This window comes from Tamandua tetradactyla, chromosome 14 (assembly GCF_023851605.1).
Source record: "Tamandua tetradactyla isolate mTamTet1 chromosome 14, mTamTet1.pri, whole genome shotgun sequence".
Taxonomy (NCBI): domain Eukaryota; kingdom Metazoa; phylum Chordata; class Mammalia; order Pilosa; family Myrmecophagidae; genus Tamandua; species Tamandua tetradactyla.
Window position 1 is genome coordinate 36,372,812 of NC_135340.1, and position 72,089 is coordinate 36,444,900.

Here is a 72,089-nt window from a genome sequence, read left to right on the forward strand (position 1 = left end):
ATACTCATTTGTTAAATCCTATCTTCTCTGTTATACTACTATTCTTTTTTTTTTTGTGAAAAATAACATATATACAAAAAAACCCCAATAAATTTCAAAGTATATCACAACGATTAGTTGTAAAAAAGATTTCAGAGTTTGGTATGGGTTATAATTCCGTAATTTTAGGTTCTTACTTTTAGCTGCTTTAAGGTACTGGAAACCAAAAGTAATATCAGTATAATGATTTGGCACTTATACTCATTTGTTAAGCCCTACATTCTTTGTATAACTCCACCATCACCTGTGATCTTTCTCTCACTCTTAGTCACTGTTTCTTATGTATCCTTTTAGATATAGTCAATGAACCTACAAGCATAATTAGTGTACAGCATGATGGCTTTTATAATACTGACCCAAGTATAGAAGATTTATTGGGGTAGTATGTCCAAAATTATAAAATTCCTTATATTTAGAAAAATAACTGTAGGTTGATAGAAGCAGAAAGGGTTGGTCGGGTCGGTGGCTGCTGGGGTAGTCACCAGGTAGTTGTTGGTGCTCTTGGGTTTTGCTCATTGGGTGACTTGTCTTATCCTGGAAAGGGAGGGAAGCTTCAATGTCAAGTAGGAACTGCTGCTGTACAGTTATGAGCTTGAAGTTTCTAGGACTTGTCTCAAACTCGTGTACTGAGGAAACTCAGATGTTGGCCTCAGCTCCTAGACTGAACTCAACAAATCAGCCCATGAAAACTTTTGTATTCAGACAAAGGTATCTGAAGATTACAGCGTTGTCATGTATCAATTCAGAAATCAGCATCTATTATCTTGGGCTTGGCAGCAAGGAAGAGGACTGGTGGTAGAGATTCTGCAATCTGAAAAGCAGGCTCAAAAGAGACAACCTGAAGATGGTTGGTGCAATCCCCAACCATCCAGTTCCCCAATCCAGGAATGTTAGCAAGAACCAACAGCTTAATAGAAAGAAGACCAAGGACCAGAAATCCCCAATAAAGATTGTTCATAAGAAGAAAGAAAGATTACATGATTATAACTCAATAGTAACAGCATGGCAGGCCTTGCAAAATGGGGCAAAGAACAAAGTGCATTTTCCAAATAATCAAAAGTGGAACTCTAACTTATCAGATTTCAACTTACTCTTTTTTTCTTTTTTGGGGGCGGTTAATGGGCTGGGAATCAAATCCGGGTCTCTGGTGAACATTCTACTGCTGAACCACCTCTGCCTTACTTTTTTTTTCAGCTGTAAAAATGAATGAAGTCATGATACATGTATCATGTATCATGAAGTCATGTGAAGCCATTGTGTTGAGTGAAATAAGCCAAACACAAAAGGGCAAATATTATATGATCTCACCAACGTGCAGTAATAGAAATAAGCAAACTCACAGAGTCAAACTCTAGAATATGACTTACAGAAAGGGGTTGGGTTTGGATAAGGAATAGGAAATTAAGGTGCGCATTGTATGGGGTTTCTATGAAGAATGACAGAAATGTTTTAGTCATGGGTGGTGATAATGGTAACACAGATGGTGAATATAATTAACAGCTCTGAAATACGTATCTGAATGTGGTTAATAGGGGAAATGTTAGGTTGTATATATGATACTAGAACAAAGATTTTAAAAGAACAAATCCATGGAACGGCATAACAGAAATAATGAAGCCTAGGTTAAATCATGGACAAAAGTTAATAATACAATTATTAGAATGTGCTTTTTCAATTGTAACAAGTGTACCATACCAATGCAAGGTGTTAATAACAGGGTTGATATATCAGAATCCTGTACTTTATACATGATTTTCTATAAACTCACAACTTCTTGGATAAAAAATAGCAAAAGATATAAGAATAACTTTACAGCAAAGGAGGCTAGCAGATACCATGCAATCAAGTGATCAGTGTGAACATCACTAGCAAGGAGACATGTTGAAACCAGGGGCTTCGGGATGCCATGAGAAAACCATAGCATCACTTTCTGATATTTCTGCAAGATCCCTAACTTGAATCTCATATAAGGAAGGAATATAATCTCAAGTAGAGGGATATTCCACCAATTCCTGGCCTATAGTCTGAAAAGTAACAAAGCCATGGAACTCAAGAAACACAGTGGGACATGAGTGGTTTGAAAGATATTGAAGTGATTTAACTGAATACAATGGGCCATTTCTGTACTGCATCGTTCTGCTAATAGGACATTGTTGGAAGAATAAGTGAAATTGGAAAGGCATCTGAGGATTACAAGGTTGTCATGTATCGATGTTCATCTCCTGACGTTGATGGTTGTCTTGTGGTATACAGGAGAATATTCTTATTTGTAGGAAATGCATATTAAAGTATTTGGTGTTGATAGGTTATCATGTTGACAACTTACTCTCAAATTTGTGAAGGCACAGCTTGCACATCATCCATAGAGGCACTAGCCACGGTGAGAGGTTCTTTCCTGGAACTTCAGGATCCCCCAGTTCATGTATAGAATAGTTCTCAGCTGGGACTCCAATTCCTTGATCTTTGAAATCAGCTTTTCACCTTCTTCCTCGGCTTGATCTCATTTTTCCAAGAGGCTTTATGGTACTTGGGGCACAATGAGCCTCCCCCTGGAGTTCTTTCTCAAGGACAGCGAAGCAGTGGTGTAAGCAAATGTATCCACATTTCAAGAACATGGGTTTCTCAAGATAATCCAGGCAGATAGAACTGTTGCTTCTTGAAAATTTTCACCATGGCTTTCTTTGCTATCTTTTTACTGTAGTTGTAGAAATGTGAGAAGTGAAAAATAAATATTTTAATAGTAAGACTCATCTGTCCTCTCAGTTCTCCTCTGGCCCCCAGCAGCTCTCACGGGAGCCGAGAAATACTAGCTTACTTTTTAAGTATCAAACTAATCAGAATTATGCTGGAGCCAAATTTAGTTAGCTGCCATCATCAAGTGTTCTTCCTCAACCACCAAGCCAGTAGATTCCTATTTTCTTTAATCTTTCTGATAAGGAAATAATGACTTAAAATTTTTTAAAAATTTATTTAAAACATAACAACATACAAACAAATAATGACATTTTAACTTAAACCTTTCTTAAAGTATAGTATGAAATAAGAAAGTAGCAATGTTTAAATGTAGACATATCCTTTAAGACTAGTTATCAACTGGTCTGAAACAAATTCATTAGGGAATTAATCTGTGTAAAACTGCTAATGTAGAAAATGTGATTAGACTTCATCTTACTTGTTTTATGTGTTGTGGGTATTAGGAGGTAACGGTAGTATCAGTGCAACTTAAAATAACTAAATTATTAATGATTTTGTGTGATATTAACACTTCTTAATTGAATAATGCAAGTGAAACCATTCAAGATTAGATTTGGAGAATCTTGAAAATCTTTGAAAAGACAAAGAAATCTTTTCCTAATGCTAGGAAACACTAGCATTAGTTTTTTGGGGAAACTACTAGTTTACAATTATCATTCATAAATCAGTATATTTACTTGTTGAAAGCTAGTGAGTCAGATTACAGGCATCTAGCTAAGACATAGAGGGACTGAGAATTAGTGAAACATATGAAAGTTTAATGTCCTACAAGCACTCATATAAGTAATAGGCCAACAACTTGAAGCACTGTCAACAGAAAATGTGAATTTTCGTTAATGAATAGTTAAGTACATTTTAAAAAAAGTTTTACAGTGGTTTGTGTGGAAAGGGCACTAGGGGCATATTAGAATGAAGTGCAAGTACTCCCTAATGGCCCTGTTCTTACATACAGTGAATAGGTGTCTGCCAATAAATGCTCTAAAACTTTTTTTTATAGGAACAGTATTTGATGGTCACTGAGTAGCTTTCAAAGTACATTTTCTGTATTCTAGTACTGTACAAGCTATTGAAAGTGATCTGGCCTCAAATTATCCCCAGAGAGGTTGGCATTAAGTGGGGGAATTGTATAATGTGAAAGTTTTATGTACCCAGGGAAGAAAAGAACCATGTAAATACACATAATAAACTTGTAGCATATATAAAAATTTGTTGGCCTTTATCCTACAAAAATAGAATGTTTTAGTATGAATTTGCTGAATGTAAGACTATGGATTGTTTTTTATACTATAGCCTACTTTTAAAAGTTCAGATTAATTTGCTTTTAAATTTTACCCTTGTGCTAAAGTGCCAGTGTATATATGTTATAATTGATTTAATTATAAACTATTTTTCAAAGTAAATCCTAATGTAAGAAGTTTTATATAGTAATTGAAAAGGTTTAAGCTGCTAAAACTTTTCCTATTTTTAAGAGATGTGAAATGCAGTACAGACCTGTTTTTTCCCCTTAAGCCCAAAGATGAATATTAAAGGATCTCTTCAACTCTAAAAGTCCATCTTGCTTTTCACAATTTTTGTAACCTATAATACCAGTACAGTTTATTGTCCTATGCCAGTGCATTTTCTCTTCTGCCGTAAGTGCAACCTAGGGGACCGCTTATACAAACTAGTAACGTGTTTAACCTATCTTAAGGGTAAATGTTAAACAATAGTTAACCCAATACTGAGTTAAAAGGGGAGGGGGGAAGGGTAGATTAAAAATGATTGTATTTTTAATACAATTTTTTTTTTTTACCTTTGCAGCTCTTTTTGATTTTTGTAAGTAGAATGGCTAAGATGTATTTCTCAAAATAAATCCAAATGACATAAAACAAGAAAATTACTGTAAAGTTTTGAGAATATTCAGACATATAGTTACCACTGTAACCACTTCCCTTCATAATTTCAAATTTATGACAGTCTTAACATATCTTCTTTTTTCAGTTATTACAATTTGGTTATAAATAAATAGGAAAATATGAATCAAAAATGAACATGCAATTAAGATGAGAACATTTTGTATCCAGTATTTGGGGAGGAAACAGAAGAACTCTAAAACCTTTTGTTAGAGCATCTTTTTTGAGCTGTAGGCACTAGGTTACGTTGGTTTGGAGCAATGCCCTTCCTTGAAAGCCAGTCCTGTTCAGCTGCAGGTAAGCCTCCAAGTCACCAGATGTCGCTCTGCCATCAAGATGGAGGTGGGTTTGCCTCTCTGTGGTTGTAAAGTTGGGGGCGGAGAAGCCGAGAGTAGCTGGGAAATGATGGCTGATGAAGAGGAAGAAGTCCGGCAGATCGTACGGAGACTGCAGGTTGGACTATAGATTAAATTCTGTATGCGCTTTTGTTACTTTGGGAGGAAGCAGGGAGCCTAGTGTATGTAGTATTCGCGAAATCCTTCGCACACACCTGACGCTGCAGACGTCTGCGTGGTTAGGTTACTATAACAACTCCCGAGTGTAGCCGCAGCCCGCGAGGGGACCCTGTCGCATCAGGGCAGGGTGGCAGCCGGTGTGGGAGGACCTGCAGCTGCTTCTCTGACTGCCCTTAATTTCAGTCCTGTATGGAAGAGTATTTGTTGCTCCTACTTTATTCCTATACATTCTTAGAGAGGAAGTTTTGTTTTTGTTTTCCCTCGATTCACCCATATATAATTGTATGGCAGATCTGCATTAAGAATTATCAGAAATGGTTTTGATCTTCACAAAAGCCGTTTCTTCGACATTTCTCCGCTTTGAAATTGGCAGTAATCACAGTATTAGACTGTGTCTCCTGTATCCTGGTTGCTCCCCTTAGGACTTAAGTAGTTTTGTTATTTTGTGTGTGTGTATACTCTACTCCCAACTTTGGGTCTGATGCAGAGGACTTCAGACTACACTTGGAAGACAGTTGTCTGTGGTTGAGACTAGGACTAGTCTTTTGTGTTGGCAGTAGGAGTTAACTAGTGGCTTGGCCCCTTACCTTTCTTTTAATGATCCATGGTTTTCCTGAAATCTTGGAAACTCATGTGTTCTAAATCAGCCTGGAATGTACATTTAAATCTAAGTCTGTAACAGGCTTGTAAATTGCATAATGGCTTCAAACGCAAAAGTTGATAACATTGATGAAATTTCTTTCTTGAGCAGCTAGTGATTTATCTCACTTCCATGTGATTTGGACTGACTTTATTCTATTTTATAAAGTGGACAGGCTCAAGTAAAGGTTCTTAATTCTGGCTCTGTGTTAGAAACATTGTTTGTGTAGATATATGTATATGTGTATAAGGCAAATTCTGAAAAGGTATAGTAAACACAGTGGTTATCCCAAGGTTGTTTGGTGTAATTATGAGGAATTTTTTATTTAATTTTTTTTGCATATTTGTAATTGAATTTTAACAGCACACACACATATGTACATAAACACACAGCATACCCATCTTGCCATGAAAAAAAGTTTAAAAAAATGCTCAATTCCAGCAAAAGAAAACAACAAAATCAGTTTCTTGTATTAAATTAAATTAAACAATTAAAAACAAACATACAATAAAACCTTCTCTAAACTCCCAGTTTACAGACATGCTGATTATAGAACAAAAGGAGGTGGGTTTATCTTGTAAACAGTTTTTACTGATAACTGCCTTTTCCTGGGTCTTTTGTGGTAGATACCTAAATGGCATGGTAGAGGATAGTTGGGGCATCTTGGGGTGGGCAAGTTACCTGCAGGAATGGAATAAAAGAGTGGTGGAGAGATTAATCATGTGGGCTACCTGGAATGGCGGTAGGCTTTGATTTCGTTGTAGAAGGGATGTATAGAAGGATATTTCTCAAAGTATATATATATATATATATATTTTTTTTTTTGCCTGTACCACACATTTTTTTTTTTTTACATGGGCAGGCACTGGGAATCGAACCCGGGTCCTCGGGCATGGCAGCCAAGCATTCTTACCTGCTGAGCCACTGTGGCCTGCCCTGTACCACACATTTTATATTAAAGTTTTGTGTGTCTGAATTTGATCCACAGTATCCACGTGATAAACTTCAGCATGGCGGTACCATATCAGATGTGTGAGGACTTTTTTTTTACTTTAACGTCTTTACAGTAGGCAAACTAGAAATAAGTTAAGGAAGTTGTTAGCTGAAAATCCTATAAAAAGATAAGTTTTAATTAATAACTCCGCACCCATTCCTTCTTTCTTTCTTCCACATGAAGTAAGGAAAATGACAAGAGGCAATTTACACTTCGTTTGGTTCTGAGTTAGAGGTTTGATTTCTATTTAGGAGTGATTGTGTTTGCAATTAGTTATAGGAGCACTCTGATTTCTTCATTTCTGGAAAAAAATTTAAGGACAAATCTCACTTTTCTCACATTAAAAGAGATTCTATGGTTAAATATCAAAAGTTTGGGAAATGCAAAGTAAAACTTAGACAAATTATTTCCCGTGTCCTTAACTTAATTTGACTACTGTAGATGCTTCCATTTTCCCCTAAGAAAGCCAGGTCTAGTAAATTCAGTTCACATTTAAATAGGACAGTTAATGAGACAGCATTAAAAATCAGTACAATGGTATTGACTGAAGGCTAATTAAAATAAGATAAATGACAGCTAGAAATCTGTTGGTAAAAATAGGAAAGGAAAGGATATCATAATGGGAAAAAATAGTTCTTGCATTTTTGATGATTTTTAACTTCAGATATCCAAGGCAAAGCTAATAGTCCATACATTTATATCACTAAACTATAGTTGACTAGACACTTTTCTGCACTAGAGCACTATGTAACATATGCCCATTATTGTAAAAAAAACATGTGCTATATGAGCATAGAGCAGAAGCACTGCTCTACATGCATATAGCAGGAAGGATTTACCTTGGAAAGTACTTAGGGTTTATATGATACTCTAATTATATTTAAATGAACGCTTTTACTTCTGATAAAAACAATTTTTTGCATAGGTTGAAAGTGTCTTGACAGGAAATACTAAAACATCTTCATAACTTGAAACTAGTAAATGTCCAAATATATCTAAACAAGATATGGAAAATTGTGGACAGATAATATTATTTGATACTTCAGCTTAACATGTGTCTGGCCTAAAGCTACTATATAAAATAATTAGGCCAACATCGTTGTTCAGTTTTTATATAGGACATTAAATTCTGTTTCAGTGTCAACAGCGCAATCAGTAGTCTAAAACACGTCAGCCCAAATGAAAGGAGTGCGGATGAATTACTACAAACTTCATTCCAACCTCTCAAAATCGCCTTGAAAGTGTATGCTTTACTAATAGTAGTGGGACAGCAACCTTATCATCTTAGTGTAACATAAGGCATTTACGCACAAGAACTTTCTAAGATTTCTTGTGCTGCTTATATAAAACAGGTATTTTAAAATGAAGACTTTAAAAATAAAAATTAATGCAAATTCTGTTATCTGTTAAGATATGTATATAGAAAACACATGGCAAACATTCACAAAAGATGTATACAGAATACAATTAATAACCTAATAAGAATTTTGGCAGTAGAAATACTCCAGCATCTGTTAGAACATTTACAACTTTCTTGGTAATCCAGGATTTAAGAACAGCTTAATCTTAATTCACAGTCTTGATTACACTACAAATTATAATTCCTTATACATTCCCTATTGGCAAGCTCTTTTTTTTTTGTCTCTTCTACAGCAAAATATAGTATTACTTTGAAATGAGGTAAAGAGACGATGGTTATCCTGATTTAACTGTGCTGCTGGTAGGTTAGTCTTATCACTTACGGGCTTTTCTTTTCTTCCCCACTCAATAATTATGGTGATTTTATTATTTGATTGTTTTGGTATAATTGCTTTATAAAAAAAGTATTTTCTGTTAATGTATTTCTTAGGCAATTAAAAATTTTACTTGCTATTGAGAAAAATTTCAACCTACATGTTTCTAGGAATTGATTAACATTTAATCAAGGATTTCCTTATACAAAACAGAACATAAACATTTGAGCTATTCAGTAAATATTTATTGAGCACCTATTACTATCAAACACTTGTGAGAACTCTATTATATTAGAATAGCAACAAAATCGTAGTTGAGCACTCCAGAATATGTGTGACCCTTCAAAAACACTTTTGGATCTAACCAGTTAAAAGTGTCCAAACACGTACAAAGTCACCTGTCTACCTCTGTCTTCAATATACAAGCCGCCAGAGTCCCAACCATCAGTGAAATTGCTTTCTGTAAACCATGCCCCCCATCCTCCATTTTCCTGTTTTTTCAAAGTCATCTTCAATCTCTTGGAACTCCAGTTGTACCAATTTTCTGTTTACTCTCCTTTTAGGCTTTTATGATGGACTGTGCGCCTCTATTGGCCCTAATTCTCTCTTCTAACTCCAACTTCAATCCCACCATAAGCAAGCTAGCTTTTGTTTCACCTACTCATCTAGGTCTTTATGGTTTTCAACCATATTAAACTAAAAAATTAATTAATTTGTTGAAATTAATTAAATTTTCTTTTCCTTCACATGTTTGTCCAAGTTCATGTTTTTATTTAGTCCTTTAGAATCATGACTCCCCAGAATAGTCTTCTCTTTTTTGTCTTTTATATTTGATAATTTGGGATAACTCATCATTTCTACCAGTGTGTATCTGAGGGTGTTTCCTGAATGATCACAGGATCTAAAATGTAATGAGCATTCAGTTTGAATATAAGGAATACCTGATTAAAGTTAAATATTCATTGAAAACAATGCATAATAGAGAACATTCAGAAGATACAAAGTAATTTTTATGTGGTGGCAACATATGTAACAAACTGCCATTTTATCCATTTTAAAGTGTACAATCCAGTGGTGATATTTATTTTTACAATGTTGTAATGTGCTACCATCACCGTTATTAAAACTTTTTTATCATTCCAAACTCTTTACAAATAACTAAGTTTTTTATTTCCTTTATTTGTTAAAATAGTCACATTTGTATAAATGAAATGATTTTATCATAGTGCATTCATTTACTTTGGCTCTTGCCATCTTGTGGCATCCAGGATCCTGGCTGAAAGGTTTTACCAGTGCTGGTGGGATCCTCTGAGGGTTCTTCCTTTCCATAGTATGGAGCAGAGGCATGCCCTTTAATTTGAGTTTGAACTGGTAGAGCTAAGAGTTTCTCTTTGCTCTCTTTATTTAGCAGTTTTTCTTCATAAAAATCTTTGCTTTTTATTTTTATTTCTTCTCTATATTTTTCATTCTTTAATATTTCCTTGCCACTCTGTTGGAGTATTCTGTACTTCACAGTCTATTTCTTCGATATTTGCTGCTTCTATAATTCTTTTCTCTCGAATAATTTGTCCTCTCCAGTTCTTGTACTCCGGGATATAATAGTATTTGTTCCCGAAATGGTCCGTGCCCACGTGCTGCTTCACTTCCTTTGACAGCACTCTCCAGAAGCCCTCAAAGTATATTTTTATAGACATTTTCATTATACTTATCTGGGTTGCTTGTTAAAAATGAAGAATTTTGAGTTTGGCTCAACCTATTAGGATCAGAATTCCTGCAGGCCCCTGGGGGTCTGAAAATACTCCATATGATGATATTTGAAAATCACTATCACAGAGGGTGCTAGTTCATTCTCTTCATTCTTGGTAGGCATTTTTTCTTTTTTGTTTTTGCATGGGCAGGCACTGGGAATTGAACCCAGGTCTCGTGGGTAGAACCCAGGCCACCATAGCCTGCCCTCTTGGTAGGCTTTTAAACTAAGCATAGCACATATGTATTTATAAGAGACAGGGATGATTAATTAATTAATTCAGTCCACATATTTAATGAGAGCCTATCATGAGGCAAGTCTTTTAGTGCTCAGGTATAGGTATAAACAAAACAGATAAGGTCTCTCCTATCATGGAGCTTACATTCCGATGGTAGACACAGAAAATAGATAAGTAAATGGATAGGCTATGTATTCAAATGATAAGTACAATGAAGAAAAATAAGAATGTGATTTAACAGTGGGGAAGGGAAGGGTTACTTTAGGTTGTGTAGCCAGGGAAAGCCTCTCTGATAAATTAATATTTGAGCTGAGATCTTAATAATGATGAGGAATGAACCATGTAGAGATCTGGGGAAAGTATTCCAAGCAGAGGGAACAGCATGTGTAAAAGCTCCAAGGTGGAATTGAGTTTGGTGGGTTTGAGGAACTGAATGAAAGCTAGTGTGGCTGGAATGCTATAGGAGGGAGAGGAGTAAGGAGTGACGTTTATGAGGGTGATACTGAGGGGTCCCCTTACACAGGGCCTTCTAAGAGGCCGTGGAAAGGAGGTGGATTTTATTGGAACTGTAGTGGGAGATTATAAGAAGGCTTGGGATATGATATGCATTTTAATAAGGCAACTGACTACAGTAAGGAGAATGGGAGAGAGTAGAAACAAGATGACCATTTGGGAAGCTGTCGATTAGTCTGTACAAGTAATGATACTGCTTTAGAACACTGTGGTCATAGCTGGATGGAGACAGCTGGATCCATTTGGGCTGTGCTATGGAGGTAGTTAGTAAAACCTGATAGGATTAGATTATATGTTTCTATTGCTTTGTGGTTTCATAAAGAAGAGGTAATGAAAGAATTTTGATTCTTTCTGTTTCTGTCTTCATGGGAAGACAGAGAGAAAGCCTTTTAAAAGAGAAAGAGAACATCTACTTATTTGCAAAGAATGCAAGAGAGCCAGAAGATAACTTGCCATATTACACACACACACACACACACACACACACACACACACACACACACGTAAGTATTTAAAGAAAAAAAGTCCTACTAATATACTAATGTTATCAAGTTGAGATTGATCTAGTATAGCTAGCCAATTCCAAATTTCCTTACCTGGTCTTTTCTTCACCTAATGATACCATCCTTACATTTCCTAGGAACTGGTGGATCAGCTCTATTCATTTCGAGACTGCTATTTTGAGACACATAGTGTTGAGGATGCTGGGAGAAAGCAGCAGGATGTGCAGGAAGAGATGGAGAAGACTCTGCGGCAGATGGAGGAAGTAGTTGGTATGAGTTCCAGGAGATGTGCAACCCCATTGCCTTGCCCTTCACCAAAATGTGATAGAGTTTTGCTCTCTCTTTTGCCTCCTTAGGATGCTTCTTGTGGTTGCTACAAGATGATACGATAGAATATTTGTTATAAAGGCCCCTTTTGGGATGGCAACTTTTCAGTTCACTAATTTGCTTTTCCTAAAGTTTGATTATGGCAAATGCTGTGGAATAAAAGAGCATATTTGTTGCTTGAACTATTGCAGTAATCAGTAATCTTTTCTTTTTTTCCTCACCTCCTAATATCTTTTTTTTTTTTTTTGCATGGACAGGCACCGGAAAATGAACTCGGGTCTCTGGCGTGGTAGGCGAGAATTCTGCCACTGAGCCACTGTTGCTCTGTGCCTAATATCTTTAAAAATATATATATTTTAACATTTTTATTATGAAATACAACATATATACATAAAAATAAATAGCAATAATTTTAAAAATACATTTTAATAAATAGTTACAGAAGAGATTTTAAAGTTTGGTATGGGTCATGATTCCACAATTTCAGATTTTTCCTTCTAGTTGCTCTAAAACACTGGAGGCTAAAAGAAATATGAATATAGTGATTCAGCAATCATACTCATTTGTTAAATCTTATCTTCTCTGTTATAACTCCTCCTTCTCCTTTGATTCTTTTCACTCTCTACAGGAATTTTTGGGCTATGCCCATTCTAACTTTTTCATGTTGAAAAGGGGGTCAACAATATAGGATAGTGGGATGGAAGTAATTAATAGTCTTAGAGAGGCTGACCCCTCTGGTTTTCAGAACTTATCTGACCTAAGAACACTCTGTAGGTTATAGGTTTCAGGAAAGTAAACTTAGTACATGAAACTTTTGTAGTGTCTCAGTTCAAGCGCTAGGTGTTCTTTAGTGTTAACAGAAATGGTATTGGTTGGGGTTTGGTAAACCATAGCAATTAGCAATATCTAGCTGAAGCTTGCATAAGAGTAGCCTCCAGAATAACCTCTCGACTCTTGTCTGATCTCTCTTAGCCATTGATACCTTGTTTTGTTACATTTCTTTTTCCCCTTTTGGTCTGGAAGGTATTATTGATCCCATTGTGCCAAGGCCAGGCTCATCCCTGAGAGTTTTGTCCCACATTGTCAGGGAGACTCACCCCTATGTTATGTCCCACATTGGGGGGTGCATTAGTATGGTAAATTTGTTACAGTTGATGAAACGATATTATTATAATTATATTATTAACTAATAATCCATAGTTTACATTAGGGTTCACTGTTGTATAGTCCTATTGTTTTTTAAAAAAATCTAACATATATACGACCTAAAATTTCCTGTTTTAACATATTCAAGTATATAATTCAGTGATATTATTTACATTCACAATGTTGGTATACCATTACCATCATCCTTTACCAAAACTCTTCCATCACCTCACCTCAAACAGAGGCAGTACCAATTAAGCATTGAACTCCCCATTCCCTGCCTCCACCTTGGCCCCTGGTAACCTGTAGTAAAACAAAAACACTTCCTTAGAGACTTGTACTACAGCTCTGCCTATCTCTCATTCTTCACCCCTAAAAAACAGGTTTTGTGCCTATCTTTGTTTCTTGACACTCCACATAGTGTTTGTTTATGCAAGGTTGGTACTTCAAGAGGTCACACACTTATTCCTGTTCTCTTCTCACCTCTTTACTCAAGTGTCTTCAAAGACTCCTGTTGGCTGAAGTCTAAACTTCTTAACTTGGTAGCCAAGTCTCCATCATTTCACTTTTTTCCCTAACCTTATCCTCTGACTACTTACTTACAGATAAACCTTTTGTTTCATCTAGATTGGTCCATCTATGTTACGGACATGTTGTGTGGGGTTGCACCTCTGTGTCTTTGTTTACATCATTTTCTAACCTAGAGGTTCTTGTCTTCTATCTTTTCTTGATTTTTAAGACCTAATAATTTGGTGTAAATCATATTCTCCTTTTTTATTATTGTTTTAATTTTTTATGCATATACTTTTGTCATCTCTACCAGAATATAAACCCATCAGGGGTGGGGATAGTGCTTTCTTTGTTACCTGACTACCTAACATGGTAATCTGTATATGGAAAGATTTTCCCAACTCTTTTATTCCTATAGCTGGCATGGAGTTATTCCTTGAGAGAAAGTACCCTATTCTTATTTAAAAGACTGTCTGGGTTTTTCCATTTTCCTTCCTCTTTTTCGCTTTCTTCTAGGTTCTGTCCAGGGTGAGGCTCAAGTTCTGATGCTAACTGGGAAGGCTCTGAATGTGACTCCTGATTATAGCCTTAGGGCTGAGGAACTTCTTTCAAAGGCTGTGAAGCTAGAGCCTGAGCTGGTGGAAGCCTGGAACCAGCTGGGTGAGGTGTACTGGAAGAAAGGGGATGTTGCATCTGCCCACACCTGCTTCTCAGGAGCCCTCACCCATGTGAGCTGCCTGCTATCCCCTCAGAAAACACAGATGGGAAGAATGTCCTTATTCTTTTTCTCTGCATTGTCCCAGGACATGAATTCTAGAGTAGAGCTGAGTTGGAAGTGAACAGATCAGAAGGGAGGAAGGCTGAGGGAACAGATCCGGATGAGGGAGATAGGAACAGGAGACTGAGAAAGAGAGAAGGTGACTAGATCAGGTTTAGGGGTAGGCAGGAAGCGAAGAAAGGTTAGCCACCAAGCTGATCCTTGTGGATGGGATCCAAGATGCAGGTGGCAGCAAGATGAAAAACTGGATTTTGGAGAGGATTTAGGGCAAAATAGATCTGGAAAGGCAAGGTAGAATCAGTAAGGCTGAGAATATGTCCTTTCTACTTGCAGTGTAAGAACAAAATCTCCCTGCAAAACCTATCAATGGTGCTTCGCCAGCTGAGGACTGAAAGTGGAGATGAACATTCTCGCCATGTCATGGACAGTGTCCGACAGGCCAAGTTGGCTGTGCAGATGGATATTCATGATGGCCGCTCGTGGTGTGAGTGCTTTCAAAAGATCTCCCAAGTTTATAGAGCAGTGGTTCTCAACCATGGCTGAACATCAGAATCATCTGGAGACCACTTACTGAGTCTGAGTCTGAGTGTGAAACTAGGGCATCTTTGTTTTAAAAAGGCCCTGTATTAATCAGGGTTCTTCAGGGACACAAAACCGACAGGATGTATATATATATGTATATAATAAATATATTGTGAGACATATTACAAGAATTTTCTCATGCAGCTATGGGGATTGGCAGGTCTGAATTCTGTAAGGAGGCTGCAAATTGGGAACCCTGATGAGGTTTTCAGTGATTTCCCCAGGAGAAACTAACTGGCTGAAGTAGAATTAGAAATTCTTCTTTCTGACTGTTGATATCATCAGTTCTACCTTTAAGGCCTTCAACTGATTGGATGAGACTTCTCTTATTGTTGAAGGCAATCTCCTTGTTGGTTGTAGATGTCATCAATCATAGATGCAATTGAATGACTGATGATTTAAATCCATGAAAAAAACCCGCAATAGCAATCAAGCTGACGCTTACTTAACCAAATAACTGGACACCATAACCTAGTCAAGTTGACATATGAGCTTAGCCATTACAGGCCCCAAAGGTATTTTGATGAACCACTATTCTAGGAACTCTTGGACTCTTGATCCAAGAGAGGAAGTTTATGTTGAGTGATAGCAACCACTTACTGTTTCCATATGAGCAAGACAGGGCTTTTGTACAGCCCGTTTAAGTTTCTTCTTGGGGTCCATGTTTGTTTTCATTCTGACAGAACTTTGTGTATGTTAAATGGATCATCATTGTTTTGTGTCAGATGTGGGGCCTTTTACATAAACCCTTTTATTTTTAAGGTTGTTTTTTTGTTAGAGAAGTTATAAGTTTGCAGAAAAATCATGTGGAAACCACAAAGTTTCCATGTATTCCCCTTTTATTAACTCTTTACTACCATTGTTATAGTTGATGAAAGAACATTATTTTAATTGTACTATTAAATTTAGTTCATAATTTACATTAGGTTTCACCATTTGTGTTGTACAGTCCTATTGAGAGTTTTTTCTTCTAATAACATTTATACCACCCAGAATTTCCCCTTTTAACCACATGCAAATATACAGTTCACTGGTGTCAGTCACATTCATAATGTTGTGCTACCATCACCACCATCCATTATCAAAATGTTTCCATTATCCTAAAGAGAAATTCTGCATTAACTCCTCATTCCCTACCCTCATGTGGTCCCTTGTGTTAGTTTCTGACTCCATGAATGTGTTTATTCTAATTATTTCCTATCAGTGAGATCATACAATATTTATCCTTTTGTTTATTTCACTCAACATGATTTCCTCAAGGTTCATCCATGTTGTTGCATGTGTAAGAACTTCATTCCTTTTGATTGCTGAATAATAGTCCTTGCATGGACCTTTGAGGGTGACCAAAATAGTTCAATATCTTGGACTTGGTCTTGAGGTGATCCATTTCTGTGTTTCTATTTCAGATATTTTGGGCAATGCGTATCTTTCTCTTTACTTCAATACTGGTCAGAACCCTAAGATCTCCCAGCAAGCCCTCAGTGCCTATGCCCAAGCAGTAAGTACTTATGGTCACCTAGGCCTGATGAAAAGAGGCAGCAGAAGCAACAGTGTCATTCAGTCCTCCTTGTGGTGTTTTAGCAAGCATCCTGCATGCGTGTTTGCTGGTATTCAAAATGTGTAGGTTTGCAAAGCTGTGTCTGCAGAGGTGACATTTCATCTTATAAATTGAGTGGTAGTAACCACTAGCTGTGTGGTGTCTCAGTACTAGGTATCTCCTTGAGCTGTCTAGATTCCTTACAGGCATGTTTAACCAAATCATAGAGCCCACCTGAACAAATTCATGTTTCTTAATGGGAAAAAATCTATTAAAATAATGCTTATTTACATTTGTGTACGTTTAAAAAGAAACTGAGAATTCCAATACTAATGCTGATTGAGTGTTATCCCCAAATTAACCATTAGATAATAGGGCTCTGGATTTCCTTCGTTCTCAAATAGAAAACAACATGTAACCCATTCTGCATCATTCACTAGGAATTAATTCCATGGAGCTTATTTTTGCTTGGGATTCCAGGCCATTTTTGTCGATAGCCACTTGGATGGGAGGTTTCTTTTAGGCTTTCACTGCCAGATTACTCATTATAAAGTTCACATTGGCCTTCAGAGCACTTTGTATTTAGCTCTCCTATTTGGAGAATTGATTTTTAACTTGCCATTACTTATTTTGCCTTGTATGGTAGACTACAAAATACAAACCCCCCATATTCATGGTTGCAGTTCAGAGGCTGTCCTTTTTTTTTAGTCAAGGAATTTTAGGTAGAGGAAGTATACTTTAATTTCTTAAACTGATAATTTTTTTATTTTTTAAATAATATGTTGTGTTCCTTAAAGATTTTATATTTGGCTTCTGCTAAATACTTGCTTTTTAGCTCTTAAATTTGTCACCCAAACTTGATTTTAAACATTTGAATCAATCAGTTTAAACAATTTTAATTCATGCTATTTATATGTTATTAAGAGACAATTAAGAGAATTAAAAAAATAAAATGAAGGTAGTTAATAGTTTCTTCACAGTGCATTTGTCTGACCATCCAGTATAACTGGAGAATTAGAATTTGACTTTCAGTATGTGTTTTAAGGGAGCTTGGATGTAGGCTCATGGACCTAGGAAATGCATTATATTCACATCATTTCTGTTCTAGGCTTTCCTCATTATACCAGCATCTCAATATTAAAAAAACATTAGCAGAATTAACTCATCTATTTCTTATTCTATTTTTATAATATTGCATGGATAGATTAAAATCATCATATTTTAGAGTCTCATACACGTAAAAAACCCTTATATCCTTGAGGTTTCAGGGACTGAGTAAAATTTTTAATGTTAGAGGTGTTGGTAGCTGTACAGCAGCTTTCTTCTCTAGATTCCAAGACCTATGCTAGTTTCTGTGTAACTTTTTTTTGTCATGGGCAGGCTCTGGAAATTGAACTCGGGGCTTTGCAGTGGCAGGTGAGAATTCTGCCACCGAATCACTGTTGTACCACCCACTATATAACATTTTGACAAGGAAGAAACTAAACTTTTTTTAAGGAGATGAAGTCTAGAACATGTTGGGTATGGTTGAGACAGGATGCACTGATGATCCTTATGATTGAGACAGGATGCACTGATGATCTCTTTATCCCCCTGTAGGAGAAGGTTGACAGGATGGCTTCCAGCAATCCTGACCTTCATCTGAACAGGGCAACGGTGAGACCTTGGTTGGGAGGTGGGGTGGGTGGTCATCTGAAGGTCAAATAAATAAGATATCTGGGTTTAGCCTGTGAGGATAACTGAGTATGTGTAGAAGTAAGTTTAGCTATAAACTGTCAGAGAAAGGCCAAGTTAGTTTTAGGAAGAGCTAATTTAGTTTAACTTCAGTATCTGGTAGAGTCACTGAAAGAAATGACAGAAATGTACTTAGAGCAAGACAGTTTAGAAAATGTCTGAAATGTATACGTTTAAAAATAAAGTGACCCAATATATGCAACATAGTTGTTTTAGAGTTTGGAAGTTTGTTTCTTTGAAAGGAGTTCAGCTTTGGGGTTGTTATCACCTTGGTCAGGAAGAAGGATATAAGGTGTTACTAGGTGTTCAGGCTGTTCATGGTAGCACAGGAGAAAAATAACTGGGAAGGAAAACAGCTTTCTTCTCTAAATTCAATGCTCTATACCTTTGCTCCCCCAACCTAGTTTGTGTTAGATACACTTATAATTTCTAGGTCTTTGTTTTTTTCTTGTGCAGTTGCATAAATATGAAGAGAATTATGGGGAGGCCCTGGAGGGTTTCTCTCGGGCTGCAGCACTGGACCCCGCCTGGCCAGAGCCACTGCAACGAGAGCAGCAACTCCTGGAATTCCTGGATAGACTAACCAGCTTTCTTGAAAGCAAGGTAAAAATATTTAAAGAGCTGAATGCTGCACTTATTCTGGGTTGAATCAGTAAAGTAAGATTAGAATAGCCATAGGTGATAGTGACCCGATCAGGTAGGTGAGTGGGATGGAAGGACTAGATTCCCAAGGAGAATGACTAATTCCAGCTTTTTACCTATTTCTCCTTTCTTTGCAGGGAAAGATAAAAACCAAAAAGTTGCAGAGCATGCTGGGAAGCTTGCGCCCAGCCCATCTAGGCCCTTGTGGCGATGGGCGCTATCAGTCAGCTTCTGGACAGAAGGTGACCCTGGAGCAAAAGCCACTGAGTGCTCTGCACCCTGGTGTGAACAGTGGTGCTGTAATCCTAGGAAAGGTGGTGTTTAGCCTTACCACAGAGGAGAAAGTCCCTTTGTGAGTATCTTTCCTATACTCTTTTTTACACTTCTGAACTAATTGTCTTCTTAGCCTTTCGCTGACAGCTGAGGACATTGTTAGTGTCCACAGATTAGTGAGTTCTGTCTGTTTCTGAAACTGTCCTATGCACAGGTAATGTCTAGGTGATATCCAACAGTCATTTTTTTAAAAATTTAAAGCAGTTGTATTACTCATAATGGATTATAAAACTTTGATAGTTAAATTGTACTATCATTTATGAGGCGTTTATTCTTAATATTTATGTAGACTTGAAAGAAATTTTGCATATTAATGTTTTCTGTTCTCCAACTTAGAGCAAAATTATGATGAGAGAGTCTAAAATATTTTTATAAATAAAAATATTAGAAATGAAATATAGAAACTAAATATAAAGAAATCTAAGTTTACACACAGATGTGCTATAACAGCTTAGGTTTTGGGTATGAAAGCTCATGTTTTGGGTATGAAAGCAATTTAGCACATCTCACAAGAAACAAAAGTGGTAAAGCTGAACCATGAAAACCCCAATAAATTATTTTTAGCCTTCTTCTTTATTTTGAGGCATTAAGGGAGATGCCAGTGATAAATGGGCCATGGGGAAAATGTCAGCACACATGAGAAAGCAAATCCAACCATAACTATGTAAGTCCACCTGAATTGTTCAGCATACATAAACCCAAATATTGTAGAAAAAAATAATAATTCCCTGAAACATCTGTTCAGCTAGCTTCTGGTCCTTGTAATCCATTTGCGTCGACAGAGAGCCCAGGTGCTCCAGCATGACTCGCTGGGGAGACAGGCAGTGTAGTGCAAGCAGCAGGCAGGGGCATGAGGGCGGTTGCATTTCAGAGAGAGTGGGGGACACAGTCTGGGCCTCCATGCCATCTAGTTGGCATGCTAAGGTGGGAAATGCAATGGCTCCTGCCCCCCTAACAGTTTTTGTTTCAGAAGCCTTTGTAGATTCTGCCGTGACCCATTATTATCCTCAATCTGGTGTTTTGTGGATTCCTATGTGAAATTTGACAGGCTACATTTTTTTGTAAGATAGTAGGAAGCCTTGAAATTCTCCTGCCCCTTGGTATTTTCATAGAGTTGAAGGAGGGAGAATTCTTGGTCCTGCTTGGTCTTGGGTATACTTAAGGCGGCTCTTGTAGGTGAGCTTTGAGTTAAGATTTAAGGTCTGGCTGGGGAGGTTTTCTCAGGGGTCATTCAACAAACATTCAGGCTTCACCTATATGTGCCACGAGTTGTAGGGAGTGAAAAAAATGTAAAGGGTATAGTCTAACAGAGGAAATGAATTGAGAATATTTATTTAGAAAATGCTTAAATCTTGAAAAAGTAGAGTATGGTTGGTGTCCTCACTCTTTGTTCCATTACTTGTTTCTCATCTCCTCCTGTTTTGGACTGAAATATTTATTTCTAGGATCACCACTGTCTTTCTAGGCTGTAGAAAGTAGTGGCTTCCACTACATGGCTGTATAGCATTCTGACTTATCTGTTACTATTCTCTTTCATTTTTCTTATGCTTCATCCAAACTGAAATACTCACAATTCCCAATACATTTCTGAGCTTTCTTTGTATTTTTTGTAGAGCTATATGTATTTGATAAGTTGAAGAGCAAGAAGACAGTTGAAAAAAGTTTAGTCAACTGAAACACTTAACTGGAACACTTTAGACACTAAAGTTAAGAGGGATGAGAAAAGGAGAAAGACTAGGGTAAATTTTAGGGGGACTCAAGAACAAAAAAGTCTTTATGCCTCTGTTTGGTTTCCGTCTTTTTTTTTAAACCCAGCTTCTAAGTATTAGGTTCCCAAGATTCTGTTTTTGTCCCTTTCCTCTTTTCTAATACCATGGTGGCAAATGGGTACCAACTTTGATCAGTTGGCAGTGGCTGTTGGACGTAATGTGTTCAGAAGGATTCTGATGCTTTGACTGGATTCGCCAGGAGAATGCTATGTTTAATTGCAATGTTTGCTGTGAATTTAGATGTGCTAACTGATGTGTAAATGCTGATTCTTTGCCATCTCATCGGTAGGTCATTTCTAAGTCTTGGATTCCTTGGAAATCCAACTGCCTCTGGGCTCTAGTCAGAAGTCTCTAACTCAGTATATTCAAAATTGATTTCCTCATCTTTCCCTCTGAGCCACCTTCTCCTTCCTCCATTATCTGGCCAATGAATGGCACTGCCTCTACTTAGTCCCTTACCTAAGACTTTTGGAAGTAATTCGAGACTTCCCCATTTTCTTGCATCAAGGTAATCACCACATCCTCTTTGTCCCAATTTCTTTGTCTCAGCCTGTCATCACTTCTCCACTCCTCCAGAGTTCTATGGTGCTGCCAGAGAAATCTTTCCAAAATGCATATCCATTCTTATTTAAAATCCCGGTACTTTCTAGCTTGTAGATAATATTTGAACTTCTTATCTAAGCTTGGCATACAAAACTCTTGATTTGCTCCCTCTTTGCATCATCTGATTTTTACTTTCCTGCATGTACCTTTTATTCCAACCAAGGAATAGGTTTCTGAACAGATATTTTCATACCTGTGTACCTTTATTCACAATTAACTCTGCCTGGTCAGTCCATTTTCTTCCTTCTTGACACGGCTGACTTTTCCCCCCTCAAACATTTTATTACAAATATTTCCAAACATACAGCAAAATACCCACCACCTAGATTCTAACATTAACATTTATTATACTTAGTTTATCACATAGCTGTCTTTCTCTTGCTATACATCCATTAACCCAGCTTATGTTTCAGAGTGCATTTTGGAGTAAATTGCAGAGATCAGTATACGTTCCTGTAAATACTTTAGTATGTAGTAACTAACCAGAGTTCAGAGTTTGTTTATAATTGCTTTCTTTTAATAGGAGATTTATATGCAATGAAATAATATACATCTTAAGTGTACATTTACTGAGTTTTGGAAGTTGTATATACCTGAATGACCCAATGCCCTATCAAGATATAGAGCATTCCTGTCACTTAAGGAAGTTCCCTAATGCCCTTGCCCCATCGGTCCCTTCCCTCAAACTCCTAGAGGTTTTTCATTTTCATTGAGTATTCATTTTCTTGTTTTAAATCAGCTAATTTTTTACCCTTTAAGAATCAGTCTGAGGCTCACCTCTTCAGGGAAGTTTTTCCTGCTTTCCAGTTTTGATTTAGACATTTTTCCTCTGGGTTCCCACCCCAATTTTAACCTGCACTGAATTCAGCACAAGGGAAAAGCTATTTTAGCACCTATCACATTGCACTGTAAGTGATTTAAAACTTTATTGTCTGACTCCTGCTTGACTATAAGCTCAGTGATAGCTGGGTCAGTCTTATTATTACAAAGCATAATGCTTGACCCACAGTGGGTATTCATTGAAAGTTTGTGAAATTGACAATGATAGAGGGTTTGGTGAAGGATGTGATAGTTAAATTGACAGACCAAGAATAATGTTTCATCTGTAACATTCGGAAAAATTCATTAATAATATATGTTGAATGGCCTCAGTGTGCATGTCTCGAGTTCTTGGCAAAGCGACAGATTGATGAGTCTTGTGCTTATTTTCTAAGGATATACATTAAACGGTGTACATAGTGGATGATGGTACCTGCCATGGGTTGTCTCAATAAGTAACTGAGAAAGCATTTGCTTGTTTTATTAGTATTTTAAAACCACTATTTTTGTTCTTTCTCTTGTCCACATTCTTTTCCTGCCTTCCTCCCACTTTCTTAACCTGGCAGTACATTTGGCCTGGTAGATTCAGATGGACCTTGCTATGCAGTAATGGTATATAATATGGTGCAGAGCTGGGGAGTGCTCATTGGGGACTCTGTGGCCATCCCTGAGCCCAATCTTCGGCTTCACCAAATTCAGCACAAGGGAAAGGTGAGTGATGACTAGGATTCCTTCCCTGCTCTTAGGCTCTGAAAGTAGAATCAAGTTTATCCCTTTTAAAAATATAGGTATAAAAGTGATGTATTGTGGGAAACTGCATAAGCAGAAAGAAATTAAAAATGGATTGAACTATGCAGTTATTACTGTAAACAATTTAGTGTATATATCTTCAGCCCTTTTCCTATTCATAAATACATACAAACATATTCATATGTTTTAAATCATGAGTGGGATATTTTATGTAAATGTTTGAACATTTCCCCATTTTAAAAAAGATATTTTTGTTGAGATATAATTACACATTTATAGTCCATCCAAAGTATACACTCAGTGGCTTACAGTATCATTACATAGTTGTGTATTCATCATCATGATAATTTTTAGAACATTAGCATCACTCTAGAAAAAAATTAAAAAAATGAAAAAATTCATACATCCCATACCCTGTACCCCTCCCTGTCATTGACCACTAGCATTTCAATCTACCCAATTTTTTAAACTCTTTTAAACCCTCCATTATTTATTTTTTGCCCTTATTTTTTTACTTATCTGTCCATACCTTGGATAAAAAGAGCATCAGACACAAGGTTTTCACAATCACACAGTCACATTGTAAAATCTATATAATTATACAATCGTCTCCAAGAGTCCAGGCTACTGGAATAGAGTTCAGCAGTTTCAGGTACTTCCCTCTGGCCATTCTAATACACTATAAACTTAAAAGGGATATTTATATACTGCAAAAGAATAACCTCCAGGATAACAACTCGACTCTGTTTGAAATCTCTCAGCCTTGAAACTTTATTTTGTCTCATTTCTGTCTTCCTCCTTTTGGTCAATCTCATGATTCTAGGTCCTGACTCATCCCAGGAATCCTGTCCCACTTTGCCAGGGAGATTTACACCGCTGGGAGTCATGTCCCATGTAGCAGGGAGGGAAGTGAGTTCACCTGCTGAGATGGCTTAGAGAGGAGGCCACATCTGAACAACAAATGTGGTTCTCTGGAGACAACTCTTAGGCATAATTATAAGTAGGCTTAGCTTCTCCTTTGCAGGAGTAAGTTTCATAGGGACAAACCACAAGATCGAGGGCTCAGCCTATTGAACTGGTTGTCCCCACTGCTTGTGAGAATATCAGGAATTCCCCAGATAGGAAAGTTGAATATTTCCTCCTTTCTCCCCTGTCCCCCAAGGGGACTTTGCAAAAACTTTTATTCTTTGCCCAAATTACTCATCACACTAACCTGTACAAACCAACAAGATCTCATGCCCTATTCAAGATTCCATGTAATAATGGTGTTCAAATAAACTGACCATACAAGTTAAATTAGATAATGCCCTACCCAAAATATAAATTTTGCACCAAATAAACACCTCTTCCTTTGGTCTCGCACAGAAGTTGAAGTTTTAAAATATGAACCATATCATTATTACAGAATTATCCTGTATTCTGATTTAACTTGGTCCTATCCAGATCAACTTCATTCATATCTCTAGTCAAAGTCTGATCTCTTTTTCAACTTTTTAAACAGTGACTATATGGGATAGTACTGGCATTCATAGCTTCAGAGCTCTAACTCTGAGTCTTAGATGTCATATAAATACCTGAAGTTTTAGGATTTTTCCATTTTTACATATTATGTAACATTGGTTCTGATTGACTCATAGTGCTACTATTGGTGGTGGCGGTGATGATGATGATGATGATGATAAGGGTGACAGTTAACATTTACTGAATGCTTATCTGAGTTCTGGACACTTTGCTAAGAACTTTACTACCTTCATGGGCTTATTTAATCCTTATAAAAATTTTATGAGGCTAGGTATTTAATTACTTTTTCACCGTCTAGATCAATGGTTGGTAAACTATGGCCCACTGTCTGTTCTTATATGGCATGGGAGTTAAGAATGATTTTTACATTTTTATATAATGAAAAAATCAAAAGAAAAATAATATTTTTTGATGTTTGATAATTATGGGACATTTAGATATCATCAAAAATAAAGTTTTATTGGAACACAGCCACACCCATTTATTTACTATAGTCTGTGGCTGCTTGTGCACTACCTTGTCAAAGTTGAATTGTTCAATGCAGAGACGGTATGTCCCATTAAGCCTAAAATATTTAGTCTCTGGCCCTTTACAGATCTAGATTATTTCCACCTTTGCCTTGTTATAAAAAGTACCACAGTCTACTTTTTTCTAATTTTGCTCTTATTCATGATTATTTCCTTCAATGAATTTCTAAAGTAAATCTTGGGTCCAGAGGATATCTAGAATTCCAAGTCCTTTGATATATATCAAATTATTCTCCAGAAGGTTATACTAGTTAAGTAAGTTACTATTAACCAGTAGTAGATGGGAGTAGTTGTTTCCCAGTAGTTTTCTCTATTGTGGGTAGAAACCTTTGAAAATTATTTGCTAATTTCTTATGAGAAATATAACATCAATACTGTTTTAATATAGTTTCTTAATTATTGGTGAGAGTGAATGTTTTTTCATATGTTTATTTACTATTTATATTCCTTTTATAAATGACTAGATTTTACCATTTATCCATATTCCTGTTAAGTTTTTTCTTTCTTTTTTAAGGTTAATTTGTGAGACCTCTAATTTATCCCTTACTTTGACCTAAAAGATTAGCCTCCTTTACACTCCCAATGGAACAATAGAGTTTTTTGATGGCGATCTTTCAGCTACAATGTTTTGCATTGAAAACTTTAGGACAGTTATGTCCCTTGTTAGTTTGTTTTGGTCTAATGTGCAACAAAGATATAAGGGGCGTAGACTGGATTGGGGAGGGAGGAAGTGTGGTGTGTCCCCACGTAGGGGTTTCTTCCAACTTAGGACCTGTAATGAACCTCTGTATGTCTCTCTTTTTAGGACTATTCATTTTCCAGTGTTCGTGTGGAGACACCTCTCCTGCTAGTGGTGAATGGAAAGCCCCAGGGCTCCAGCAGTCAGGCTGCTGCTATGGTGGCATCACGGCCACAGTGTGAATGACCTTTCCTGATTGCAAGTTAAAGAGGAAGTGTCAGCAAGGAGATAAGCCCAAGGACTTGGCAGCTGGAGCAGCTACATCCAGTGACTTCATTGGAGTTGGGGTGGGGAGGATGTTTTACCTGAAAAGTCTCCCTTCCTCTGCCCTTAAGACTCTTTATGTATGTCCCTTCTGTGTCTCCTTCTGTCACCATGTTCATGCTCTCGCCAGGGCCGTATACTCTGTCTTTGTGCCCCTTCTATGTCTCTTGTCACCATGTTCATGCTTTCTCCAGGGCTGCACACTTTTCTGCCTCTTTCAGTGTTCTCTGTGTTTTAGACAAAGAGCATTGAGTTGGTAGAAGCGCTGGAATCTTGTCATGCGACACAGTCCCCAAGGTTCCTGCTGTTGCTTCCTTCCTGAGCCTCATGTGTATATATCAGTTCAGTATTTATTACTAAGAGAGGGAGGTTTAATTGTTTAATAGTCTGTTTTTTGAGTAATTTTTATTTTTATTTTTAAGATTTGTATTTGTCCCTTTCTCTGGGGCTGGAACTGAATTAAATTCATTTGGAAAAAAAAAAACTCTGTAGTTTGACCTGTTTTATTCTCTTTAGGCTTGGATTCTTGGTTTTAGGATCACTTCAGTGTATTAGAGTAATACTGTCTTTTTACGTTATACAAAACAGTTTATTTCTCTCTGTTAAAAGACTTATGGCGATAGACAGCTCAAGGCTGGAACAGCCTTCCCTAACACAAAGTCATTGGGAAACAGCGTCCTCCCATTTCCTCATTCTATCATTCCTAGGTTTGGTCTTCCATAATGGTCTAAGATAATAGAGGTGTACTATTTCAGTAGTGTTACTGAGGTGAACAACCAGAGAAAACTAGATAGTTTAATTAGATTCTAATGAAATGTTTGATAACAGTTCCTCTTAATATCCTTGTGGAGAAAAATGGGGAAATATGAGATAAGACTAATTGAATGGCTATAATCACTTTAATAGCTATGACTAGAGAGTACGTGAATGGATACAAATTAATATCCATTAGTTTCCAAATGGAAGACTAGTGGTTCAGGTCTTTGTCCTTGGTCCAGTCCAGTTCAACTGTTTATCAGTGACTTGAGATTCAATGATGACTCATTAAATGTGTAAAGAATGTACAACTCAGAAGACTATTCAAAGAATTTTTCTTTTCTATCTAAAGAAGCTACAAGGACTGGATCTAACAAGATAAAATTTTGAAGTCTATTCTTTTGCTTCCAAAAGCTAACTTTCTAAGATATATACCTTCTTCATAATATATGAAAAATACTAGGAATTTTAGTGGATGAGATAAACTCAGTACCAGTGTGATATAGTTGCAAAAACACTCGTCTTTGCATCAATGAATCTGTGGTAGCCAGAGAGAGAAGTTTTAATACAGAGTCTGTCAGACTACACATGGAGCCTTGTATTCAGTTCTGGGTGTCATATATATATGATAAAATATATATATATATTTTTTATTGATAAAACAACATACAAGCATTCTGTACATGGTGTACAGTCAATGGCTCACAATATCATCACATAGTTGTATATTCATCATGATCACCATGATCATTTTTTTAGAACATCTGTATCACTCCAGAAAAAGAAATAAAAAGAAAAAAAAAAAAAACTCATACATACCATACCCCTTACCCCTCCCTCTCACTGGCCACTAGTATTTCTATCTACCCAATATATACATAATTTTAACATTTCCCCTTATTTATTTTTAATCCATATGTTTTACTCATCTGTCCATACGGTAGATAAAAGTAGCCTCAGATACAAGGTTTTCACAATCACGCAGTCACATTATGAAAGCTGTATCATTATACAATCATCTTCAAGAAACATGAAACATGACTACTGGAACACAGCTCTCAGGCACTTCCCTCTAGCCTAATACACTTTAAGAAGGAGATACCTATGCAATGGGTAAGAAAAACCTCCAGGATAACCTCTCGACTCTGAAATCTTTCAGCCACTGACACTTTATTTTGTCTCATTTCTCTCTTCCCCTTTTTGGTCAAAAAGGTTTTCTCAATCCCTTGATGCTGGGCCCCAGCTCTTTCTAGGATTTCTGTCCCACATTGCCAGGAAGGTTTACACTGGGTGTCATATTTTGAAGCCTGTGATCTTAGATGAGTGATTAGGAGCTGGGCATCGAGGGTGGATGGAGTTGGGATGGGAATGTAAATATGTCTTGAGAAATGGCTGAAGCAGCTAGAGAGGACGTGTGTGTCTGTGTGTGAGTGTTAGAGGTATCAGGGAGATAAGAGATCCAGTACCTGTTCTCTTACTTCAGTCTTGTGAGGTTTTGACATGTTCTGTGCAGGGCCAGAGGGTAGAAAAATGACCAGTGGGTGGAAACTAATGAAAAGCAGTACTTAAACATTTTATGATGAAATATGTATACAAAAAAGTATGTAAAATATGTATGTATGTTTTAGTACTTTTTTTTTTCAATATTGGCAGGCACCCGGAATCAAACCTGGGTCTCTGGCATGGCAGGTGAGAACTCTACCTGCTGAGCCACCGTGGCTTGCCCATGTATGTATGTTTTAAGGATAAATGAAATACCCATGACATGCCCACCTGGCTTAAAAACTAGACATCCTTGTAGTTGTGTGCCTCTCCATGATCTTGTCTCATTCATTTTCACATCTTATTGTATGGTTATGCTACAATTTATTCATCCTATTGTTAGAGAGTATTTGGGTTGTTTCCTTTTTTTTTTTTTTTTTTTTGCTATCAAGGCAATATATTATTAATATTCTGGTACGTGTCCCTGATGCTCAGGTATAAGAGTTTCTTTCATACCAGTGGTTCTAAAAGAGTGATCTGCAGACCAACAGCATCAAAAATGCAAGTTCTCAGGTCCCAACCCAGACTTCTTTTTTTTTTTTTTTTTATATTTCAGGTGCAGCTTCATTCAGTGTTCCAACATAGTTACATTACACTTAGGTATTATCGTGCTGTCCATTTTTGAGTTTTTGTATCTAGTCCTGTTGCACAGTCTGTATCCCTTCAGCTCCAATTACCCATTATCTTACCCTGTTTCTAACTCCTGCTGGTCTCTGTTACCAATGATATATTCCAAGCTGATTCTCGAATGTTGGTTCACATCAGTGGGACCATACAGTATTTGTCCTTTAGTTTTTGGCTAGACTCACTCAGCATAATGTTCTCTAGGTCCATCCATGTTATTACATGCTTCATAAGTTTAGCCTGTCTTAAAGCTGCATAATATTCCATCGTAGGTATACGCCACAGTTTGTTTAGCCACTCGTCTGTTGATGGACATTTTGGCTGTTTCCATCTCTTTGCAATTGTAGATAATGCTGCTATAAACACTGGTGTGCAAATGTCCGTCTGTGTCTTTGCCCTTAAGTCCTTTGAGTAGATACCCAGCAGTGGTATTGCTGGGTCGTAATCCATTCTGCCAGTCTATGTCTTTTGATAGGGAAATTCAGTCCATTAACTTTTAGTGTTATTACTGTTTGGATAATATTTTCCTCTACCATTTTGGCTTTTGTATTATATATATCATATCTGATTTTCCTTCTTTCTACACTTTACTCCATACCTCTCTCTTCTGTCTTTTCGTATCTGACTCTAGTGCTCCCTTTAGTATTTCTTGCAGAGCTGGTCTCTTGGTCACAAATTCTCTCAGTGACTTTTTGTCTATAAATGTTTTAATTTCTCCTTCATTTTTGAAGGGCAATTTTGCTGGATACAGAAGTCTTGGTTGGCAGTTTTTCTCTTTTAGCAATTTAAATATATCATCCCACTGTCTTCTAGCTTCCATGGTTTCTGCTGAGAAATCTACACATAGTCTTATTGGGTTTCCCTTGTATGTGACAGATTGTTTTTCTCTTGCTGCTTTCAAGATCCTCTCTTTCTCTTTGACCTCTGACATTCTAACTAGTAAGTGTCTTGGAGAACGCCTATTTGGGTCTATTCTCTTTGGGGTGCGCTGCACTTCTTGGATCTGCAAATTTAGGTCTTTCATAAGAGTTGGGAAATTTTCAGTGATAATTTCTTCCATTAATTTTTCTCCTCCTTTTCCCTTCTCTTCTCCTTCTGGGATACCCACAACACGTATATTTGTGCGCTTCATATTGTCATTCAGTTCCCTGATCCCCTGCTCAAGTTTTTCCATTCTTTTCCCTATAGTTTCTGTTTCTTTTTGGAATTCAGATGTTCCATCCTCCAGTTCACTAATTGTAGCTTCTGTCTCTTTAGATCTACCATTGTAGGTATCCATTGTTTTTTCCATTTTTTCTTCTTTGTCCTTCACTCCCATAAGTTCTGTGATTTGTTTTTTCAGATTTTCTATTTCTTCTTTTTGTTCAGCCCATGTCTTCTTCATGTCCTCCCTCAATTTATTGATTTGGTTTTTGAAGAGTTTTTCCATTTCTGTTCGTATATTCAGCATTAGTTGTCTCAGCTCCTGTATCTCATTTGAACTATTGGTTTGTTCCTTTGACTGGGCCATATCTTCAATTTCTTCATCCATTATTTTCTGCTGGTGTCTGGGCATTTGATCAGATTTCCCTGGGTGTGGGACCCGGCTGGTTGAAAGGTTTTTCTGTGAAATCTCTGGGCTCTGTTTTTCTTTTCCTGCCCCGTAGGTGGCGCTTGTGGTGCTCGTCTGTCTGTGGGTCCCACCAGTAAAAGATGCTGTGGCTCCTTTAACTTGCCAATCCGAATCTCGCAGTCGGCCCGGGAAACCGTGCATGGAGGGGGGGTCGCTGGCCGCTGCGGCTTGGGGGAGTGCCGGTCCAAATTGCCCAGCTGGCCCGAGACGCCAAGTGTGGCGAGAGGGCCCCGCTATCCAACGTTCCCAGTCAGACCGGGGAGCCACGTGCGTGGAGGGGACCCCAGTCGCCAGCCGCCCCAGCCGGGAAAACGCGCGCCCCTCGGGTATCTCACCGCAGCGGATTCTCCCTGCCCGTTCAGCCGTTCCAGAATGGGGTACGCTGTCTTTTTGATCTCTGTCGTGGCTCCGGGAGCTGTTTCCTATTGTTTCTGTTTCTTTAGTTGCTGTTCTGGAGGAGGAACTAAGACCTGCGCGTCTTACTAAGCCGCCATCTTCTCCGGAAGTCCCCAACCCAGACTTCTTGAATCAGAAACTCTGGAGGAGAAACCCAGTATTTCAATAAACCCTCTCATGGTTCTGAAGCACACTAAAGTTTGAAAATCACTGTTTCAGAGTATTGTCTCAAATATGGAATTGCTGGGTCATAGAGTATACACATCCTCAAAATTTTAAAGAAATGCCATATATTTCCAAGGTGGGTATACCAATTTATGTAAACTGCCTTTAGATCTCAAGATTGTTTTGAGTTTTTTTATCATGAAAAAGTATTAAATTTATCTAGTGCTTTTTCTGCATTATTGAGCTGGCAAATGATTTTTCTCTAATCTGTTAGTGTAGTGAATTACAGGGCAATCAACGTTTTTAGAAATGGCTAAAGCAGCTAGAGAGGACGTGTGTGTCTGTGTGTGAGTGTTAGAGGTATCAGGGAGATAAGAGATCTAGTACCTGTTCTCTTGCTCCAGTCTTGTGAGGTTTGGACATATTCTGTGCAGGGCCAGAGGGTAGAAAAATGACCAGTGGGTGGAAACTAATGAAAAGCAGTACTTAAACATTTTATGATGAAATATGTGTACAAAAAAGTATGTAAAATATGTATGTATGTTTTAGTCCTTTTTTTTTTTTTTTTTCAATATTGGCAGGCAGGGTATTTTACCTTTAATACATTGCCAGATTCATTTTGGTAATATTTAGGATTTTGTATCTGTGGGTTGCAAATGTTATTAGTTAATAGCCTATAATTTTTATTTCTCAATCCATTCTAGTTGATTTGGAATTAAGGTAAGGAGTGTTTCATCTGTGTGTATTTGAAAAGCTTATATAAAATTGGGTTGGGTAACAGTGGCTCAGTGACAGAGTTCTCGCCTGCCATGCTGGAGACCCGGGTTTGCTTCCCAGTGTCTGCCCATGGAAAAAAACAAACAAACAAACAAACAAACTAAATTGGGTTGTCTTTTTCTCAGTAGAAATTGCTTGCAAAGTCATCAGTACCCCTGGCATTTCCTTTATAAGAAGATTAACTTCTGATTTATTTTCATTAATGTTTATTGATTATTCCAGTTTCCTCTTAAGTCAGTTTTGATAATTTGAATTTTTCTAGTAATTTATCCATTTGGAAAATTTACTCTCCTGAATTACTTGTAATATGCTTCTTATTTATTTAATAGCTGTTGTACCTGTCATTTTGTCTCCTTTTTCTTTACTGTCAGTGGTTTGTCTCTTTTTAAGTCTTCAAAAGTATCTGGCTTTGTTTATCCTCAACTTTTTTGTTTTTTTCCTATCTCATTAATTTTTATTACCTTCGTGCTATCCTTCCTTCTGCTTCCCTTAGGCTCTTTCTTTTTGCCTTCCCTCTTTTCTTCCTTTTTTCATTACTCTTTTCTCTTTCCTTCCACCAGAGTGAAAGTCAGCTGTAGTGGTTTCTTATCTCCTAGACCTATGGTACTTTCTTTTACTTTATTTTTGGCCCTTATGTAGTTATCCATTTTCTAGTTCAGCAATACATTTAACATTACAAGTTTTTTTTTTTTTTGACACAGGCAGGTTCTGGGAGTCGACATTACAATTTTTTTTTTTTATCCAGCGTTTCAAATATTTTTTTCAGAGAAGATTAGTTTATGGGGAGATGGAAGAAATGCTAGGATTTACTCCTTCCACCAGAAAAACTATTAAACTTCAGGAATGGCCTGAAACAATTATTTTGAAACACTGGAGGCCAGAAGAACACTGTACAGCATCCAGGTAAGAGTGGGAAGAAGAATCTGGTAAATTATGGTAAATAACAGTAAACTGGTCTCTTTGTGGGTGTTTCCTGGAAACCATCTCCTGCTCTTATGACAGGCCTTCATGGGATCCAGCCCTGGGTTAGCTCACTGACAGAAAGAGATGTAAAAATCTGCTTCCCCAAGACCAGCGGTACATATGTCCTACCACTGATCATGGCTTTTACTAATTAGAGACTTTGGATTGCTGGGGGCCTGACTCTGAGGGTGGCCCAGACAAAAGGGTGGTGGAGAACCCAGAGCTGTAGGGGACAAGTTCAAGGGCTGTATTTGCTGGGCAGGTAAAAAATTAGATAAATGGGACCTCAAAATTAAAAACTTTTGTGCCTCATAGGACACTACAGTTCTAAGGCCATAAAAATGTCCAAATTCAGGCATACAGAGAAAGATACCTTGATTCAAGAAAGGTCAGTGGGTTCAGGACACCTCTGTCAGCTGGAAAGGCATACGGCTTGTGTCTGCTGGACTCTTTGGCTTCTGGTTTCAAACAGCTTCCCTGGGGGCATTTTTTTCCTGCATCTCCAAATGTCAGGTCTCATGTTGGCTCTGAACAAATGTAAAAATTACCCCAAACACTCTAAAATTTAACAGACTAAACCTTCTCAAATTATTTTCTCCTCCAATTCTAACTTGAGAAGGCGATTGCCCACAAAGTGTCTCTACTTTTGCTGAAGTATTTCAAGGGAGGATTCACTGGTTTTCACTAGATAATATTGGACTCTCATTTCAGAAACTCATGAAAAAGAGGATTTAGTCTATTAAAATATTCACATCCCCCAATTAAAAATATACTGAATACCTTTTTTCTGGAGAAAAATCAGTGCATTTGTTATCTTCCATTGCAGAATTCACTGAAGGGCCTGCTACTACATTTGGTGCCGCTGGTCTCAGGCCTTCGCCCGGCCTCTCAGTGTACCTGGGGGTGCATGGACACAGCAGGCCTTCCAGCAGAAGATGGGGTCTCATCGTGGGCCCAAGCTCTGATGAAAAACCCTTTGTTTTCACCAAGCCTTGTGTGCTTTTGTTCAGGAGGACTGCCATGAGGGTCTTCAGGCATCTCTGGGAGAATATCTTCTGTGAAAGGGGTGGAAATGGCATTTGATGGAGTGTCTGTCTTTATGGGCATGAAGTTTATTCTCCAGGGTGCCGTCTTGCTCCAGGCTTGCAGAGTGTATTCAGAGTGACTCTTCGGGATGGAGGGGCTTTCATGTTCTGACTGCTAGGTGTCGGGGTTTTCTTCTTCTTTGAGGATGCTGGCAAGGAGCTTCTGGGAGCAGGAGTCCTCAAGGGTGTGTCCTTGACTGCTTCTGGGGCTGGACGTTAGTTGACCTGTGGTGGGGGTGTACGTGGACTGCTGGGGTCTGGACTTCTGCTGGTGGGGGCTCCCTTGGGCATTTGGGGTCTTTCTCCCCTCCCTCAGGGGACTTTGCCAATACTTTCGATATCTGCTTAATATACTCTAGGATGTTTCCAGGCATTACAATAATGTATACAGGATTAAAGGACCTCTTTCTTATTCTGTGCTTCCTTGTGTTTCAGTTGTTCAAATGAGCTATACAGGTAGGTTGAATAAGATGATGCACTACAGAACATTTCAGTTCCAGATCAAATAAACCTTTCTTCCATTGGTCTCAGAGAGTATGTGTGGTTCTAAAATATATTCACTGTCTTCCTTACCCCTATGTTCTGAATTACTTTGACCCCAACCTGTTCGGCTTTGTTCTTATCTCTTAATATCAGGGTTATATATATAAAACAGCCCCTCAAAATTCAGAAATAATAATCACCACTCCAGACTTAATATGTCTGCTCTAAAAGCTTACAATCTAGGCCCCTGTTTTCTTATAAGCATTTTTTAAAGGTGACCATACCATTGTTGTTTTCCTTTGTTTCTGGCTTATTTTGTCTCACCAAATGTCCCACATGTTCATTCACATTGTTGTATACCTCACGACATTGTTCCTTTTTGTAGCAGCACAACCTCTGTTCATAAGTATATACCATCGTTCGCCAATTTACTTCTCTATCAATGCATCTTTCAGTCATCCACATTCACTGGGCATCATGTAGAGGGCCCGAAGTCCACAGTCCATCAACATTCTCAATTTTAGATAATTTCATTGTTCTCAAGAGACAGAAAACCAATAAACACACACTCACCAAATCTAAACCTCTTAACTCTTGTCCCTCACCCCATTATTTAACTCTGCTGTTGCTGTAGTAGTGCTGGTGGTTTCCTTTTGAACATAGCTCATAGCATGCAATAGCAATTTTCTCCCTGTACCCTGGACTTAAATACTCTTTATACAAGAATCATATCTTTGAAGTAATTCTTATGAGAACTCATTCATATTTCTAGTGTGAGTCAATGGGACACATAGTGTATACAACCCCTTTCAATCTTGTTCATCTTCAAAATGGTAATACTACTTCTAGACCCACTAGAGAATCATCTTCGTTCCTATCTATTCTCTTACATTGGAGTTCAACCTCATTAGCTAATGGTTCACCCATCTTGAGCTTCTGTGTATCTCTGAGTCCCCTATATTCTATATTACAAGCCTCTGATTTTACATTTATGCTGATCATAAAAGTGGAATTATACAGTATCTGTCCTTTTGTGCGTGGCTAATTTCACTTAGCATATGTCCTCAAGGCTCACCCATCTTGTCATGTGTTTCAGGACATCCTTTTGTCCTACTGCTTCATGATATTCCATATGTATATACCACATTTTGTTGATACACTCATCTGTTGATGGGCATTTGGTTTATCTCCATCTTTTGGTGATTGTGAATAATGCTGCTTTGAACATCAGAGTGCATATGTCTGTTTGTGTTATGCTTTCAGCTCTTCTTGGTATACACCACGTAGTGCTATTGCTGGGTCATAGGGCAACTTGATATTTAGTTTCCTAAGGAACTGCCAAACAGTCTTCCATAGTGGCTGCACCATTACACGTTCCCACCAGCAGTGCATAGGTGTTTCAATTTCTCCACATCTTCTCCAACATTTACAGTTTCCTGTTTGTTTATTAGCAGCCATTCTTATAGGTGTGAGGTGGTATCTCATTGTAGTCTTGATCTGCATTTCCCTTATGCTAGTGAAAATGAGCATCTCTTCATGTGGTTTTGAGCCATTTGTATTTGCTCTTCAGAAAAACGCCTATTCATATTTTTAGCCCATTTTATGATTGAATTGTTTGTTCTTTTGTTGTTGAGTTGTATGATTTCTTTGTATATACAGAAAATCAAACCTTTGTCTGATATGTGATTTCTAAATATTTTCTCTGATTGAGTTGACTGCTTCTTCATCTTTTTGACAGTCTTTTGAGGTGCAGAAGCATTTGATATTGAGGAGTTCCCATTTATCTATTTTTTCTTTTGTTGCTTGTGCTTTGGGTGTAAAATTTAGGATGCTACCTCCTATTACTAGGTCTTGAAGATATTTCTCTACATTTTCTTCTAGAAGCTTTATGGTGCTAGTTCTTATATTTAGGTGTTTGATCCATGTTGAGTTAATTTTTGTGTATGGTATAAGATAGGGGTCCTCTTTCATTCTCCTGGCTATTTATATTCCGTTCTTACATGCCCAGTTATTGAAGAGACTATTTTGTCCCAGTTCAGAGGATTTCGGGGCCTTGTCAAAAATCAGTTGATCATAGATTTGATGATCTATTTCTCTACTCTCGACTCAATTCCATTGGTCAATGCTTCTGTTTTTGTGCCAGTACCATGCTGTTTTGACCACTGTGGCTTTATAATAGGTTTTAAAGTCAGGGAGTGTTAATCCTCCCACTTCATTCATTCATTCATTCTTCTTTTTTTTTTAGGATGCTTTTAGCTATTCAGAGCCTCTTTCCCTTCCAGATGAATTTGGTAGTTAGCTTTTCCAAATTTTAAAAGTACGTTGTTGGAGTTTTTTTTTTTTATTAATTAATGGAAAAACAGAAATTAACCCAACATTTAGAAATCATACCATTCTACATATGCAATCAGTAATTCTTAACATCATCACATAGATGCATGATCATCGTTTCTTAGTACATTTGCATCGGTTTAGAAGAACTAGCAACACAACCGAAAAAGATATAGAATGTTAATATAGAGAAAAAAATAAAAGTACTAATAGTAAAAACAAAACAAAACAAAACAAAGCAAAACAAAACAAAAACCTATAGCTCGGATGCAGCTTCATTCAGTGTTTTAACATGATTAATTTACAATTAGGTATTATTGTGCTGTCCATTTTTGAGTTTTTGTATCTAGTCCTGTTGTACAATCTGTATCCCTTCAGCTCCAATTACCCATTATCTTACCCTGTTTCTAACTCCTGCTGGACTCTGTTACCAATGACATATTCCAAGTTTATTCTCGAATGTCGATTCACATCATTGGGACCATACAGTATTTGTCTTTTAGTTTTTGGCTAGACTCACTCAGCATAATGTTCTCTAGGTCCATCCATGTTATTACATGCTTCATAAGTTTATCCTGTCTTAAAGCTGCATAATATTCCATCGTATGTATATACCACAGTTTGTTTAGCCACTCGTCTGTTGATGGACATTTTGGCTGTTTCCATCTCTTTGCAATTGTAAATAACGCTGCTATAAACATTGGTGTGCAAATGTCCGTTTGAGTTTTTGCCCTTAATTCCTTTGAGTAGATTCCCAGCAATGGTATTGCTGGGTCATATGGCAATTCTATATTCAGCTTTTTGAGGAACCGCCAAACTGCCTTCCACAGTGGTTGCACCATTTGACATTCCCACCAACAGTTGATAAGTGTGCCTCTTTCTCCGCATCCTCTCCAGCACTTGTCATTTTCTGTTTTGTTGATAATGGCCATTCTGGTGGGTGTGAGATGATATCTCATTGTGGTTTTGATTTGCATTTCTCTAATGGCCAGGGAGATTGAGCATCTCTTCATGTGCCTTTTGGCCATTTGTATTTCCTCTTCTGATAGGTGTCTGCTCAAGTCTTTTTCCCATTTTGTAATTGGGTTGGCTGTCTTTTTGTTGTTGAGTTGAGCAATCTCTTTATAAATTCTGGATACTAGACCTTTATCTGATATGTCATTTCCAAATATTGATTCCCATTGTGTAGGCTGTCTTTCTACTTTCTTGATGAAGTTCTTTGATGCACAAAAGTGTTTAATTTTGAGGAGTTTCCATTTATTTATTTCCTTCTTCAGTGCTCTTGCTTTAGGTTTAAGGTCCATAAAACCACCTCCAATTGTAAGATTCATAAGATATCTCCCTACATTTCCCTCTAACTGTTTTATGGTCTTAGACCTAATGTTTAGATCTTTGATCCATTTTGAGTTAACTTTTGTATAGGGTGTGAGATAGGGGTCTTCTTTCATTCTTTTGCATATGGATATCCAGTTCTCTAGGCACCATTTATTGAAGAGACTGTTCTGTCCCAGGTGAGTTGGCTTGACTGCCTTATCAAAGATCGTTGTTGGAGTTTTGATTCGTACTGTGCTGAATCTGTAGATCAACTTGGAGAGAATTAACATCTTAAGTATATTTAGCCTTCCTATCCATGAACAGGGAATGTCTTTCCACCTATTTAGATCGCCTTTGATTTCTTTCAGCAATGTTATGTAGTTTTCTGTGTGCGAGTCCTTTACATCCCTAGTTAAGTTCATTCCTAAGTATTTGATTCTTTTAGTTGCTATTTTGAATGGAATTTTTTCCTTAACTGACTCCTCAGCTAGGTCATGGATTGTGTATAGAAATGTTACTGACTTTTGCACATTAATTTTATATCCCACCACCTTGCTGAATTTGTTTATTAGCTCAGGTAACTTTGTTTTAGATTTCTCAGGATCTTCCAAGTACAGCATCATATCATCTGCATAAATGAGAGCTTTACTTCTTCCTTTCCAATTGGGATGCCTTTTATTTCTTTTTCCTGGCTGATTGCTCTAGCTAGAACTTCTAGCACAATGTTGAATAATAGTGGTGACAGTGGGTATCCTTGTCTTGTACCTAATCTTAGGGGGAAGGCTTCAGCTCTCTTATTGAATACAATGCTGGCTCTCAGTTTTTCATATATTTCCTTTATCATATTGAGGTAGTTACCTTTTTTATTTATTAATAAAAAAATTAACAAACAAAAATATTAATATATTCTATTCTACATATATAATCAGTAATTCTTAATATCAACACATAGTTGCATATTCATCATTTCTTAGAACATTTGCATTGATTTAGAAAAAGAAATAAAAAGACAACAGAAAAAGAAATAAAATGATAACAGAAAAAAAAAGATTATACATACCATACCCCTTACCCCTTGCTTTCATTGATTACTAGCATTTCAAACTAAATTTATTTTAACATTTGTTCTCCCTATTATTTATTTTTATTCCATATGTTCTACTCTACTGGTGATATGGTAGATAAAAGGAGCATCAGACACAAGGTTTTCACAATCACAGAGTCACATTGTGAAAGCTATATCATTGTTCAATCATCATCAAGAAACATGGCTACTGGAACACAGCTCTACATTTTCAGGCAGTTCCCTTCAGCCTCTCCACTACATCTTGAACAACAAGGTGATATCTACTTAATGCGTAAGAATAACCTCCAGGATAACCTCTCGACTCTGTTTGGAATCTCTCAGCCATTGACACTTAGTCTCATTTCACTCTTCCCCCTTTTGGTCGAGAAGGTTCTCTCAATCTCTTGATGTTAATTCTCAGCTCATTCTAGGGTTTTTCTCAATCCCTTGATGCTGAGTCTCAGCTCATTCCAGGATCTCTGTCCCATGTTGCCAGAAAGGTCCACACCCATGGAAGTCGTGTCCCACACAGAGAGGGGGAGGGTGGTGAGACTGCTCGTCATGTTGGCTGGAGAGAGAGGCCACATCTGAGAAACAAAAGAGGTTCTCTTGGGGGTGACTCAGGCCTAGATTTTAAGTAGGCTTGACCTATCCTTTGTAGGGTTAAGTTTCATATGAACAAACATCAAGACTGGGGGCTCAGCCTATAGCTTTGGTTGTCCACACTGCTTGTGAGAATATCAAGAATTCAACTTGGGGAAGTTGAATTTCTCCCTGTTCTCACATTCCTCGAAGGGGGCTTTGCAAATATTGAGGTAGTTATTTTTGATGCCTATCTTTTGGAGGTTTTTATCAGAAAATTATGCTGAATTTTGTCAAATGCTTTTTCAGCATCAATCGAGATGATCATGTGATTTTTCCCTTTTAATTTGTTAATGTGCTGTATTACATTTATTGATTTTCTTGTGTTGAACCATCCTTGCATTCCTGGTATAAACCCCACTTGGTTATGGTGTATAATTCTTTTAATGTGCTGTTGGATTCGATTTGCTAATATTTTATAGAGAATTTTTGCATCTATGTTCATTAGGGAGATTGGCCTGTAATTTTCCTTTCTTATAGCATCTTTACCTGGTTTTGGTATTAAAATGATATTAGCTTCATAAGCTGAGTTAGGTAGAGTTCCTTTTTTCCTCAATTTTTTGGAAGAGTTTAAGCAGGATTGGTGTTAGTTCTTTCTGGAATGTTTGATAAAATTCCCCTGTGATGCCATCTGGCCCTTGGCTTTTCTTTTTAGGAAGATTTTTGATAACTGATTGAATCTCTTTATTTGTGATAGGTTTGTTGAGATCTTCTATTACTTCCTGAGTCAGTGTAGATTGTTTGTGTGTCTTTTCACCACAGGAATTTATCCATTTCATCTAGGTTGTCTAGTTTGTTGGTGTATAGCTGTTCATAGTATCCTGCTATGATTTCTTTTATTTCTTCAGGGTCTGTGGTAACACATACCTTCTCATTTCTGATTTTGCTTGTTTGCATCCTCTCTCTTTTTTTCTTTGTCAGCCTTGCAAGTGGTCCATCAATTTTATTGATTTTCTCAAAGAACCAATTTTTGGTTTTACTGATTCTTTCTATTGTTCTTTTGTTCTTCCATTCATCTCTGTTTTAATCTTTGTTATTTCTCTTCTGCTATTTGCTTTGGGGTTAGCTTGCTGTTCTTTCTCAAGTTCCTCCAGGTTTGCTGTCTAGTCCTTGATTTTTGCTCTTTCTTGTTTTTTTTTTTTAACATAGGCAATTAAGGCAATAAATTCTCCTCTCAGCACAGCCTTTGCCACATCCCATAAGTTCTGATAAGTTGTATTTGCATTTTTATTCATCTCCAGATAGCTACTGATTTCTTTAGCAATTTCTTCTTTGACCCACTGGTTGTTTAAGAGTGTGTCATTTAATGTCCATATATTTGTGAATGTTCTCATTCTTTGGTGGCTATTGAGATCCAGCTTCATCCCACTGTGTTCAGAGAAAATGCTTTGAATAATTTCAAAATGTTTCAATATTTATAAAGGCCTATTTTGTGAACCAGCATATGATCTATCCTGAAGGATGTTTCATGAACACTAAAGAAGAATATATAGCTTTGGGGTGGATGACCTATATATGTCTGTTATGTCTAATTCATTTAACAAGTTATTTAACTACTCTGTTTCCTTGTTGATCTGCTGTCTGGTTACTCTCTCTTTGGAGGAGAGTGGTGTACTGACATCTGCTATTATTATTGTTGAAACATCTATTGCTCCCTTCAGGTTTGCCAATGTCTGTCTTGTGTACTTTGGAGCTCCTTGATTGGGAGCATAAGCATTTATGATTGTTATATCTTCTTGGTGAATTGACCCTTTAATTAGTATATAGTGTCCTTCTTTGTCTCTTATGATGTTTTTACATTTAAAGTCTATTTTGTCTGATATTAGTATAGCTATTCCTGCTTTCTTTTGGTTACAACTTGTGTGGAAAATATTTTCCCATCCTTTTGCTTTCAATCTATTTGTATCCTTGTGTCTAAGATGAGTCTCTTGTAAGCAGCATATAGCTGGATTATGTCTCTTAACCCATTCTGCCAATCTGTATATTTTAATTGGTAATTTTAGTTCATTAACATTCACAGTTATTACAGAAAAGGCATTTCTTGATTCCACCATCTTATCTTTTTTGTTTGATTTGTCATATCTATATATTCTTTTCCCTCTTTCTCTTTGTATTATGTAAATTACACTTTGTGGTACTGTTCAGTTCTGTGCCCTCCTCCAGACCTCTCTCTCCTGTCTTTTTTTTTTTTTTTTTCGGCCAGCAGAACTCCTTTTAGTATCTCTTGTAGGGCTAGTCTCTTGCTGACAAATTCTTTCAGGACTTCTTTGTCTGTGAAAATGTTTATCTCTCCCTCAGCTTTTTTTTTTTTTCATGGTCAGGCACAGGGAATCCAACCGGGTCTCCAGCATGGCAGGCAACTCTGCCTGCTGAGCCACAATGGCCTGCCACCTCCCTCAGTTTTGAGGGAAAATTTGGCTGGGTACAGAATTCTTGGCTGGAAGTGTTTCTCTTTCAGGATCTTGCATGTATTATACCACTGCCTTCTCACATCCAGGGTGCTAGTTGAGTAGTCTGAACTCAGTTTTATTTGAATTCCCTTGTTTGTAGTAGATTGTTTTTCTCTTGCTGCTTTCAGGATTTTCTGCTCCCCTCAACATTTGACAGATCGATTAGCATTCTGTTTGGAGTCCTTTGGGCTTCTTTGACTTGTATATTTACGTCCGTTTTGAGGAAGTTTTCCCCCATTATATCCTTAACTACTCTTCCTAGCCCTTTACTCCTCTCTTCTCATTCTGGAACACCAGTGATTCTTATATTTGTGCCCTTTGTTTTGTCTACCAGTTCCCTGAGTTCCCATTCATTTTTTTCCATTTTTTTGGCCATTTGCTGTTTTGGGTCAATTATCCTGTCCTCTGTATCACTTATTCTGTCTTCTGTCTCTTCAAATCTGTTATTTTGTGCCTCTAGTATGTTTTCTATTTGGTCACGAGTGTCTTTAATCTCTGTGATTTCCACTATTTTTCTATTTATTTTTTCAGATTCCTTTTTGTGCCCTTCTACTGTTTTCTTGATCTCCTTTATGTCATTTGCTATCCCACTTATTTCATTAAGTAGAATTGTATGAACATCTTTGATTAGTTGTTCCAGCGTCTGTGTCTCCTCTGGTGTTTTAATTTGGTCATTAGGCAGGGCTATATCTGTCTGCATTGTGATATGCTTAGTGATCTGCTATCTTTGTCACATGCAAATATCTTGACTGATTTAATTTAGGAGTTTATTTTTTTCAGTAGTCTAAGGCCTTGTGTTTCCGGGTTGGTTGTACAGCCAGGAACAGGGCACAGGGTGGAGCACTCAGTATGGCGATTTGTTTCAGGGTAGGTATGGGTGCAGGTTGGGGATTGTACGATGATGCTTGTGAACATGGGCACACAGTGACCAAGGAGGATGTCACTGTGTGGGTGTACCTGTCTGGGGGGCCTGACCTTGGTGTGCACTGGTCTAATGCACAGGGCCCTTTGTGTGCATGAGTAGAGCTGTGGAAGCAGGTTGGCATAACATCTTTGTTGACTGGGGGCAGATGTGACCCAGCTGTGCAGGTTGGCTCTTTCTCAGAGTTGGGAAGTTAGGCAGAGGGTTGTACACATGTGCGGTTCTAGGACTGCTGTAAAGTGCAGTTCCCAGAGCTGAATGACATGATTGAGGGCCCTCACACATGTGTGGGCCTGGGAGTGCCATAAATGACATGTGCTGAGCTCAGGGGCTGTGTGACCCTGAGGGGGGTGGGGTGGGTATAGCCTAGGTATGGAGGTAAGTGCCCGCAACCTTTATGTGCTGGCAATAGCCTGCAGGCAACAGGGAGGGGGAGGTAATGCTCGGGAGGGTGCAGGAGAGGTGGGCTGGGCTGCACCTGGGGTGGGGGTGGGGGCAGGTATGTGCACTGGGGGCTGGTGGGGTGGGGGCGCCTGGAACACGGGGAATGGGAGCGGGGACGGGGTTCAGATGCGTGGGCTGTGAGGTGGGTCGCTGGTCATGGGGCTGTTCTGGTGAAGGTAGCATGCCCAAGGAACTGGCCCGGTTTACTTCCGAGTCCGGTGTTCCAGTTCATGTACTTCTGTGGTTTCCATGCCTCTGTGCCTGGCTCCAGCTTTCTGCCTCTCAGTTCCTTGGCCTCTGGAACCAGGGCTGGCCGTGTGGTGCCGAAGGCTCTCCCAGGCCAGCCACACTCCTGAATTGCTGCCACAGCCGCACTCCTGGCCCTTCTCTAACTTTTCCGTAGAGCGGGGCTAATCTCCAGCTACTCTAGTCTGCCATTGTCGCGGAAGTCCTGCACACAATTTTTATGTACATTATAAATGGAAATCTTTTGTCCTTTACTGACATCCCAGATGACAGCTATTATCCGCAGAAGCTGAAGCCATTAAATTCCCATCAGTTTAGCCTAGCAGATATCATTTACATCTTCTACGAGGCCCCTCAGGGTTACTACGGTTCAATTCTTACTCAGCTGATCCTCATTCTCATCCTGGAAAGCAATCTGTTCTGACTCCTTGTTATCCTTCACCTTCCACAACAGAATGACAGCATCATCTTCTCCTGATGCTAAAATTTCCCGGTTTGGAGAAAAACGCACAACACTGATGGCTTTGGTTAGGCGAGAAAAATAGGACAAAAACTCCACAATGGCCTTTCCATCCGTCCTTTTTCGACTTTCCAGATTCTAACGGTAGAGTCCACCCCTGAGGACGCCAGCCTGTGGATCCTCCCGGCCGCCCCGTGCTGGAAGTCCAGGCTGTACGCCGGCTCCTTGTGCCAGGCGATTTCACACGTGGTGACTTTCATCCTCCTGTGTTGCGAAGGGCGAAAAAATTCCTCGGGCAGCCTTCTTTTTCCAACGACGGAGGAAAGCTGGTAAACGCCGAGCAGTAACAACTGAGGAGTAAACGTATATATGGAGCACTTGCTCTGAACCAGGAACCAAGGCTGATATTTAAAATGCGTGCGATTTGGGGAAAGGATGTTCCCGTTGACGTCTGAGGTAACGCTCAAGAGTTTCAACTCCACGTTTCCCTGGGCCGGGCTTCTAAAAGATCCCGATTCTCCTGCTACCCCGGAGAAAGCTACTTGAACCCCCAGGTAAGGGCAACAGGAGGCCGGGGCTGGGCTGCGCCACCGATTCCGCCAGGTAGGGGCAGCGGTGCGCCTGGAGAGGCAGGGGCGGGGCCGCAGGGGAGGGCACGGACCGTGAGGCGGCAGAGAGGGGACCCCCTTCCCAGGTGCAGGGCTCTGAGGGTCTAGACGCCGGCCCGGCCGCCCCACATTGAGCTGCTCTTGTCCCCAGCCCGGCTGGCAGAACCGCGGGCACCGCGGGCCTCTGCTGGAAGCCATACCTGCAGGGCTATTTTCTTCTGTTACTTGTGATTTGGGTATCAAGTCTATGAAAGTGTTGCCTAACACAAGATCCCGAAAATGCTCCCCTATATTTTTTTCTAGGAATTTTATAGTCCTGGTTCACATATTTAGGTATTTGATCCATTTTGACTTAATTTTTGCATATGATATGAATAGGGTTCCTCTTTCACACTTTTGCACATGGATATCCAATTCTCCCAGCGTCATTTGTTGAAGAGACTATTCTTTCCTAATTGAGTGGACTTAACAGTCTTGTCAATCAATTGATCATAGATGTGAGGCTCTATTTCTGTCCTCTCAGTTCTATTCCATTGGTCAATATCTATCCTTGTGCTAGTACCATGTAGTAAGTTTTTTTTTTTTTTTTTAAAGGAAAGACAGAGAGAAGGAAGGAAGGAAGAAAGGGAAACATCTTTAAACATTTTCTTGTTTTATTGTATTTTGTTTTTCCGTTTTTTGTTACATGGGCTGGAGCCGGGAATCGAACCGAGGTCCTCCGGCATAGCAGGCAAGCACTTTGCCCGCTGAGCCACCGCGGCCCGCCCCATGTAGTAAGTTTTGAAGTCAGGAAGTGTGACTCTTCCATCTTCATTCTTTGTTAAGATGTTTTTGACTATTTGGGGCCACTCATCCTTCCAAATAAATTTGGTAAATGCCTTTTCATTTCTGCAAAGTAGGCTGTTGGAATTTTAATTGGTATTGCATTGAATCTGAAGATGATTTTGGGTAGGATTCATATCTTTACAATATTTAGTCTTCCAATTCATAAACATGGAATATCCTTCCCTTTATCTAGGTCTTCTTTGATTTCTTTTAGTAATGTTTTGTAGTTTTCTGTGTACAAGTTCTTTACGTCCTTGGTTTTATATATATACATATATTTTGTTTTATTTAGTTTTCCTTGGTTTTATATATATACGTATATTTTGTTTTGTTTTGTTTTATGGTTATATTTATTCTTCGATATTTGATTCTTGAATCTGTAAATGGGATTTTTTCTTCATGTCTTCCTCAGCCTGATTATTACTACTGTATAGAAACAATACTGATTTTTGTACCTCACCACTTTGCTGAATTTATTAGCCCTAATAGCTTTGTTGTTGATTTTTTGTACTTTCTGTATATAGGATCATGTCATCTGCAAATAAAATTTTACTACTTCCTTTCAATTTGGATGCCTTTTGTTTCTTTTTCTTGCCTAACTGCTCTGGCTAGAACTTCCAGTTCAATGTTGAAAAACAGTGGTGACAGTGGGCATTCTTGTCTTGTTCCAGATCTTAGAGGGATAGTTTACAGTCTTTGAGTATGATGTTAGCTGTGGGTTTTCAATATATGCCTGCTATCATGTTGAGGAAGATTCCTTATATTCCTATTTTTCTAAGTATTTTTATCAAGAAAATGCTGGATTTTGTCCATTGCCTTTTCTGCCTCAGTTGAGGTAGATGATCATGTCATTTTTCCCTTTGTTTTGTTAGTGTGGTCTACATTAACTGATTTTCTTATGTTGAACTACTCTTACATTCCTGGGATAAAACCAACCTGATCATGTTATATAGTTCTTTTAAGGTGCTATGCAGCTGTTCAATTTGCAAGTATTTTGTTGAAGATTTGTGTATCTATATCCAGAAGAGAAAGTGGTCTGTAATTTTTTTTTCTTGTAGTATCCTTATCTGATTTTGGTATTAGGGTGATGTTAGCTTCATAGAATGGAGATGTGTTCCCTCCTTCTCAACTTTTTGGAAGAGTTTGAGCAGGATTGGTATTAATTCTTCTTCGAATGATTGGTGGAATTCACCTGTGAAACCATCTGGTCCTTGGCTTTTATTTGTTAGGAGGTATGTGATGACCGATTCAATTTTTACTTGTAATTGGTCTGTTGAGGTCTTCAGTTTCTTCTAGAGTTAGTATAGGATGTTTGTGTGTTTCTAGAAATTTGCCCATTTCATCCAGTTTGTCTAATATGTTGGCATACAGTTCATAGTATCCTTTTATGAGCCTCTTCATTTCTAAAGGATCAGTAGTAATCTCCCCCGGCCCATTTATCATATTATTTATTTATGTCTTCTCTCATTTTTTTTGGTCAGTCTAGCTACGGATTTGTAAATTTTATTGATCTTTTCAAAGAACCAACTTTTTGTTTTCAGTTTAAACTCCTCCTCTCACTTTTTTTTTCTCTGTGAGGATTTTCTGCTTCCAGTTTCTTCTCTGTTAGGGTATTCTGCCATGGGGGACAAGATGGGGTCAATTCAGAAAGGTAGGTGACTCTAGAAATGTCTGTTTTATGACAGTAACATGATTGAGTGAGTGTACCACTTAGTAGCCACTATTCTACTCTGGTTTCTCTCTCGCTTTACCCATAGGGAGCCCTTTTGTATGGAACACTTCTTAGTGGCTTGTGTTCTGCCTTGAGTCTCTTTGGACTTGGTCTTTGTGCTTGGATATGCATGGGTTTCTAACTGACTTCTATAGTGACTTCATAGCCTGTGTCCCAGGGGGAAGGGAGGTATCTGGGATGCTGCCTCTGAGCAACTCCTAAATTGTGCAGGACCAAGTGATGGGGAGGGAAGATGATTGGTAGGTCAGAATGGACGCTTCCTACTTGATATTCTTCTCTTTCTTCAATTTATCACTTATGGAGTCCTTCTCCAATCTCTACCATTCCCCAGAGTTCTAAGCAAGAGGGTTTTATCTTTTTATTCATTGAACTTCTGCAGAGGTGTTTTCAGGGGATGTCTTATTTTGCCATGCTGATAGCATTTCTGAACAAAGACTTTAAAAATGATCTTAAAAATGCTCAAGGTCATGAAGGAAAATACAGAGGAAGAGTTAAAGAATATCAGGAAAACAATAAATGAGCAAGATGAGAGCCTTAGTAAAGAGATAGAAATTTTATAAAGGAACCAACAGAACTACCAGAGTTGAAGACCACAATAACAGAAGTGAAAACTTCCCAGGAGGACTTCAGATTATAACTAGCAGAAGAAAGAATCAGTGAGCTTAAAGAAAAGAGTAAAGGTAAAGAAAAGAGTAGAGGTAAAAAGAGAAAAAGAATTAGATATGACATATAAAATCCAAAGGGCAAAATGGTAGAAGAAAATACTGCCTTTACAGAAATAACATTAAATGTTAGTGGATTAAACTCCCCAATCAAAAGACACAGACTGGCAGAATGGATTAAAAAACAGGACACATCTATATGCTGTCTAAAAGAGACTCATTGTAGACCCAAGGACAAAAATAGCTTGAAAGGGAAAGGTTGGGAAAAGATATTTCATGCAAACAACAATCAGAAAAGAACAGGGGTAGCTGTACTAATATTCGACAAATTATACTTCAAATGTAAAACAATTAAAAGAGACAAAGAAGGACACATGTATTAACAAAAGGAAGAATTGAAAAAGAAGACATGACAATCATAAATATTTATGCACTAAGCCAGAGTGCTCCAAAGTACATGAGGCAAACACTAAGAACACTGAAGGGAGAAATAGACACCCCTACTATAATAGTTGGAGATATAAATTCCCTACTCTCATCAATGGATAGAACATCTCAACAGAGGATCAATAAAGAGACAAAGAATTTGAATAATACAAAAAGTGAACTAGACTTAACAGACATTTATAGAACATTACACCCCACAACAGCAGGATGCATATTTTTCGCAAGTGCTCATGGATCATTCTCAAGGATAGACCATATGCTGAGTCACAAAGCAAGTGTCAATAAATTTAGAAAGGTTGAAATCATACAAAACACTTTCTTGGATCATAATGGAATGGAATTGGAAGTCAGTAACAGGCAGATGGCCTGACAATTCACAAATATATGGAGGCTCAACAACACACTCTTAAACAACCAGTGGGTCAAGGAAGAAATTACAGGAGAAATCAGTAAACAAATTGAGGCAAATGAAAATGAAAACACAACATATCAAAATTCATGGGATACAGCAAAGGCAATGCTAAGAGGAAAATTTATTGCCCTAAATGCCTATATTAAAAAAGAAGAAAGAGCAAAGATTAAAGAATTAATTATTCACTTGGCAGAACTAGAGAAAGAACAGCAAACTAACCCAAAACAAATAAAAGTAAAGAGATGATGAATATTAGAGCAGAAATAAATGAAATTGAGAACATGAAAACAATCAAGAAAATCAACAAAACCAGAAATTGGTATTTGAGAAAATGTAGAAAATCAATGGACCTTTAGCTGGGTTGATGAGAGAGAGAGAGAGAGAGGGAGAGAGAGAGAGAGAGAGAGAGAGAGAGAGAGAGAGAGAGAGAGAGAGAGAGAGAGAGAGAGGAGAGAGAGAGAGAGAGAGAGAGAGAGAGAGAGAGAGAGAGAGAGAGAGAGAGAGAGAGAGAGAGAGAGAGAGAGAGATATTATGGAAATAAAATCAGAAATGGAAGAGAGACATAATCACTGGCTCTAAAGAAATAAATCCGACAATGAAAGGAAACTACGAGCAACTGTATGCTAGTAAAGTAGACAATATAGATGAAATGGACAACTTCCCAGAAAGGCCTGAACAACCAACGCTGACTGGAGAAGAAATAGACTACCTCAACAGATGAATCACAAGTAAAGAGATTGAGTCAGTCATGAAGAAGCTCCCATATGGCTTCACATGTGAATTCTACCAAACATTCAAGAAAGAATTAGTACCAATCCTACTCAAATGCTTCAAAAAAAAATTGAAGAGAAGGGAAACTACCTAACTCATTCTGTGAAGTGAATATCACCCTCATATCAAAGCCAGACAAAAATACTGCAAGAAATGAAAATTACAGACCAATTTCTCTATTAAATAAAGGTACAAAAATCCTCAACAAAATGCTTGCAAATTTAATCTAGCAGCACATTAAAAGAATTATGCACCATGACCATGTGGGATTTATTCCAGATATGCAGGGCTGTTTCAATATAAGATCAATTAATGTAATACACCATATCAAAAAATTAAAGCAGAAAAACCACATGATCATTTCAATTGATAGTGCAAAGGCATTTGACAAAATTCAATATCCTTTCTTGATGAAACCACTTCAAAAGATAGGGGTAGAAGGAAACTTCCTCAACATGGTATAGGGAATATATGAAAAACCCACAGCTAACATCATCCTCAATGGGGAAAGACTGAAAGCTTTCCCCCCCAAGATCAGGAACAAGACAAGGATGCCCACTGTCACCATTTTTATTCAGCATTGTGCTGGAAGTTCTAGCTAGAGTGATTAGACAAGAAAAGGAAATAAAAGGCATCCGAAGTGGAAAAGAAGAAGTTGAATTCTTACTGTTTGCAGAGGACATAATACTATATGTAAAAAATCCCAAAACATTTGAAGCGAAGTTACTACAACTAATAAATGAGTGTAGCAAAGTGGCAGGGTAGAAGATCAACACCCCAAAATCAATAGTGTTTCTTTTTTTTAATTAAAATTTTTTTTTAAAACATAACTGTAGGAGCAAGGGCTAAAGCAAGACCTGTGGAATTTGTTGAGAACAGCTGGTGTCAGAGTGGTGGCAGCAGTAAACTGTGGAGAATGTTATCTGCTTAATGGATAACAGTCTGGGAGAGAGAGAGTGTTTGTTTTGTCTTAGCCCCAGGTTATTTGCGGTGTCTTAAGTAAGCATGCATGCTCTTTGTCACGTGAACCCTACAGTATATAAGCAGGAACTAGTTAAGAGTAAAGTTGTCTGTTGTCACTGATCTTTAGATCCCCTGATCCCGTCTATCTCTCTTGTCATTTCTTAAAATCCTTTGTGCTGTGGTCCTGAGGAAGCAACATCTGGTGCCCAACGTGGGGCATGAAGAAGAAGACTCCAAAACAATATTAAGGAACCAAGGAAAAGTCTCCATTAGAGGGACATGTGTCCAGCCAATAGAAGAGGACTCGAGTCATATTATTAAAGTAAGCCATATTGGTAAAGTAAGCATTTTCCTTGTAGCATCAGGGTAACGGGTAATCATAATAGGCAGCTGGAGGAGTATGTTTATGTGTTAAAAACATCATTAGGGTGCCATTAGAAAAGTAAAGCTTCGATAAAGTTCAAGAGTTATTTGTATTTTGAAGAAAAAGACTTTGTGGATAAAGTAGAGAAGAGCCTAATGCAGACTCCCCATAGTGAGATGGGATACATTGAGGGAAAAGGAGTGAAGAAAGTTTTCAGCTGAAAACATTTTTCCATAACAATACAGTGAGGCCACATGGGGCAATAACAGAAGGGAGTTTAGGAAAAATAAAAAAACTAGATTCTTGTTTTTAGGAAGAAAATAGTAAAGGAAAATAGTTAATAGCATAAGGATGACACAGCCAGGAAATATAGCCAAGGAAAAGGTAACTCTTGTATGGGAAAAAGGCTAAAAAAGCTTCTTCTTCTTCAAAAAAAGAAGTTTTTCTCAAAAGTTAACATAGAAAGATTGAGAGAATATTTGGAGTAATTAAAGGAGAGAAAGGACAAACAAAACAAGGATATGGAGACTATGCTAGAAGATCCGAAGAAATCTTCAAAATAGAAATACAGAAGTGTGAACCTGAGGCAAGGGAAAAGGACAGTAAATAAATAACAAGTATGTATTATTCCAAGTTACCAGTGGAAAATTAGATTATTTGTTATAAATACATTATATTGAATAATGGAGTGCAGAACTGCTCAATATAAATAGCACAGGAATTGAGAAAGCAAAGAAATCTGAAGACCAACAAATAGTGCATGTAAAAGTACTTTAAAAATCTAAAATATTGCAAAATATATTCTTATACAAGCTGTATGCTATTGAGATACATAATTGTATTTTGCCTCAATATGGAATGCAAATAGCTCCAGAAAAGATTAAAAAACTGAGCCTTACCTATACTTAGGAATGCAAATAGCTGCTAATAAAGTTGTCTGTTTAAAATAATTCCTCAAAAAATGCAATTAAGATGGGATAAAATTTACAAACTTTAAATGATTTTCAAAAACTGTTAGGAGATATTAACAGAATGAGACCCACTTTAGGGATTCCTAATTATGGTACAGAACTTGTTTGATATTTTACAAGGAGATTCTGATTTATTAAGCAAAATTCTATGTCAGTACAAAATCAGCAAGCAGATACTCTTGTGGGGATAATTCAAGATTCCAGAATATTTCACAAATTAACTCATATTAATAGCAAAGGGCTGCTCACTCCCATTTACATCAGGGGTTAATACTCGAGGTCAAAAGGTAGATGAATTGTGGCAAATGGATGTAACTCATATTTCACATTTTGGTAGTAACTATAACTTCTCTTTAAATAGCATCCATAATCACTATATGCAAATATGTTCTAGAGATTCATATGTATTTGTTAAAGGTCATATGCAAATAAGAAATCAAACTTCTAATGTGAGAATTATTCTCTATTCACTTGTCTCCAAGCATTTGTGTTACAGGAAATAAGGCAATCATAGCAGCAAGAAGAAGAGGTATTTGGCTGCTGGTGCAGATGCCAAAATCTTGGCGCTCCTCTCCAGAAACACAAATCCTGGCCCATTTGGCAAAAGAATATCAAAAAAGGACTAAGAGACTAATTGGAATCATTGCATAAAAATTCCAGGGAGCTGTGGTATAGTCAATCTCATATTGATGAACAAATTAATAATAGATTAAATGACATAGAAACAGCATTGGTTCATATTGAAGAGCAAATGTATAATCCACATCATTTTTTGACTATTATAGGTTTAGGTTTGGGGCTGTTTATACTCTTTCTCTTCCTCCTCAGCTGTGTTAAATAACGAATGTTCAAAGTAGTAAGCCGCACCACTAAACAAAGCCATGATAACAGTATAATTCTGGTAAAAAACCTTGGCTCCCTCCCAAATCAAAGTCAGAGAGCTTGACTGGTAACCAGTGATGAGTAAGACCCTTCCTTCAGAGCTTAAGGGCAACCTAAGACAGGCACAGTCACTTCAGATAATAAAAAAAAAGGGGGGAAATGTAGGAGCAAGGGCTAAAGCAAGTCCTGTGGAATTTGTTGAGAACAGCTGGTGTCAGAGTGGCAGCAGCAGTAAACTGTGGAGATTGTTATCTGCTTAATGGATAACAGTCTGGGAGAGAGAGAATGTTTGTTTTGTCTTAGCTACAGGTTATTTGCAGTTGTCTTAAGTAAGCACTCTGTTTTCTCACCAGGTGCATGTGTGCTCTTTGTCACATGAACCCTATAGTATATAAGCAGGAACTAGTTAAGAATAAAGTTGTCTGTTGTCACTGATCTTCAGACCCCCGATCCCATCTGTCTATCTCATCATTCCTTAATATCCTTTGTGCTCTGGTCCCATGGAAGCAACACATAACAACATACAGACACAAACATTCTTACCATATGATCATTCCATTCTTGGTGTATAATCAATAACTCACAATATCATCACATGGTTTTATATTCTTTACCATGATCATTTCTTAGAACATTTAAATCAATTCAGAAAAAGAACAAACCTCATACATACCATACCCCTTACTCCTCCCTCTCATTGACTGCTAGTATTTCTATCTACCCAATATATTTTAGCCTTTGTTTCCCCTATTTTTTTCTATACCCCTTACCACTCCCTTTGATTGATCACTAGCATTTCAATCTACTAAATGTATTTTAACATTTGTTCCCCCTATTATTTACTTATTTTTAATCCATATGTTTTACTTATCTGTCTGTACTCTAGATAAAAGGAGCATCATATGCAAGGTTTTCACAATTACACAGTCACATTGTGAAAGCTATATCATTATACAATCATCTTCAAGAAACATGGCTTTGGAACACAGCTCTACATTTTCAGGCACTTCCCTCCAGCCTCTCCAATATACCTTAACTGAAAAGGTGATATCTGTAAATGCATAAGAATAATCTCCAGAATAACCTCTCAACTCTGTTTGAAATCTCTCAGCCATTGACACTTTATTTTGTCTCATTTCTCTCTTCCCCCTTTTGGTCTAGAAGGTTTTCTCAATCCCTTGATGCTAAGTCCCAGCTGATTTTAGGATTTCTGTCCCACGTTGCCAGGAAGGTTTACACCCCTGTGAGTCATGTCCCACATAGAGAAGGGGAGGGCAGTGAGTTTGCTTGTTGTTTTGGCTGAGAGAGGACACATCTGAGTAACAAAAGAGGTTCTCTGGGGGTGACTGTCAGGCCTAATTTTAAGTAGGCTTAGCCTATCCTTTGCAGAGATAAGTTTCATATGAACAACCCCTGAGATTGAGGGCTCAGTCTTTTGCTTTGGTTGTCCCCATTGCTTGTGAGAATATCAGGAATTCTCCACATGGGGAAGTTGAATTTTCCCTCTTTCTTGTCATTCCCTCAAGGGGACTTGGCAAATACTTTTTTATTCACTGTTCAAATCACTCTGGACAAACCTACAAACCCATACCCTACTCAAGGTTCCATGTATTTATGGTGTTCAATTAAACTGTCCACATAAGGCATATTAGGAAAAGCACTAGTCAAATTATAAATTTTGTACCAAATAAAGATTTTTTGCTTTAGTCTCACACATAAGTTAAAGTTTTAAAATATGAATTGCCACCTGTGTTCAACACCCTTCAATATTGACATTCCTTTGTTCTTCCTCATACAAAAACATTTTATAATTTGTACATTTAGTCACTATCATTCTACACTTTAGGCATTCCTAGATTATGCCATCTCAGTCTTTATCATCTATCTTTCCTTCTGATTTCATTTGTGCCCCCAGCCCTTCTCTTTTTATCATTCTCACATTCAGCTTCTTTCAGTGAACTAACATTATTGTATTACAGCTAGGTATTATTGTGCTATCCAATTCTGAATTTTTACAATCGGTCCTGTTGCACAATCTGTATCCCTTCCACTCCAGTTACCCAATATCTACCCTATTTCTATCTCCTGATGATCTCTGTTCTTGGCTGAAATTCTCCAACTTCATTCACTGATGTTAGTTCATATCAGTAAGATGATACAGTATTTGTCCTTTTGTTTCTGGCTAATCTCACTCAGCATAATGTCCTCAAGGTCCAACCATGTTACTACATACTTCATAACTTTGTTCTATCTTATAGCTGTGTAATATTCCATCATATGTGTACACCATGGCTTGTTTAGCCACGCCTGTGTTGATGGACATTTGGGCTGTTTCCATCTCTTGGCAATTGTAAATAATGCTGCTATAAACATTGGTGAGCAAATGTCCATTTGTGTCCTTACCCTCATGTCCTCTGAGTAGATACCTGGCAATGGTATTGCTGGATCATATGACAATTCTATAGTTAGCTTCCTGAGGAACCACAAAACTGCCTTCCACAACAGTTGTACCATTTGACATTCCCACCAACAGTGGATAAGTGTGCCTCTTTCTCTACATCCTCTCCAGCACTTGTCATTTTCTGTTTTATTGATAGTGGCCATTTTGGTGGGTGTGAGATGATATCTCATTGTGGTTTTGATTTGCATTTTCCTAATAGCCAGGGTAGTTGAGCATCTTTTCATGTGCCTTTTGGCCATTTGTATTTCCTCTTCTGAGAAGTGTCTGTTCATGTCTTTTGCCCACATTGTAATTGGGTTGCTTGTCTTTTTGTTGTCGAGTTGAACATCTCTTTATATATTCTGGATAGTAGACCTTTATCGGATATATTGTTTCTAAATATTGTCTCCCATTGTGTAGGCTACCTTTTTACTTTTTTGACAAATTCTTTGATGCACAAAAATGTTTAATTTTGAGGAGTTCCCATTTACTTATTTATTTCTTCAATACTTGTGCTTTGGGTGTAAGATCTAGGAAACTGCCTTCTATTATAAGATTTATAAGATATTTCCCTATATTTTCTTCTAGAAGTTTTATGGTCTTAGATAAAATGTTTAGGTTTTCGATCCATTTTTTATTAATTAAAGAAAAAAAGAAATTAACACAACATTTAGAAATCATTCCATTCTACATATGCAATCAGTAATTCTTAACATCATCACATAGATGCATGATCATCATTTCTTAGAACATTTGCATCAATTTAGGAAAAGAACTAGCAAAACAACAGAAAAAGATACAGAATGTTAATATAGAGAAAAAATAAAAATAATAATAATAGTAAAAAAAAGAAAAGGAAAAAGAAAAAAAGACACAAACAAACAAACAAAAACCTATAGCTCAGATGCAGCTTCATTCAGTGTTTTAACATGATTAATTTACAATTAGGTATTATTGTGCTGTCCATTTTTGAGTTTTTGTATCTAGTCCTGTTGCACAGTCTGTATCCCTTCAGCTCCAATTACCCATTATCTTACCCTGTTTCTAACTCCTGCTGGTCTCTGTTACCAATGACATATTCCAAGTTTATTCTCAAATGTCCATTCACATGAGTGGGCCCATACAGTATTTGTCCTTTAGTTTTTGGCTAGACTCACTCAGCATAATGTTCTCTAGGTCCATCCATGTTATTACATGCTTCATAAGTTTATTCTGTCTTAAAGCTGCATAATATTCCACCATATGTATATACCACAGTTTGTTTAGCCACTCATCTATTGATGGACATTTTGGCTGTTTCCATCTCTTTGCAATTGTAAATAATGCTGCTATAAACATTGGTGTGCAAATGTCCGTTTGTTCTTTGCCCTTAAGTCCTTTGAGTAGATTCCCAGCAATGGTATTGCTGGGTTGTATGGCAATTCTATATTCAGCTTTTTGAGGAACCGCCAAACTGCCTTCCACAGTGGTTGCACCATTTGACATTCCCACCAACAGTGGATAAGTGTGCCTCTTTCTCCACATCCTCTCCAGCACTTGTCATTTTCTATTTTGTTGATAATGGCCATTCTGGTGGGTGTGAGATGATATCTCATTGTGGTTTTGATTTGCATTTCTCTAATGGCCAGGGAGATTGAGCATCTCTTCATGTGCCTTTTGGCCATTTGTATTTCCTCTTCTGATAGGTGTCTGTTCAAGTCTTTTTCCCATTTTGTAATTGGGTTGGCTGTCTTTTTGTTGTTGAGTTGAGCAATCTCTTTATAAATTCTGGATACTAGACCTTTATCTGATATGTCATTTCCAAATATTGTTTCCCATTGTGTAGGCTGTCTTTTTACTTTCTTGATGAAGTTCTTTGATGCACAAAAGTGTTTAATTTTGAGGAGCTCCCATTTATTTCTTGCTTTCTTCAGTGCTCTTGCTTTAGGTTTAAGGTCCATAAAACCGCCTCCAATTGTAAGTTTCATAAGATAACTCCCTAAATTTTCCTCTAACTGTTTTATGGTCTTAGACCTAATGTTTAGATCTTTGATCCATTTTGAGTTAACTTTTGTATAGGGTGTGAGAGATGGGTCTTCTTTCATTCTTTTGCATATGGATATCCAGTTCTCTAGGCACCATTTATTGAAGAGAGTGTTCTGTCCCAGGTGAGTTGGCTTGACTGCCTTATCAAAGATCAAATGTCCATAGATGAGAGGGTCTATATCTGAGCACTCTATTCAATTCCATTGGTTGATATATCTATCTTTATGCCAATACCGTGCTGTTTTGACCACTGTGGCTTCATAATATGCCTTAAAGTTCGGCAGCATGAGACCTCCAGCTTCGTTTTTTTTTCCTCAAGATACTTTTAGCAATTCGGGGCACCCTGCCCTTCCAGATAAATTTGCTTATTGGGATTTTGATTGGTATTGCATTGAATCTGTAGATCAGTTTAGGTAGGATTAACATCTTAACTATATTTAGTCTTCCAATCCATGAACATGGTATGCCCTTCCATCTATTTAGGTCTTCTATGATTTCTTTTAACAGTTTTTTGTAGTTTTCTTTGTATAGGTTTTTTTGTCTCTTTAGTTAGATTTATTCCTAGGTATTTTATTCTTTTAGTTGCAATTGTAAAAGGGATTCGTTTCTTGATTTCCCCCTCAGCTTGTTCATTACTAGTGTATAGAAAAGCTACAGATTTTTGAATGTTGATCTTGTAACCTGCTACTTTGCTGTACTCATTTATTAGCTCTAGTAGTTTTGTTGTGGATTTTTCCGGGTTTTTGACGTATAGTATCATATCGTCTGCAAACAGTGATAGTTTCACTTCTTCCTTTCCAATTTTGATGCCTTGTATTTCTTTTTCTTGTCTAATTGCTCTGGCTAGAACTTCCAACACGATGTTGAATAATAGTGGTGATAATGGACATCCTTGTCTTGTTCCTGATCTTAGGGGGAAAGTTTTCAATTTTTCCCCATTGAGGATGATATTAGCTGTGGGTTTTTCATATATTCCCTCTATCATTTTAAGGAAGTTCCCTTGTATTCCTATCTTTTGAAGTGTTTTCAACAGGAAAGGATGTTGCATCTTGTCAAATGCCTTCTCTGCATCAATTGAGATGATCATGTGATTTTTCTGCTTTGATTTGTTGATGTGGTGTATTACATTAATTGATTTTCTTATGTTGAACCATCCTTGCATACCTGGGATGAATCCTACTTGACCATGATGTATAATTCTTTTAATGTGTTGTTGGATACGATTTGCTAGAATTTTATTGAGGATTTTTGCATCTATATTCATTAGAGAGATTGGTCTGTAGTTTTCTTTTTTTGTAATATCTTTGCCTGGTTTTTGTATGAGGGTGATGTTGGCTTCATAGAATGAATTAGGCAGTTTCCCCTCCACTTCAAATTTTTGAAGAGTTTGTACTAATTCTTTCTGGAATGTTTGATAGAATTCACATATGAAGCCATCTGGTCCTGGACTTTTCTTTTTAGGAAGCTTTTGAGTAAGTGATTCTATTTCTTTACTTGTGATTGGTTTGTTGAGTCAAAGTTGGTTGTTCATGTCTTTCCAGGAACCTATCCATTTCATCTAAATTGTTGTATTGATTAGCGTAAAGTTGTTCAAAGTATCCTGTTATTACCTCCTTTATATCTGTGAGGTCAGTAGTTATGTCTCCTCTTCCATTTCTGATCTTATTTATTTGCTTCCTCTCTCTTCTTCTTTTTGTCAATCTTGCTAAGGGCCCATCGATCTTATTGATTTTCTCATAGAACCAACTTCTGGTCTTATTGATTTTCTCTATTGTTTTCAATTTCATTTATTTCTGCTCCAATCTTTGTTATTTCTTTCCTTTTGCCTGCTTTGGGGTTAATTTGCTGTTCTTTCTCCAGTTCTTCCAAGTGGACAGTTAATTCTTGAATTTTGCCTTTTCTTCTTTTCTGATATAGGCATTTAGGGCAATAAATTTCCCTCTTAGTACTGCCTTTGCTGCATCCCATAGATTTTTTTAAGTCCAGACAAGAAGAAATATAAGTTAGCTAAATATTCAGATTCACCAATAATTAAAGTTTTGCAATTTAAGACACTTTTCAGTTAACTAAAACAAGCAGCTTTATATTGGGATGTGTGCAAAGAAATTGGTATACTCCTTTTCCTGGAGGTGATGTAATTTGGTGTAATCTTTCTTTTTTTTTTAATTAACAGAAAGAAAAAAAAAGAAATTAACACAACATTTAGAAATCATACCATTCTACATATGCACTCAGTAATTCTTAACATCATCACATAGATGCATGATCATCGTTTCTTAGTACATTTGCATCGGTTTAGAGGAACAAGCAACACAACAGAAAAAGATATAAAATGTTAATATAGAGAAAAGAAATAAAAGTAGTAATAATAGACTTCCGGAGAAGACGGCGGCTTAGTAAGACGTGCGGGTCTTAGTTCCTCCTCCCGAAAAGCAACTAAAGAAACAGAAACAATAGGAAACAGCTCCCGGAGTCACGACAGAGACCAAAAAGACAGCATACCCCATTCTGGAACGGCTGAATGGGTAGGGAGAATCCACTGTGGTGAGATACCCGAGGAGCGCACGTTTTCCCGGCTGGGGCGGCTGGCGACTGGGGTCCCCTCCACGCACGTGGCTCCCCGGTCTGACTGGGAACATTGGATAGTGGGGCCCTCCCATCACGCTTGGCGTCTCGGGCCAGCTGGGCAATTTGGACTGGCACTCCCCCAAGCTGCGGCCAGTGACCCCCGCCTCCACGCGCGGTTTCCCGGGCCGACTGCCCCGCAGACAAACGACCGCCACAAGCGCCACCTACTGGGCAGGAACAGAAAAACAGAGCCCAGAGATTCCACAGAAAAACCTTTCAACCAGCTGGGTCCCACACCCTGGAAAATCTGATCAAATGCCCAGACACCAGCAGAAAATAATGGATGACGCTCGGAAAATTGAAGATATGGCCCAATCAAAGGAACAAACCAATAGTTCAAATGAGATACAGGAGCTGAGACAACTAATGCTGAATATACGAACAGAAATGGAAAAACTCTTCAAAAACCAAATCAATAAATTGAGGGAGGACATGAAGAAGATATGGGCTGAACAAAAAGAAGAAATAGAAAATCTGAAAAAACAAATCACAGAACTTGTGGGAGTGAAGGACAAAGAAGAAAAAATGGAAAAAACAATGGATACCTACAATGGTAGATCTAAAGAGACAGAAGCTACAATTAGTGAACTGGAGGATGGAACATCTGAATCCCAAAAAGAAACAGAAACTATAGGGAAAAGAATGGAAAAACTTGAGCAGGGGATCAGGGAACTGAATGACAATATGAAGCGCACAAATATACGTGTTGTGGGTGTCCCAGAAGGAGAAGAGAAGGGAAAAGGAGGAGAAAAACTAATGGAAGAAATTATCACTGAAAATTTCCCAACTCTTATGAAAGACCTAAATATACAGATCCAAGAAGTGCAGCGCACCCCAAAGAGAATAGACCCAAATAGGCGTTCTCCAAGACATTTACTAGTTAGAATGTCAGAGGTCAAAGAGAAAGAGAGGATCTTGAAAGCAGCAATAGAAAAACAATCTGTCACATACAAGGGAAACCCAATAAGACTATGTGTAGATTTCTCAGCAGAAACCATGGAAGCTAGAAGACAGTGGGATGATATATTTAAATCACTAAAAGAGAAAAACTGCCAACCAAGACTCCTATATCCAGCAAAATTGTCCTTCAAAAATGAGGGAGAAATTAAAACATTTATAGACAAAAAGTCACTGAGAGAATTTGTGACCAAGAGACCAGCTCTGCAAGAAATACTAAAGGGAGCACTAGAGTCAGAAACGAAAAGACAGAAGAGAGAGGTATGGAGTAAAGTGTAGAAAGAAGGAAAATCAGGTATGATATATATAATACAAAAGCCAAAATGGTAGAGGAAAATATTATCCAAACAGTAATAACACTAAAAGTTAATGGACTGAATTTCCCAATCAAAAGACATAGAATGGCAGAATGGATTACGACCCAGCAATACCACTGCTAGGTATCTACTCAAAGGACTTAAGGGCAAAGACACAGACGGACATTTGCACACCAGTGTTTATAGTAGCATTATCTACAATTGCAAAGAGATGGAAACAGCCAAAATGTCCATCAACAGACGAGTGGCTAGACAAACTGTGGCGTATACCTACAATGGAATATTATGCAGCTTTAAGACAGACTAAACTTATGAAGCATGTAATAACATGGATGGACCTAGAGAACATTATGCTGAGTGAGTCTAGCCCAAAACTAAAGGACAAATACTGTATGGTCCCACTGATGTGAACCGACATTCAAGAATCAGCTTGGAATATATCATTGGTAACAGAGACCAGCAGGAGTTAGAAACAGGGTAAGATAATGGGTAATTGGAGCTGAAGGGATACAGACTGTGCAACAGGACTAGATACAAAAACTCAAAAATGGACAGCACAATAATACCTAAGTGTAATGTAACTAGGTTGGAACACTGAATGAAGCTGCACCTGAAATATGGTTTTTTGTTTGTTTGTTTGTGTGTTTGTATCTTTTGTTTTTGTTTTTTCTTTTTCCTTTTTATATATATATATATATTATTAGTATTATTATTTTAATTCTCTTCTCTATATTAACATTCTATATCTTTTTCTGCTGTTTTGCTAGTTCTTTTCCTAAATCGATGCAAATGTACTAAGAAATGATGATCATACATCTATGTGATGATACTAAGAATTACTGAGTGCATGTGTAGAATGGAATGATTTCTAAATGTTGTGTTAATTTCTTTTCTTTTTTTTTGATTAATAAAAAAAATTAAAAAAAAAAGTAGTAATAATAGTAAAACAAACAAACAAACAAACAAAAAACAAAAAAAACCCTATAGCTCAGATGCAGCTTCATTCAGTGTTTTAACATGATTAATTTACAATTAGGTATTATTGTGCTGTCCATTTTTGAGTTTTTGTATCCAGTCCTGTTGCACAGTCTGTATCCCTTCAGCTTCAATTACCCATTGTCTTACCCTGTTTCTAACTCCTGCTGGACTCTGTTACCAATGACATATTTCAAGTTTATTCTCAAATGTCCATTCACATGAGTGGGACCATACAGTATTTTTCCTTTAGTTTTTGGCTGGACTCACTCAGCATAATGTTCTCTAGGTCCATCCATGTTATTACATGTTTCATAAGTTTATCTTGTCTTAAAGCTGCATAATATTCCATCGTATGTATATACCACAGTTTGTTTAGCCATTCTTCTGTTAATGGACATTTTGGCTGTTTCCATCTCTTTGCAATTGTAAATAACGCTGCTATAAACATTGGTGTGCAAATGTCCGTTTGTTCTTTGCCCTTAAGTCCTTTGAGTAGATACCTAGCAATGGTATTGCTGGGTCATATGGCATTTCTATATTCAGCTTTTTGAGGAACTGCCAAACTGCCTTCTACAGTGGTTGCACCATTTGACATTCCCACCAACAGTGGATAAGTGTGCCTCTTTCTCCGCATCCTCTCCAGCACTTGTCATTTTCTGTTTTGTTGATAATGGCCATTCTGGTGGGTGTGAGATGATATCTCATTGTGGTTTTGATTTGCATTTCTCTAATGGCCAGGGAGATTGAGCATCTCTTCATGTGCCTTTTGGCCATTTGTATTTCCTCTTCTGATAGGTGTCTGCTCAAGTCTTTTTCCCATTTTGTAATTGGGTTGGCTGTCTTTTTGTTGTTGAGTTGAGCAATCTCTTTATAAATTCTGGATACTAGACCTTTATCTGATATGTCATTTCCAAATATTATCTCCCATTGTGTAGGCTGTCTTTCTACTTTCTTGAAGAAGTTCTTTGATGCACAAAAGTGTTTAATTTTGAGGAGTTCCCATTTCTTTCTTTCTTTCTTCAGTGCTCTTGCTTTAGGTTTAAGGTCCATAAAACCGCCTCCAATTGTAAGATTCATAAGATATCTCCCTACATTTTCCTCTAACTGTTTTATGGTCTTAGAACTAATGTTTAGAGATTTGATCCATTTTGAGTTAACTTTTGTATAAGGTGTGAGGTACGGGTCTTCTTTCATTCTTTTACATATGGATATCCAGTTCTCTAGGCACCATTTATTGAAGAGACTGTTCTGTCCCAGGTGAGTTGGCTTGACTGCCTTATCAAAGATCAAATGTCCATAGATGAGAGGGTCTATATCTGAGCACTCTATTCAATTCCATTGGTTGATATATCTATCTTTATGCCAATACCATGCTGTTTTGACCACTGTGGCTTCATAATATGCCTTAAAGTCCAGCATCGCTAGACCTCCAGCTTCGTTTTTTTTCCTCAAGATGTTTTTAGCAATTCGGGGCACCCTGCCCTTCCAAATAAATTTGCTTATTGGTTTTTATAATTCTGAAAAATAAGTTGTTGGGATTTTGATTGGTATTGCATTGAATCTGTAGATCAGTTTAGGTAGGATTGACATCTTAATTATATTTAGTCTTCCAATCCATGAACACGGTATGCCCTTTCATCTATTTAGGTCTTCTGTGATTTCTTTTAACAGTTTTTTGTAGTTTTCTTTATATAGGTTTTTTGTCTCTTTGGTTAAATTTATTCCTAGGTATTTTATTCTTTTAGTTGCGATTGTAAATGGGATTCGTTTCTTGATTTCCACCTCAGCTTGTTCATTACTAGTGTATAGAAAAGCTACAGATTTTTGAATGTTGATCTTGTAACCTGCTACTTTGCTGTACTCATTTATTAGCTCTAGTAATTTTGTTGTGGATTTTTCTGGGTTTTCTACATATAGTATCATATTGTCTGCAAACAGTGATAGTTTTACTTCTTCCTTTCCAATTTTGATTCCTTGTATTTCTTTTTCTTGTCTAATTGCTCTGGCTAGAACTTCCAACACAGTGTTGAATAATAGTGGTGATAGTGGACATCCTTGTCTTGTTCCTGATCTTAGGGGGAAAGTTTTCAATTTTTCCCCATTGAGGTTGATATAAGCTGTGGGTTTTTCATATATTCCCTTTATCATTTTAAGGAAGTTCCCTTGTATTCCTATCTTTTGAAGTGTTTTCAACAGGAAAGGATGTTGCATCTTGTCAAATGCCTTCTCTGCATCAATTGAGATGATCATGTGATTTTTCTGCTTTGATTTGTTGATGTGGTGTATTACATTAATTGATTTTCTTATGTTGAACCATCCTTGCATACCTGGGATGAATCCTACTTGACCATGATGTATAATTCTTTTAATGTGTTGTTGGATATGATTTGCTAGAATTTTATTGAGGATTTTTGCATCTATATTCATTAGAGAGATTGGTCTGTAGTTTTCTTTTTTTGTAATATCTTTGCCTGGTTTTTGTATGAGGGTGATGTTGGCTTCATAGAATGAATTAGGTAGTTTTCCCTCCACTTCGATTATGTTGAAGAGTTTGAGGAGAGTTGGTACTAATTCTTTCTGCAATGTTTGATAGAATTCAGATGTGAAGGCGTCTGGTCCTGGACTTTTCTTTTTAGGGAGCTTTTGAATGACTAATTCAATCTCTTTACTTGTGATTGGTTTGTTGAGGTCTTCTATTTCTTCTTGAGTCAAAGTTGGTTGTTCATGTCTTTCCAGGAACCCGTCCATTTCATCTAAATTGTTGTATTTATTAGCGTAAAGTTGTTCATAGTATCCTGTTATTACCTCCTTTATTTCTGTGAGGTCAGTAGTTATGTCTCCTCTTCCATTTCTGATCTTATTTATTTGCATCCTCTCTCTTCTTCTTTTTGTCAATCTTGATAAGGGCCCATCAATCTTATTGATTTTCTCATAGAACCAAGTTCTGGTCTTATTGATTTTCTCTATTGTTTTCATGTTTTCAATTTCATTTATTTCTGCTTTAATCTTTGTTATTTCTTTCCTTTTGCTTGCTTTGGGATTGGTTTGCTGTTCTTTCTCCAGTTCTTCCAAGTGGACAGTTAATTCCTGCAGTTTTGCCTTTTCTTCTTTTCTGATAAAGGCATTTAGGGCAATAAATTTCCCTCTTAGCACTGCCTTTGCTGTGTCCCATAAGTTTTCATATGCTGTGTCTTCATTTTCATTCGCCTCTAGGTATTTACTAATTTGTCTTGCAATTTCTTCTTTGACCCACTTGTTGTTTAAGAGTGTGTTGTTGAGCCTCCATGTATTTGTGGATTTTCTGGCACTCTGCCTATTATTGATTTCCAACTTCATTCCTTTATGATCCGAGAACGTGTTGTGTATGATTTCAAACTTTTAAAATTTGTTAAGGCTTTCTTTGTGGCCCAGCATATGGTCTATCTTTGAGAATGATCCATGAGCACTTGAAAAAAAGATGTATCCTGCTGTTGTGGGATGTAATGTCCTATAAATGTCTGTTAAGTCAAGCTCATTTATAGTAATATTCAGATTCTCTATTTCTTTATTGATCCTCTGTCTAGATGTTCTGTCCATTGATGAGAGTGGTGAATTGAAGTCTCCAACTATTATGGTATATGTGTCTATTTCCCTTTTCAGTGTTTGCAGCGTATTCCTCGCGTATTTTGGGGCATTCTGGTTCGGTGCGTAAATATTTATGATTGTTATGTCTTCTGGTTTAATTGTTCCTTTTATTAGTAGATAGTGTCCTTCTTTGTCTCTTTTAACTGTTTTACATTTGAGGTCTAATTTGTTGCATATTAGTATAGCCACTCCTGCTCTTTTCTGGTTGTTATTTGCATGAAATATCTTTTCCCATTTCACTTTCAACCTATATTTATCTTTGGGGTAAGATGTGTTTCCTGTAGACAGCATATAGAAGGATCCTGTTTTTTAATCCATTCTGCCAGTCTATGTCTTTTGATTGGTGAATTCAATCCGTTAACATTTAGTGTTATTACTGTTTGGATAATATTTTCCTCTACCATTTTGCCTTTTGTATTATATATATCATATCTGATTTTCCTTCTTTCTACACTCTTCTCCATACCTCTCTCTTCTGTCTTTTTGTATCTGACTCTAGTGCTCCCTTTAGTATTTCTTGCAGAGCTGGTCTCTTGGTCACAAATTCTCTCAGTGACTTTTTGTCTGAGAATGTTTTAATTTCTCCCTCATTTTTGAAGGACAATTTTGCTGGATATCGGAGTCTCGGTTGTCAGTTTTTCTCTTTTAGTAACTTAAATATATCATCCCACTCTCTTCTAGCTTCCATGGTTTCTGCTGAGAAATCTACACATAATCTTATTGGGTTTCCCTTGTATGTGATGGATTGCTTCTCTCTCGCTGCTTTCAAGATCCTCTCTTTCTCTTTGACCTCTGACATTCTAACTAGTAAGTGTCTTGGGGAATGCCTATTTGGGTCTAATCTCTTTGGGGTGTGCTGCACTTCTTGGATCTGTAATTTTAGGTCTTTCATAAGAGTTGGGAAATTTTCAGTGATAATTTCTTCCATTAGTTTTTCTCCTCCTTTTCCCTTCTCTTCTCCTTCTGGGACACCCACAACATGTATATTTGTGCGGTTCACATTGTCCTTGAGTTCCCTGATACCCTGTTCAAATTTTTCCATTCTTTTCCAGATAGTTTCTGTTTCTTTTTGGAATTCAGATGTTCCATCCTCCAAATCACTAATTCTATCTTCTGTCTCTTTAAATCTGTCATTGTAGGTATCCATTGTTTTTTCCATCTTTTCTACTTTATCCTTCACTTCCATAAGCTCTGTGATTTGTTTTTTCAGTTTTTCTATATCTTCTTTTTGTTCAGCCCATGTCTTCTTCATGTCCTCCCTCAATTTATCGATTTCGTTTTTGAAGAGGTTTTCCATTTCTGTTCGTATATTCAGCATTAGTTGTCTCAGCTCCTGTATCTCATTTGAACTATTGGTTTGTTCCTTTGACTGGGCCATATTTTCAGTTTTCTGAGCGTGATCCATTATCTTCTGCTGGCGTCTGGGCATTTAGTCAGATTTCCCTGGGTGTTGGACCCCACAGGTTGAAAGATTTTTCTGTGAAATCTCTGGATTCTGTTTTTCTTATCCTGCCCAGTAGGTGGTGCTCGTGGCACACGTTTGTCTACAGGTTCCACCAGTGAAAGTTGCTCTGGGTCCTTTAACTCTGGAAATTCTCACCGTAGGGGAGGTTCAGCAGCCAAAGCGTCTTGGAAGAGTGCCAGCCGGCCCAGGGTTCTGAACGTCGGGAGGGTCACCGGCCACTGCAGCACGGGACAGCGTCTGGCCTAATTACCTAGTCGACCCGGGGCGCCAAGCATGGCGTGAGGGCGCCAGCTGTCGCAGCCTGGGACAGTGCACTGTTCCCAGCCAGACCGGGGAGTCACATGTTTGGAAGGGACCCCCCAGTCACTGTTCTCCGCAGTCTGGGGATTTCTGACTGAACTCTCTCAGTTGGTCCGGGGGGCCCCATGTGGTGGGGGCGCCATCCGCCGCAGCCCAAGGGGACCGCCTGTCCAATTCTGCCAGCTGGCCTGGGAAGGAGGAAGGGAGGGACTCCGGCCGCTTGCCGTCCCACCCAGGAAATCCCGCGCCCCTCGGTGATCTCACCGGAGCTGGTTCTCCCAGACAGTCAGCCGTTCCAGGATGGGGTACGCCGTCCCTTTGATCTCCGTCGTGGCTCCGGGAGCTGCTCTGTATTGTCTCCACTCCCCCAGTAGCTGTTCTGGAGGAGGAACGGTGAGGGTGGCAAGGCTGTTGAGGCCGGTGGCGGAGGAGCCGGTGAAGGCGGAAGAGGGGAGAAGAGGGCGGGTGGGTCGGCTGCTGCGGGGCGTGGGCGCCATGCGGCGGGCCGGCGGACAAAGAGAGGCCCATAGATTTTGATATGTTGTGTTTTCATTTTCATTTGCCTCGAGGTATTTACTAATTTCTCTTGCAATTTCTTCTTTGACCCACTCGTTGTTTAAGAGTGTGTTGTTGAGCCTCCACGTATTTGTGAATTTTCTGGCACTCCACCTATTATTGATTTCCAACTTCATTCCTTTATGATCCAAGAACGTGTTGTGTATGATTTCAATCTTTTTAAATTTGTTAAGACTTGCTTTGTGACCCAGCATATGGTCTATCTTTGAGAATGATCCATGAGCACTTGAGAAAAAGGTGTATCCTGCTGTTGTGGAATGTAATGTCCTATAAATGTCTGTTAAGTCTAGCTCATTTATAGTAATATTCAGATTCTCTATTTCTTTATTGATCCTCTGTCTAGATGTTCTGTCCATTGTTGAGAGTGGTGAATTGAAGTCTCCAACTATTATGGTATATGTGTCTATTTCCCTTTTCAGTGTTTGCAGTGTATTCCTCACGTGTTTTGGGGCATTCTGGTTCGGTGCGTAAATATTTATGATTGTTATGTTTTCTTGTTTAATTGTTCCTTTTATTAGTAGATAGTGTCCTTCTTTGTCTCTTTTAACTGTTTTACATTTGAAGTCTAATTTGTTGCATATTAGTATAGCCACTCCTGCTCTTTTCTGGTTGTTATTTGCATGAAATATCTTTTCCCAACCTTTCACTTTCAACCTATGTTTATCTTTGGGTCTAAGATGTGTTTCCTGTAGACAGCATATAGAAGGATCCTGTTTTTTAATCCATTCTGCCAGTCTATGTCTTTTGACTGGGGAATTCAGTCCATTAACATCTAGTGTTATTACTCTTTGGATAATATTTTCCTCTACCATTTTGCCTTTTGTATTATATATATCATATCTGATTTTCCTTCTTTCTACACTCTTCTCCATACCTCTCTCTTCTGTCTTTTTGTATCTGACTCTAGTGCTCCCTTTAGTATTTCTTGCAGAGCTGGTCTCTTGGTCACAAATTCTCTCAGTGACTTTTGTCTGAGAATGTTTTAATTTCTCCCTCATTTTTGAAGGACAATTTTGCTGGATATAGGAGTCTTGGTTGGCAGTTTTTCTCTTTTAGTATTTTAAATATATCATCCCACTGTCTTCTCGCCTCCATGGTTTCTGCTGAGAGATCTGTACATAGTCTTATTGGGTTTCCCTTGTATGTGATGGATTGCTTTTCTCTTTTTTTTTTTTTTAATAATTTTTTATTAATTAAAAAGAAATTACAAGAAAGAAACACAAACATCCATAATATATGCTCATTCCGTTCTACATATATAATCAGTAATTCACAATATCATCACATAGTTGCATATTCATCATCATGATCATTTCTGAGAACATTTGCATCAATTCAGAAAAAGAAAAAGACAACAGAAAAATAAAACAAAAACAGAAAAAGAAAAAAATTTTTACTTACCATATTCCTTATCCCTCCCTTTCATTGATCACTAGTATTTCAAACTGACTTTATTTTAACATTTTTTCCTCTATTATTTATTTATTTATTTATTTTTCCTGAATCTACTATGTGCTTTTATTTTTTTATCCAATTTTTTAAAAATTTTTTTTAATTAATCAAAAAAAAGAAAAGAAATTAACACAGCATTTAGAAATCATTCCATTCTACACATGCACTCAGTAATTCTTAGTATCATCACATAGATGTATGATCATCATTTCTTAGTACATTTGCATCGATTTAGGAAAAGAACTAGCAAAACAGCAGAAAAAGATATAGAATGTTAATATAGAGAAGAGAATTAAAATAATAATACTAATAAAATATATATATATATAAAAAAGGAAAAGAAAAAAGCAAAAACAGAAGATACAAACAAACAAACAGACAAACAAAAAAACATATTTCAGGTGCAGCTTCATTCAGTGTTCCAACATAGTTACATTACACTTAGGTATTATTGCACTGTCCATTTTTGAGTTTTTGTATCTAGTCCTGTTGCACAGTCTGTATCCCTTCAGCTCCAATTACCCATTATCTTACCCTGTTTCTAACTCTTACCAATGATATATTCCAAGCTGATTCTCGAATGCCGGTTCACATCAGTGGGACCATACAGTGTTTGTCCTTTAGTTTTTGGCTAGACTCACTCAGCATAATGTTCTCTAGGTCCATCCATGTTATTACATGCTTCATAAGTTTAGTCTGTCTTAAAGCTGCATAATATTCCATCGTAGGTATACGCCACAGTTTGTTTAGCCACTGGTCTGTTGATGGACATTTTGGCTGTTTCCATCTCTTTGCAATTGTAGATAATGCTGCTATAAACACTGGTGTGCAAATGTCCGTCTGTGTCTTTGCCCTTAAGTCCTTTGAGTAGATACCTAGCAGTGGTATTGCTGGTTCGTAATCCATTCTGCCATTCTATGTCTTTTGATTGGGAAATTCAGTCCATTACCTTTTAGTGTTATTACTGTATGGATAATATTTTCCTCTACCATTTTGGCTTTTGTATTATATATATCATATCTGATTTTACTTCTTTCTACACTTTACTCCATACCTCTCTCTTCTGTCTTTTTGTATCTGACTCTAGTGCTCCCTTTAGTATTTCTTGCAGAGCTGGTCTCTTGGTCACAAATTCTCTCAGTGACTTTTTGTCTATAAATGTTTTAATTTCTCCTTCATTTTTGAAGGACAATTTTGCTGGATATAGAAGTCTTGGTTGGAAGTTTTTCTCTTTTAGTAATTTAAATATATCATCCCACTGTCTTCTAGCTTCCATGGTTTCTGCTGAGAAATCTACACATAGTCTTATTGGGTTTCCCTTGTATGTGACGGATTGTTTTTCTCTTGCTGCTTTCAAGATCCTCTCTCTCTCTTTGACCTCTGACATTCTAACTAGTAAGTGTCTTGGAGAACGCCTATTAGGGTCTATTCTCTTTGGGGTGCGCTGCACTTCTTGGATCTGTAAATTTAGGTCTTTCATAAGAGTTGGGAAATTTTCAGTGATAATTTCTTCCATTAGTTTTTCTCCTCCTTTTCCCTTCTCTTCTCCTTCTGGGACACCCACAACACGTATATTTGTGCGCTTCATATTGTCATTCAGTTCCCTGATCCCCTGCTCAAGTTTTTCCATTCTTTTCCCTATAGTTTCTGTTTCTTTTTGGAATTCAGATGTTCCATCCTCCAGTTCACTAATTGTAGCTTCTGTCTCTTTAGATCTACCATTGTAGGTATCCATTGTTTTTTCCATTTTTTCTTCTTTCTTCTTCACTCCCATAAGTTCTGTGATTTGTTTTTTCAGATTTTCTATTTCTTCTTTTTGTTCAGCCCATGTCTTCTTCATGTCCTCCCTCAATTTATTGATTTGGTTTTTGAAGAGTTTTTCCATTTCTGTTCGTATATTCAGCATTAGTTGTCTCAGCTCCTGTATCTCATTTGAACTATTGGTTTGTTCCTTTGACTGGGCCATATCTTTAATTTTCCGAGCGTCATCCATTATTTTTTGCTGGTGTCTGGGCATTTGATCAGATTTCCCTGGGTGTGGGACCCAGCTGGTTGAAAGCTTTTTCTGTGAAATCTCTGGGCTGTTTTTCTATTCCTGCCCAGTAGGTGGCGCTCGTGGCACTCGTCTGTCTGCGGGTCCCACCAGTACAAGATGCTGTGGCTCCTTTAACTTGCCAATCCGAATCTCGCAGTCGGCCCGGGAAACTGCGCGTGGGGGGGGGTCGCCGGCCACCACGGCTTGGGGGAGTGCCAGTCCAAATTG

General features: G+C 37.7%; 1 protein-coding gene and 2 pseudogenes across 1 annotated transcript; 1 reads left to right on the forward strand and 2 right to left on the reverse strand.

Annotated features, from left to right (window-relative positions):
• The first annotated feature begins 5,041 nt into the window (after window positions 1-5,041).
• TTC5 (tetratricopeptide repeat domain 5) lies at window positions 5,042-26,624 on the forward strand. The gene is made up of 10 exons (XM_077127339.1): window positions 5,042-5,138; window positions 11,706-11,838; window positions 14,068-14,279; window positions 14,663-14,813; window positions 16,318-16,409; window positions 18,048-18,104; window positions 18,639-18,785; window positions 18,962-19,176; window positions 22,915-23,059; window positions 25,952-26,624. Exons 1-10 carry the CDS (start codon window positions 5,088-5,090, stop codon window positions 26,069-26,071), a joined length of 1,323 nt encoding a protein of 440 aa, XP_076983454.1. The 5' UTR covers window positions 5,042-5,087; the 3' UTR covers window positions 26,072-26,624.
• Window positions 9,795-10,261, reverse strand: LOC143656481 (NADH dehydrogenase [ubiquinone] 1 alpha subcomplex assembly factor 2 pseudogene; annotated as a pseudogene).
• A 17,518-nt stretch (window positions 26,625-44,142) lies between the features above and the next one.
• Window positions 44,143-44,687, reverse strand: LOC143655305 (chromatin assembly factor 1 subunit B pseudogene; annotated as a pseudogene).
• Between the last annotated feature and the right edge of the window lie 27,402 nt (window positions 44,688-72,089).

Coding starts and splice junctions, on each gene's coding strand:
- TTC5 (XM_077127339.1), top strand. CDS start 5,088: ATGATGGCTGATGAAGAGGAAGAAGTCCGGCAGATCGTACGGAGACTG. Junction 11,839..14,067: donor GCAGATGGAGGAAGTAGTTG/GTATGAGTTCCA, acceptor GCTTTCTTCTAG/GTTCTGTCCAGGGTGAGGCT. Junction 23,060..25,951: donor AAATTCAGCACAAGGGAAAG/GTGAGTGATGAC, acceptor CTCTCTTTTTAG/GACTATTCATTTTCCAGTGT.